At 37.8% G+C, this 72,089-nt stretch overlaps 2 protein-coding genes across 4 annotated transcripts; one reads left to right on the top strand and one right to left on the bottom strand.

The window, feature by feature from the left end:
- Positions 1–8,819: 8,819 nt before the first annotated feature.
- On the bottom strand, positions 8,820–30,112 carry RPAP3 (RNA polymerase II associated protein 3). Of its 3 annotated transcripts, XM_021547385.3 has the most exons (18): positions 29,748–29,828; positions 27,771–27,929; positions 27,065–27,205; positions 26,532–26,654; positions 24,927–25,054; positions 24,215–24,336; positions 23,813–23,883; positions 22,673–22,804; positions 21,173–21,300; positions 19,467–19,588; positions 17,970–18,040; positions 17,691–17,807; positions 15,754–15,962; positions 13,782–13,977; positions 13,093–13,190; positions 11,598–11,698; positions 10,431–10,508; positions 8,820–9,735 (listed from the first exon to the last, which is right to left on the bottom strand). In XM_021547385.3, exons 2-18 carry the CDS (start codon positions 27,921–27,923, stop codon positions 9,725–9,727), a joined length of 2,001 nt encoding a protein of 666 aa, XP_021403060.1. In that variant the 5' UTR covers positions 27,924–27,929; positions 29,748–29,828; the 3' UTR covers positions 8,820–9,724. The 3 variants fall into 3 exon arrangements, with proteins under 3 accessions (XP_021403060.1, XP_021403058.1, XP_021403057.1); XM_021547383.2 differs by lacking the exons at positions 8,820–9,735; positions 29,748–29,828 and adding an exon at positions 30,034–30,112 and having other exon boundaries at positions 10,015–10,508; XM_021547382.3 differs by lacking the exon at positions 8,820–9,735 and having other exon boundaries at positions 10,015–10,508; positions 29,748–29,853.
- On the top strand, positions 29,910–35,454 carry ATP23 (ATP23 metallopeptidase and ATP synthase assembly factor homolog). The gene is made up of 6 exons (XM_021547387.3): positions 29,910–30,139; positions 31,356–31,401; positions 31,519–31,600; positions 31,873–32,010; positions 34,313–34,396; positions 34,918–35,454. The coding sequence occupies exons 1-6, from the start codon at positions 29,956–29,958 to the stop codon at positions 35,119–35,121; spliced, it is 738 nt and encodes a 245-aa protein (XP_021403062.1). The 5' UTR covers positions 29,910–29,955; the 3' UTR covers positions 35,122–35,454.
- The last annotated feature ends 36,635 nt before the right edge of the window (positions 35,455–72,089 follow it).

Consider the following 72,089-nt stretch of genomic DNA (forward strand, 5'->3'; position numbering starts at 1 on the left):
TTATGTTGCAGAACATAAAAGCACTGAAGAGCTATTTTGTTTCTGTATCTACCTGAAAAAGAAGGGATGGAGATACAGATGCATCTCATTTTCTGTTATTGTAGAAGCATCAAATCAACCCATTTCCCTCATTTTGCTTTTTTCCAGAAAGGACTTATCCTTCTTCTCCATTTACAGTGCCTTTCCTGTGAAGCTGCATGAACCTCCCATGCACCTCCAATTACACTAGCTCCACATCTTCCTGCCGAGCTGCCTCTTCCCTGAAACATTTTCCCTTTACTCTGTCCTCAGACATTTTTCCTTTTTCTTAGGTGAATTTTTAGGGGAGTTTGGAGGGCCATGTCACAAGGCAGAGTAGGCAGAGCCTCAGGAGGTCCCCAGGAAGCCCCTCTCCTCCTGGCACAGTATCTGTGTTTCTCCTAGCAAGGTACTCACCCGTGGCTGCTGTGTCTGAGCACCGCTGCTCTGGCTGCTTCCAGGCTTGATTTTAATTGCACAGCTCCGGCAACTCTCCAAAGGGCTACTCAGTGGAGCTGCTCTCAACCTGACTGACACAAGGAGATGTGCTGCATTTGGCTCAGCTGGAAGTGGCTTTTTTCCAGCAGTCTTTTAAGGTACTTTCACAAAGCTCATGGCTTGTTCATTAGAAAAACGTTATGGCTCATAGGCACAGTTAATTAGTACTTATGAATAAAAGAAAAGTAGGAAGGAAAATTAGACCAGTAAGAAAAACAAAAATTACATTAAAAAACCCAAAAAACAATAAAGATCTATTGGTGCAAGATGCCCAAAAATTAATAAAAAATATATTGATGTTGTAGATTGAACAGTGATTTTTCATTTCCAGTCTAACATAAAGCAAATATACATTGGCATGTGGTTCAGCTTAACTGGCACACGCACATAACTGTGTGCATGTCTGTCAGACAGGTGGTTCTCTGGTGCCAAACAGCCAGGAAACAGAGGAGTACTTAAAAGGGAGAACAGGGCAACTGTGCATGACTGTCACCGATGCTATCAAGAAACTTATAAAACTCAGCTGAGGGAGGACCACTAGTTTAATTTTACTTTGCTCCCTGTGGCTGCAACTCAGCTAGATGTTTTTGAACAATTGTATTATGAAATGCATAAAAGCATGAACTGTGCTGCAGAGAGGCCAACCTCTCAATGGTTAAATGCAGGCACCAAAAAAATCTTCCTGGAAAAAAGCTAATGTTTCAAACAAACCATCCATGTTTGCAAGATAAATACATTCTAAGCATGGCTGCTAGAAGGTAAGAAATTTGGTGAAGCATGTAATTAAATATTATAGCATCATATGAAAAATACACAAATAGACTGTATAAAGCTAAGTATCATTTTGGGCATTACTGGCAATTTGAGCCTTTTGACTTTGCCATTCTACTTCTATTCTTTTAAGAAGTATTGTTTCCACATCTGTGTTCAAACAAGATCAGGCTCAGTACAGCCAATGCATTCTATTCATTCATAAATCAACACATACTATATTGAGAGAATGAATCGGTGACCAGAAGTAATCTGCATCAGCTAGTGTGGTATCTTAAGGATTCTGGGATAAATCAGGGCAGAAAGAACAAGGAGCTATGGCAAAGATTGCTCTTTCCGTCAGAGCAGAAAGCTGGGGCTGTCTTCTGACTTTTTTATTGCCTTTGAATAGCGCCAGTTAGTAATTTCAGGAAAGAAAATCTTCCCTTGAGCCAACAGTAAGACACTCCTGTCTCTTTCTATCTGTTTATCCTGGCATTCACACCCTCCCTACATGCCTAACCCTCTTGTGCTGCTCTTTAATACCAACAGCCATGTCCCAAGACATGCTGCCCCTGGAAAAAAAAATTCCAGTTTTTACCCTACCTCTCTGGTATCTTTCACCAATACTGGATTTTAGGCAATTCCATGAAGTTTCAAAATTTACTGTCACAATATGTCTTGCTGGTAGGCTGTTAAGTAAGGAGGGGATTCAATATTCTCATTTTTAGCATTAGATAGAAGAGGAAAAAGGAGCCATAATCCTATACGACAAGTCAGATAATCCAGGACCGGATGATAAGAGACAAACGCCAGGATGGGACTGAAATAATTGAAGAGCCAAAGGTTTTCTTCACTGCCAGAAATAATTCAGTGACAATAAAGGCCTTGTGCGCTCTTTCCCTCATAGCATTTCCGTTTTGCCAAACTGGGTCAGCTTCAGAGCTTGTCAAATAAATTAAACAAATCAAATATAGTTCATAGCTTTCCCTTCACAAAATTCACTTCAAAACTAGTCCACGGATTTTCTTGACTCATTATGCCAGCTGTATAATTAGGAAGGAAAAAGGGTATTTCATGTAAATTTCATCAAATATAATCTTCAATGAGTAGCCCTCCTAGCTGTAACATGAGCCCAAATGTTGCTCTAAGCTTCTTCCTTCTAATTCTCAGAGGCCAAAACTCTCCCTCACTGAGAAGTTCAGTGTACCTCCCTTTGCCCTGGGCCTCCTGCAGACCCAGAGCTGCCTTCCCCATCAGAAAACAAAACATTTTTACCTTTTCCTGCCAGTGAGGAGAATTTAATCTCTACATTTGGACAACAGTCTCCTAATTATCTCTGAAAGCCTCAGATGTTCCACCTAAGGTGGTCAGAGCATGATGCTAATAACACCAGGGTCTTGGGCTCAATCCCCATATTGGCCATTTGCTTAAGAGCAGATTTCATGATCCTTCTGGGTCCCTTCCAATACAGACTCAGATTCTATGATAAATTTCACAGGTGACAATGTGCTTCTAATGGAGCAGGGAGAGCACACAAGTACAGCTATAGTGACAAAAAAACCCCCAAAAAAACAACAACAACCCCCCACCCCCCCCAAAAAAAAAAAAAAAAAAAAAACAAAAAAACAGGTCTTGAAATTACAGGACAAACTATTTCCAGGGAGGAACTTGCCTGAGATATGAGGCTATGCAGAAAAGTGGGGCAATTCTCAAAATGAGGCAATTCCCTAAAATCACAGAATATAATGATGAGTGGCTTGGTCTCATCACTCACTTCATTGCCCAGTTTCCCTTCTTTTCCCAAGGACTGATTAGTCCAAGTGTGCCTGTGGCCTGCAATAAAACTGTAAACCTGGATGCAGCACTGCTCCCATAGGCTCCATAATGCAGCTGTTTTTTCCTGAGTTTTAGAGGCACATGGACATTTCATTGTCACATGTCTTTGGCAGTGTCCCAACAGATGTTCATCAGTTTGGAAGTATCTATCTTGTTAAGTTTTGAAATTTGTCAGTGTGCATTACTGCTCATGGGGGAATCTTGTACACAAGGATATTGAATACATTGAGGTGCCTGAGAATACTCTTTGGTCTATTATTCTGATTTAATTCCACCCATTCAAAACATCCTCCTTGCTCTGACAAACACATATTGTATTCAGTCAGGAACTGGCAGTGACAGAGAGCACAGGCAGGCTGAAGTATGGCAAATTATCAGCACAGGGAATTAGCAGGGAAAAGTAATGAAGACTAGAACAAACTCTGTTTTATGCATTAAGCAACTGGGAATGATAAACATCCTTTATCAACCTTTTTAAGCTTGAGGTCTGAAGATAAAGAGCCATATATTGTAACCCCAAGTAGCTGAACAGGAACAAACAATCCCCCTCATCAATCTCTGAGCACAGCAGCTGATCCCCGTGATATTTTGCATTGGCATTAGTGCAGTTGGAGGAAGGAGCCCTGGAAGAGCTTGGAAGGAAGGAGCTGAGACTGGAGCTCTGGCTGTGTGGTACCATGGCTTCCTGTCTCTACCAGCACAAACCAGCTAGGAGTACAGTCAAAGCCTGGCTGCTTTATATGCAGCATGTGGGCATTCTTATTGAGCAAAATTTCTTTGCATCTGAAGCAGCAGAGCTGTCCTGATAAAGTCCAGTAATGGGAGCACTGACTGCAGGAATCTGTCCTCAGTACTGTTGGCTTCACATAAACCCAGTATGTGAAAGGCACAAGCACAAAAGGACAAAGACTAAGACAAAATGTAATTCTGAGAGGAAAGATAGTGGAAGTTACTAAAAAAGGGTCAGTGGAGTTTGTTCTCCTGTTCATAGCTTCTCCAAATTCTATGTTAAAAACATTCATCAATTTTTAGATTTTACTGAAGTAGAGAGAAATGTTGAGACTGAAATTCTGAAAGCTTGAAAAAATATCAAGATCTTGAGTCTTGTGAAAGGGAAATTCACTTATCCTTCAGCTGCCAGTCACTGAGTTCTTCAATTACATGGGAGACTCTACATCTGCATCCCAGATGACATGTGTCAGATGATGGATCTGTTTCCATGAGAGCTCAGAGAGATGTCCACTATCTTGCCTTTCTCAGGTCAGGGGTGTCCTGTATAATGTTTTTACCCTTCTTTTGAAAACACACACACTTTCACTTAAATACTGCATTTAGTATGATGTAACCTGTAATAGCCTGGCTAATTTTCACAGCCACCAGAATCCAATCACAAAAAACAAAGAAATCTGAACATTAAGGACAAAATTGGACTCCTCAAGCCTCACATACTACAGTGTTACACACAGGCTCTGGTGTACAGCAGTAGCTCATTACTTTTTGTTTGAAACATCTGAACTTCAGTCTATTTTAGAAAGACTTAGCAGCTTTTTCATTTTCCAGTGAAGGCTCTGGAGTACATTTTTCTCAAGTCAGCAGTGTTTACTGATTCTTCCAAAAGTGATAGCAATTCATTTTAAACCACTCTCTGTTTCAACACTGTAGACCATCCTCTACTAGAAGGCCCCAGAAGTCTGTAGACCATCCTCTACTAGAAGGCCCCAGAAATGTGTCTGGAGGCACTTCAAGGGTCTTTGGTGGTTTTATGACACATCACTGTTTCTCACAAGTCTTTTCCCTTATCTGGCTCAAAATCCAGCTTGTTGCTGAACAGAAGTTGGTTTGTCCTGGTCACCATTCTCTGATGATGGATAGCACCCTCTTGGTGTGTTATAGGTCAGAAGTTTCCCACCACACAGAAAACCCTCTCCTCCTCCCCTTTGGTTGGGGATACAAACCTGGCCTCAGCAAAGCACCCTTCCAACTGGCCAATTGTTTGAGCCACTAACCAGTAACATTTCAGTCTCTCACAGGGATTTCTGTGGATATCCTCACTTAGACTGATCTGATGCTTAGCTCATTATGGAAGACCTGTCTATATAAGGACTTAAATAGTTTATACAGAGCATTAATTTATCTTATCAGGCATCAGGACAAGGAAGACTTTTGTATATTCAATTGTTGGTTAATGTAACACTATTCATACTTCATGGTACATTTCTTGCTTTAAAAACCAGGTAGACTCACTTGGGACAAGGAACCAAGTCCATCTTTTATGCTGTCAGCTTAAACTTCATTAATGCAACTGCCAGAAGAGACTGAAGGTCTGAAGTTTGAAGAAAGCACTATTTTCTGCTATTATTAAGACAGCAAGAAACTTTGAAGTATTCAGCCACAATTGAACTCAGCAATCACTTGAATAGAAAGCAAAAGAAAAAAGGAATTTGTTTGGGGTTTATTGCTTCAATTTATAAAGCCAGACTTTAGAGTGGAATATTTCTACAAAATGGAGCTTGGAGAAGCAAGGTGATTAGAAGGAGCATTCAGAAACAAAGAGCTTTGAGCAGAAATATTTAAAAACTAGAAGGGGCCTTCCAATGACACTTTCAGAAGCTGAGTTGCTTGCAACTAATGACAGGAGAGAGGAGGCAGTGAAGAATACAATGTTTTGAATAGAAAGGGCTCAGTGAAAATGAAGATATTCAGAGAGGGAATCAGCACATAGTGACAGATGAAACAAGAAAGATCTGATACAAATAGTTATGCGAAATATTACAAAGAAAAAGCGATAGATGCACGAAACCCATAAAACTTTTACTATTTCAATCATTCTGAACTGCATGCTGAAGAGAAGACACAACAGTGAAAAATACACGTCCACCTTTTATCATAAAAACTGTACCTTCCCTAAGCCTAACCAGCAAATAAAATAAAGTCAGAACAATCACTAATGCAATTCCAGATCATTTGACAGATTTGCATGAAGACTAGATTCTAGCTAAGAATGTGTTCCTTACAGGTCAGGCTAGTTTCCTGCTCTCTCAAGGATAATCACTAACAAAGGATTTTGCAGGGAAATAGTGTCCTCTGAATAACACAACCCTTAGAAATTCACCTAAAGGAAGTCAAAAAAGCATCATGCAAAACTAACAAAGATAGAATGCAATTCAAAACACTAACTGCTCTTTAAGACAGGAGAAAGTGTGGCTTGACAGCTGCTCCAAAAGAAAAGCTACAGGGTGAATCTTACCTGGGGAGAAGTAAGAGCCAATAAATGTGCAGTATTATGCTATTATTAAGGTCCTTTTTGCTATTCCTAGAAAAGCATGGATTTACTGAAAACAAACAAAACCTAGTGGCAGAAGAGACTGGCACAGACTCCTTGCCTCATAGTTGCTCCTACATGGGACACAGGCAAAAGAGAGAAAAGAGTATGTATATTTAATGCTCCACACTCTTGGATTCTAACACTGAGAGTAGAGCAATCCCAAGCTGCCTAGACACCACAGCACCTAAACACAACTTAAAAAACTTCATTTCCTTCATCTTCTCTCTACTTCCCCTGTTTTAACATTGCTTATTAAGGTTTCATGGGAGGAAAGTAAAAGGGCTGAACAGGGTACACTGGAGTTGGCAGCTAACAAATAATATCAAGATAACAAGCTCAAATTATAGCAATGGAAAGGATAGAAAGTGTGAAAAGGGACCAACCTGAACAACAAAGAGCTCTTCAATGATCTCAAAAGAGAAAAGCATGCAATTAATAGAAATCAGGACAGATTGTTTAATAATTATTAAGCAGCAGTAACACGAAAACATAGAACCATGAGAGGAAAACAAAATAAGCAGTAGTTGACAGGAGTAAGAAGAGACTGCACTGGCAAGTGCATTAAAACAAAAACCCACCCTGAACAATGGACATGTTAGTCATGGAAGATGGAAGAAAACAAGTGACAGCTGATGACACTGGTAATGAGCTGTTCAGTATCTGTTTCCATTTCAGTATTCCCTAGTGATGGCAACTACAAGCAATTGCATTCACATCACCAACAAAGAAAGATCTCTGCTTAGTAAAGGAGAAGAATGAGCTAGAACCGACATTTTCTAAAACTGATATTCACATGTTCTCTGGACCCCGAAGACTTATACTCTTAAATATCAAAAACTGGTGTGTTAACCTTACACTAATATTAAAGTTATTAAAATGATATATAAATTTATATAAATAAAATTATTTAAAAAGTAGTTTCAACAGTAACAGTAGTTGTTCATGTGAGAATTGGCAAGCTGAAATGTTTATTATTAAATAAAACAAAAAGGAAGAAGAAAGAGAGCAAGATCTTCTTGAGCAGTGTCACAATCATTTTCAAGCCTAGTAAAAAATCCTCAGAAATATTTTGGAACAAATACTCAAACTATATTCATTTATACTTTACACAGTAACTGACACAAGTACTGCCATGTACAAGTTATGTTAAAACCTTTTTTTTTTGACAGCAGTGTAATAAAAAAGCAGTAAGTCAAGTGTCTTTGTCTTGAAGTGTGATTATCACTGGACATACCTATAAGCAAGACAAACACAGCTCAGATTAAACAATTACTTTATGAACGCAGATCTAACCAGAGTTGCTGGAAAGCAAAATAAAGAAAATAAAGTCACAGTCTACTGTCAAAAGGGAAAGCTGTAAGGATGTTCTACAGAAGTCCAAGGATAAGTTCCCTCAGTATTATAACAACCTGGGTTATGGAATCAAAAGACAATATGGAGTTTGACTGTCTTGGAGATCTACCAGAGGACAACATTTAAATTACAAAAATTATCTTGAAGAATTAGAAAGTTATCTAGAAAAACAATTGGTGAGTAAAAGTATAATTGGTGAGTAAAAGTGTAATTTAAAACTCAAGCCTGAACCCATCACTGCAGCAAACATGATCTCATATTTTTGACACCTTGAATGCTGTAACACAGCAAAGGGCTATGAAGTATTTCAGTTTATCTGCTACACACTATTTATGTAATCTTTTTTTTTTCTCCAACACAGTAGGGTTATAACCACTGTAGTGTGTTGGATCAAAAAAACACAAAAAAAAAAAAAAAAAAAGAAAAAAAGAAAAAAAGAAAAAAAAAAAGGAGAAAAACCCACTTCTCTCCCCAAAAAAGATTTTTTACTTGTTTCACATCTATAAATCTTCTCCATGTTTTATCAAATCCTACCATTCAGAAATTTGGCAGTCTTTAACAATTTAAAAGGGAAAAACACTGCCATCTCCTGGAGCAGGTGGAGTTGACAGTTCCGCGAATACCTGCATTCTGCTCTCCATCTTGCACTGTTTTCTATGCACTGAAAAGTAACTTCAGATGTTGCAGTTAAGAATTAAAGCAAAAGTCTACAGTAGCATATCATCTGCAAGATTAATCTTGGCGGCCTAAATTCGGTAGCAAGATAAAATCAGGTTTACTCATCCAACTCATCAAGTTCTACATGACTGGAAAACTTCATCAGCCTCCTTCAACATACAGAAATCTGTAAAAAGTAGCAGTTTGGACAAAACCCACCAATGACAGCTTATTATCATTAAGAGCACAACATGTGGGGTTACAGGTGACTCTTGGCTTACAGTTTCAAATCCTTCTGCCATGATCTTGCTTTTACTTTTGAAGGTCCCTATTCCAATCACCTATTTTCATACATCCTTCAAAAAGCAGCCTTTGAGAATGTACCGGATTGTTTATTAGTATAGCCTAGTCAAGCAAAACACCTTTGCTCTACACTGAATAACTTGTAACAGTCCATAGGAAGGTACACTGTAGCTACAAAATCTGTACCTATAAAATTATCAGGTAACTACTCCATCCCCTACCATTTACTAGTTACAGCAGTATCCCCGATACCTTATCCAAAGTGCTTTACAATAGGGGGAATAAATAGCCCGTTATCAGTAACAAGACACACCCAACAGTAACAATTGTTCCTGTAGGCAGCCTGTAAGCAGTGTTATATAAAGGCTCTTCCATTCCCCAGTCGAACTGCCTGCTCTGGTGCCCATGAAGCTACCTTAGGGCTCAGTTTGTTTATTTATTTCTTTTTTTAAACTGGATTATATCTGAACTGGGACATAATGTAGCTGCAAATGTTTTAAAATTAGTTTTCTAATATTGACTGTGTAAAACACAACATTTACACCTTTTCCTACTTATCCATGTTGGGAGTTTTAAGTCTTTTTGAATGCTGCAGTTCTACAATATAATTTCTCTGAAAAAAGCACTACTACCAAACCAAAACTTCCAGAAAAGCATCAGCACAGCACAAGGGCTGAATCAGGATGAACGCAAACTGGCAGGATATTGGCATGTACAGGATGGAAGAGACAGCATATAAGCTTACACAACCACTTGGATACTACAGTTAAGAGTATACTTGACAAGTGCTGTTATTTCCCCCTGGTCATGTGAGCAATACAAGTAATTTATCATGCCTCATGTTCAATCTTATCTAAGAATTTCAGTTAATTTCATGCTTTTACCTTCTTCTACTGTTGAGGTATTTTGCTTAGCCTCCTGAGTCATCTCATTCCAGTCAGGAATAACTGACCCACAAGGATTAAGTTTCACCAGATTGTTTTAAAAGTACTCTGGAAAGAAGACAGAAAGTGTATTTCTTTAAACTTTTAGCTTAATTCTGCAGTATTCATCTTCCTTCTATTCTGCAATTACAGTTGAGGTTCACAGGAATAGCTTCAGAGGTTCTCAGCTACCAGTGCTAAAACTTCACTTTTAGATAAACTCAAGTAAAAATTCTGGAATTTTCTTGCCATCATACTTTAGGTTCACTTTGCACAGTAGAAGTTCTGACGTGATGGATCTTTACAGAATAGTGATTTAGGCATCTTAAAAAAAAATTCTCAAAAATATATAATCTTCAACATCCAATTTATTTTCTAAAATAAAAAAATCCATGCATAATTCTAATATACAGCATTTGATTCTTACCAAAGACATGTTTATAAATATTTTCTCCCTTTTAATAAAGATCTCTATCTACAGTCCAGATCCCTAATGCCAATCCACCCAACTGTGTTCCAGGCAAACAGATTCCACTGAAGAAAATGTAGATCCATATTGTTTCAGGTACTGGAAAACAAGTGTACTTCAGAACTAAATAATGATCTCTTCAGGCACTTGCCATTTGGCTAACCCAAGCTTAAGAGTTTCATTATTCATAAAAGGCAACAAAACTGCAGTCTTTACAGCCTTCTTAGCTAATTTCCACATGAATAAAGGTGCAAATCTAGACATTTACATCAGCAATCTTGCTAAGAGAAAATACCATATTTCTTCTCCAATTCTTCAACAGAAGCATCTTTTAATCCCATGTGGTTCACATGATTGAATAATACCTGTGTAACTGAAAAAAAAAAAAATCCCAACATGAATTCTTATTTTTGTAATTCACACTCTTACAGTAAGTTAGTCTAATTCTTTCCTTGGTGACAGTGAGGGGCATATGGATTATACAGTTGAAATACTAATACATTTTTGAACTACTGGGAGGATGAACACATGTAGCAAATCAAAACCCTCACTTTGTTTTGATGCCCAGGAGCAGTCTAACAACACTTCCTTAAACAGGTTTATAATCCAGGCAACAGAGAGCTTTTAGTTTCTTTAGAATCTTAACACTATGCCACTACATGCAGAAAACAAACTATGCCAATGGCAGATAAAGCTTACATCAGGTAAAGGCATGAATGCCATTTGTAAGAGGCATTGCACTTCAGGAAGTCAAGTTACTTTATTTTAAGGATAAACATTTCAAAGTGTTTTAAGTATAATGGCAATTAGTGAAACTCAGCTGTAGATAGTGAATTTAAATTTACATGATCACAGAGAAATTATTTTCTTTTAAGAGTCTCACTATTACATTGTCTGGTGTGCTAAATAAAGAAAAAGTCTGAGACAAAACCCACTTTTATAAACCATGAATTCAAGTCAATGTCAACACAAATTGCAAGCTAACATGACTGATGCCTCCAGAACAGGACAGACAACTAGGCTGAGTGCTTAAGAGATTCTGTTTTCATTCTTTTGCCAACAGAAAAGTCAGGATTTGTGAAGAAATAGCTGTAAATTGTGGAAACTATAATCTGGATACCCTGGATGTCAGATGTAGGACATCGCACAAATTCATACATTTGTAACATTACCAACTACAAACTGACAAGCTGGCAAAGCTTATTTTATCACAATAAAATGCAGTAGTATCACTGATTAAAATAAGAGGATTTAGCTGTAGTTTTCTAGTCTGAACAATGAATAAGGAATCAAAAGATTAAGAAAAATTACATGACATTCATATTAATTTCTAAAACAATAAAAAGCTAGACAACTATAATGATTATTACATAAACAGGAATAATGCAAAGTTTTACATATTTTTTGCCAGATTCTGCAACATCACAAAGTAAGCTTACAAAGACACTACCAAATTACTTACTTTTTTTCTCTGAACCTGACATAAACATTACTGCCATATCAAATCTTTTTAATTCAGAGAGCCTCTGAAGGATTTCAAGGATGAGTGATGGCTCCTCTTTCCTGAAAAAGATTATTACAAATATAAAAATATCCACTGTTGACTTGGAATATTAAGCAGCTGCAAACAATATTGAAGTATTCAGGAACAAAAATTAAAGGACCAATAAAATTCCCCTCACTTTCATACTCCCTATCTTTGTCTTTCCATTTGTCCATTCACAAAGCAAAAGGTCAATATCCAGAAATCTTTACGTAGGTATTATTGTTCTACTGAGCAAGAGTGAAAAACTACAAAACCCTAGAGTGATGCAAATTGGCTGCTGGTCATGTATAGAATACCTACTGTGTGATTTAAAGCTTACACCTGGCCATAACATCACTATTTTTATATGTATCAGGTAGTCTGAAAGTAAGCAGCACCTGTGGCCATAAGGCTCATTGAAAGGGTGAGCCAATTACAGCTGCCTTGAATTTCATCCATACAGAAAATTCCTAGATTGTGTTCTTTTTACATTTTTCTGGTCAACAGTAAACAGGCACTGCCTTTGTTACAAATACTAGCAAATTGTTATTTTTCTTTCATAATTTCACATTTCTTTTGGAGGGAGACAGGACTTTTAACTTACAGCAAACAATTTCAGCTTCCTAGCCTTTTTATGTTATGTCACCAAATGCAGGACTCTAAGACAGTATTTTTCACCCATTTGATGGGTATTTTACCTTTTAAGGAAACCAAGGGAAAGGCAAACATTGATTTATGCTTGCTTATCTCCATAAAACACCGAACAACACTGAGTGTGTGCTTCTCAGACAGTGTAATTCAGAAAAGCAGTACAGTGCCTCTGATAAACAAAATTAACTTCAGGACTCAAATAGTAGCATGAATAGAAATTTCAAAAATAACTTGTCAGGTCCTGTTTTATCAGAACCTCAGTCTCCAATACACATTTGCTACAGGCAACTGCAAAATGCTAGCAGATAATTAAGTCTGAATGCATCACAGAAAGTGTGGCATAAAACCAAATCCTTATGAATTTCTCAGCTTTAGAAAGTTAAAATAGAAGACAATGTGCAATTCTATGTTCTCTCAGAATACACACACAATAGTATGGAACAAAAGTTATTTCATACAAATTAATTCAAGTTTCTGGTGCTCTGTAGCAAAGCACAATTCAACAACAGTTAGTAGAAGTACTTTTTCACTTTTTTCTACCTGTTTTTTTCATTATGAGTTTCACTTCTTAAGAAGCAACTATTGACTAATTCCAATTATTTCCTTATGCTCATGTAATGCTGTGTGCTGGAAACAATTCTGTAAGTCTGAGACTGGGACTAGAGAGAACAGAAAAAAACCCCAAACACAAAACAAAAAAACAACCCCCCCCCCACCACAAAAACCTAAACCTTCCAAAACACCAATAAGCAATTTAAAACAAAGGAGGAGTTAAACTTACTCAATGTAGAAGTCATGTAAGATTTTCAGGATCTGGTTAAACAAGTCTGGATCTAAGGACTTCTGAAACAGCTTTGCATAAAGTGAGGGCTCTATTTGCTATAGAAAAATTTTAAAAGTTAATTTTACACAAAAAGAAAAAACCCACAACTGAGTCATGAGAATTCCATGTGCATTTTTGGAAGGTCATGAACAATGCTGAAGTGCATGAAAGCAAAAAAATCAAATCACACTATTTAACATCCAACAACCATTTTCACTTGTTTGCTTGGGTTTTTTTACTAATGGTAATTTCTAACTTCTCTTAAAAATTTTTAAGTGACTTTTTTTTCAAAATATATGTGAGTAAAAACACATATTAAGTAGATTGCTGTGTTTCAAGTATTTGCTCAGTTTAAAAATGTCACTATGTCTAATTACCCTAGAAGCACTCATTTGAAAAATTAGAATTTAATAGAGTTACAAATGTAAAGTCTTTAAAGAAGGGTCTATATTTGAAAAAAAAAGCAGAGACTGTACTTAAAGCAAATAAAAAGGTGAAAAAGTATGTGAAGACAATTAAGTAAAGGCATTCTTGTACACGTAAGACACTCCAAACATACATGTGTATTCCTTCTACCTAAGGGTACTGTTTCCTTAACTGATGTTGAAGAAACTGTCCAAACACTGTTGATACTCTATGTTTCCTACCTTCAGATATAAGTACATGTTTTCAGGGCAGTCTTTCAACTTTCTGAAGTCAGATTCAAGCTGGAAAGAATTTGTAGGAATGGGAGGAACTGAAGAAGCAGACATAAATGACCTTCTGATTTCTTTTTCTCTCTGTTTGCTTGCAGGAAAAGATGGATGCAATGTTGATGAAATTCCTTTGACATTTACAGGTAGCCTACAAAGGTATATGGAACACATAATCAAATCAACTTTTAAGGAAATTCTACAGTGAGACCTAATTGGAGATCTCTCTAGTCATTAAAAGCTAAAATACTGAAAACTTTTTAGAAAAGAATGTTTTTTAGTTTAAGCAGATATTTCTAAATTCCATCAAATTATACAGGCTTTATATTTGATTCATCTTTTCTTAAAAAAAAACCACATCTGCAAATACTCAGCCTCTCTCTACTTTGCTTCTGGAAATAACTGCATTTTATAGCAGGTTTCTCTCATATATACGTGACAAAAACAAAAACAAAATCTTATTTTCTGCAATTTCATAATGCAAAGCAGAACAATGTCAAATGGATAAACTAGTTTCAACACTGATAGCAGCAGATCTATTTTTTGTCCTATAATTTGCCATTTAAGTCCATTGACTTTTTAGAATTTAAGAAACAGCCAAGAATATACTTTTTTCATCAACACTTCACAGTAAATCCATCTAACTGAGCTAGAAAAGGTGTGTGAGGCCAATGTTTCTCACAGTTCTTTGATAAAAATTCTTTATATCAACAGAAAAAAGCAGTGCCGATGCAGCAGACGAGTTCTAAGACTGAGCAAGGATAAAGCTTCTGTACTTCAGCCTAGTTTCAGCAAGACAGACTTCAGTTTTTCCTAAGACACGTCTTAGAAACTGAGCACATCTGAAGCTACCACCTGCCTCAGCAGAGGAAAGGGTGGTGACATTATCTGCTCCTCTTCTCTCACAACTGGGGTACAAAGAATGCTTGAACTCTGTTCAAAATATCTTCTAAAAAAACCAAATAAGAGTTATAAAAACAGCTAGGGAAGACGGAGTGCCCAAGCAAGAAAGAGTACAGCATGCAGGAAAATATTAATTCCTTTATATTTGCAATGTAATTCTGAGTTTTTCACCTTCTTCCCTCTCTCAGGGTTCCTGAGGTCAGGGTGACCCCAAGAGAGAGATCCTAAAAGAGTCTTTTCTTCCCTAGCCCGAACACAGTTAAATGAGGAGTCTTGGAATGTTTCCAGTTGTACTTTCAAGGTTGTTTATTTTGTCTTATCTATAATATTTTCTCTCTGACCTGCCAAGCTCTGGCTAGCAAGGAGGCCATAACATTCTGCATGCTCTCTTGGGCAGTGTTTACCTTTTATATCAAAAGTTACATGTACTATGTTTACAACTTATTACCAATACCTAACATTTATGTTGGACAGTGTTACCCTAGCTTAAACCAACAGAAAAGTGTCACTATCACAACAAGACGAGGAGGACAAGAAGAAGGAGAAAAAGGCTAGGACACGCCCAGATTCATCCGTCTTGTACCCCTGAGTTACATTCTAAAAAAACTCCAAAATACTATTTTTCCACCCTGTGTTAGTTCACATGTCACACGACTAAAACCCTTGTATGACTTGTAATTCCTCACCCAGAGCTGACAGCCCTCCACAGGCTACAATTGAAGCCACAGATATTTTTGACCTCCTGCCAGGGTCTTGGAGACCCCCGCCAGGGGCTTGAGTCATCCAGGGCAGCCAGAGGGATGTCCTGGACTCTGACACTACCTGACACTAAATAGGCCATATTTGTCTCAACCACTGAGTGGTCAAAAAGGCAGATGTGCAAGAACTGCAGTTTCTTTCAAAATTTCTTTTTAAATTCAGATTCTCCAAAGCATCTTCAATACCTCACCACATGCAGACATCTGGAGATTATATTTCAACTACATTTACCTTTTAAAAAGAGGATCAGAATTATTATACTTACTGTAATAGTGACGTATCACTGATTTCTTCTATTTTCAAGTGCTTTGCTTTTGGAGTATCAACTGTAGTCAACCGATCATCCTGATCTAGAGCTTCTGTTGCGTTTACACTCACTGAATTCCTCCAGTTACTGACTAAAGTAGTACTGGGCAAGTCACCATCTGATGTATCATCATCAACTTCTTCAATATCTATTCTTTTCAATGGCTTCTAAACAGAGCAAAGACCTCATGTCACATGTGGACTCAACCTAAGTGTTTAAATAGACTCCAGACACAGCTGTGTGTAACTTAAAATAATCGTATGGTAACAAGTTACCTCTGCAGTGGTGCACAGAGAAGACACTTTGCATAAAGGTAAATGGCAAAACCAGGAAACCATAAAAATTTACATGAAACCTGATATGATAATTTTATTGCTTTACCCTCATAAACCAATATATCCTTACCCTAGAGAATCTCTGTATGCAGTCTGTTTTCCAAGTAATAATTAAAAATGTATGCTTTTTTCACACTAAGGTTGAATAGGCATGATCCATCATATACTTTGTCCCATAATGTGGTAAAGCTTTTTAATTTAGCAAAGCAAAAAAATATCCAACAGCACAGGCCTTGGCCCACAAGTTAAAATTTTGATGTAATAAATACCTGTAACTCAGCCCTGCTGACTGACCATATTACATACATGCCAAGGTAATTAATTCCACCACATGCTAAAATGCTTCATCTTATTTAATCTCTGCATGATCCCCATTATTTTTGACCACCACCTACTACCACCATCATAGGTCTTAGAAAAAAAGCTCTCATCGCTTCTTACTTTAGAACTTAATTTGCTGAACATGAACATAGTATGTATGGCTCTAGAAATACTGATGCAAATGCACATGCTTAAACAGACTCAACAATTTAGACTTCTAGGAAATGGCAGTACTAAAAGCACAGATGTTTCATCTATACTTATTCTACCTCAACAAAATAACAAGATGAATACAACCAACCTAGCATCTTCACTTATATTTATTAAGTGTTCACTTTCGGTGCTAAATTAACTGTCCATAGTATTTCAGCTGCTTTACAATAAATTCATTTAGGTTTAAAGAAATAATGTTTCTAGTTATAGAGAGAACATAATACTCCTCTCTCCCAAAGGATCAAAATAATTAGATATTTTCTATTAGAATTATCCATCTGAATTACATTACTTATGAGGGTAAACAAAGGTTTTCATATAGTGTGAGTGCATACACATATGAAGTATGAGCACTCTTTGTATTTACACATCTCATTTCTGAATATAAAAAGATTAAATGTACTCAAAGAGGAAGCCTAATACATAAAGAAACCTGGTATTACATTTTTTCATCTATAACTTATTCATCTGACTATGACCACTGATAATTCATAGTTGAAACACATTGCTTATTGAAAACCAATATCCAACTGTCCTGCAGCTTACATGGATGAAAATGCATGCTCAAAACTCTTTGGAAAGAAGCCCTATGTGAAAACAGCATAGGGCACAAGTAGGCAACTTGTCTTATAACCACTATGGCTGCTGTAAAAAGCAGTAGAAATGAAGGCAAGTTTACCCAGAGGTTCTCAATTCTCTCTCATTTACTCTCAACTGCAATGTTACCTATGGGCACAAGACAGGGTATTGGGGCTGCCTGCCTATTCCACATTATAAATGTATGCATACAACATGTTTGCTGAGGGTAATACTGCAGGCTGAATGCTTACCCCACCACTGCTGTGAACATTAGCATTTCCATGCGTGTCTATGTTCTTGAAAAATATCAAGAGCAAATGTATGTATTTTTGGCTTTCCACAGGCAAGGCTATCTATCAGGGGTAGGTCTAAAATATAGAAAGCACATTTTAACTCCAAACTCTACTTTTCCCACCATTATAGAAAGCAATTAATGTAACAACTTACTGTTGATTTAATCTGTAATGGGTTATCAATCATTTTCACAATATTTTTGATTTCTGCTTCTTTTATCAATACTGCAGGATATTCCTTGTGAGTCTGCTGCTCTTTCTCAGCTAATTCCTGAAAAAAATGCCAAGTTGTCCAAAAGATCAGGTGTTTTATAAATAAATATAAGGTATGTTAAAAATAATGTAATAAAGAATAAAAACCTTCTAATACTACAGCCTTACAAAAAACTCCTTAACAAACAAAACCCTACTATACCCAAATAAGCATACATACATTCCTTATTTTCGTGAGTTCATTTATTGCTTGTTTATTTCCAGGTTCCAGCTTCAGAACAGCTTCAAAATCTGAGTGAAAAACAACACAGAAACTGTAGATATTTCAAGTTACAATGTACATGTGGCAGATTTTTAACCTTCTATTTTCCTTTCATAGCTCTAAAAATAATTAAAGGCAGGTAAGTGACAGAATGGCCAAGGCTGGAAGAGACCACCAATGGGTCATCTGGTCCAACCTCCCTACTCAAGCAGGGTCATCCTGGAGTGTAATGCACAGGATAGCATCCAGACAGTTCTTGAATATCTCCACTGACGAGACTCTACAACCTCTCTGGGAAGTCTGTTTCAGTGCTTGATCACCTGAACAGTAAAGAAGTTCTTCCTCATATTCAGGTAGAACTCCCTGTGCATCAGTTTTCACCTGCTGCCTCTTGTCCTATTGCTTGGAAGCACCAAGCAGTGCCCAGCTCCCCCCTTTTGACACCTCCCCTTCAGATACTGATAGACATTGGTGAGGTCACCCCTCAGTCATCTCTCCTCAAGACTGAACAGGCACAGCTCCCTCAGCCTTTCCTCATAGGAGAGATGTTCCATTCCCCTGATCATCTCTCTCACCCCCTGTGGGACCCACTCCAGGAGCTCCATGTCTCTCTTGCATTGAGGAGACCAGAACTGGACACAGCACTCCAGATGTGCCTCAGCAGGGCTGAGTGGAGGGGCGGGATCACCTCCCTGGAGCTGCTGGCAGTGCTCTTCCCAATGCAGCCCAGGAGTCCATTGGCCTTCCTGGCCACAAGGGCACTACTAGCTCATGGACAGCTTGTTGTCCACCAGGTCCTTCTCCCAGCAGGTCAGCCTGAGACAGTGTTGGTACAGGGGTTGTTCTTCCCCAGGTGCAGGGCCCTGCATTTGCCTTTTGGATTTCTGAAGGTACCTCTCTGCCCATCTCTCTAATCTATCAAGGTCCTTCTGGAAGACTCACAGCACTCTGGGGTATTGGCTGCTCCTCCAAGCTTTGTATCATCACTTAACTTGCTGAGGAGGTATCTGCCCCTTCATCAAGTCACTGATGAACAAGTTAAACCACAAAGGGCTCAGTATTGAACTTTGAGGCACACCACTAGTGACAGGCCTCTAACTAGACCCTGTGTCACTGATTAAGACCCTCTGGGACCTGTTATTCAGCCAGTTCTCAAATGTATCTCACTGTCCTCTTATAAGTCATCCTAATGCCTATATCATGACCTACTTTTAAATGAGCTTTCCAAACTATTTCTTACCACTTATAAACAGCAACAGCTGTTCACACAAAACTGTCTTTCCATTATGCAGGCACCAACACAAGCGTTTTTATACATATTCAGTGAAATCCAAGAGAAACTTCTTAATTCTTAACTTTTGCACTGATAATCTCAGTAAGTCAGAACAAAAAAAGATCAGGATGTCCTTATACTGATCTATTACCTACCACATTTAGTCTAATTCAAAATCATACCTTGAATAGCTTCCTTTAACTTCCCAAGAGCAACTCTGGCAGCTCCTCTTCTGGCAAAGGCTTTAGAATAGGAAGCATCTAAGAGCAGAGCTTGTGTGCAGTCATCTTCTGCCTCTTTGTACCTCAGCAAAAGCACAGCACAAAATTAATAATCAGCTTCAAGAGGCAGTTTCAAATGAAACAATAGAGCTACCCAAACCAATTATAATATAAAGGTAAATCTTCATTACCTACATACATAAACATATCACTGAGCTAAAAGGTGAATTTAAAAACTCCCATAAAATATGGTTTCTCAGCACCTTGAAATTTAAGCTGTTTTTGGTATCTCATAACAAAGTGCTAACTCTTTTTAGGATTACTAAAATTCAAATCCTCTGTAAAGAAAAAAAAAACAACACATTAAAGCTTGTCAGAGCAGAGACCACTTCAAAAATTCAACAACAGCCTTAAAATCAAAATTAGTACCATGGCTTTGTACTTCTGAAAATGAGAAATAGCACTGCAAACAAAGAAAAGGTACCAGAGAGGAGAAGAAACTAAGCATGAGAATAAATTTCTCTACATGGAATTCTGTGACTTGTCCTTAACTATTTCAAAATGAGAACTCTGAATATCCTTGCATTAATGACATTTGTTTCATTTTAAGATTAAATTTCCTCATCCCATTTATATTGTTACATTAGATCACAATTCCACTATATGCTCAATAAAGTATTTTCATTCATTCCTCTTCTCCATGTTCAAACTAGCACTAAATTTATGCAAATTAATTTTTATTTGCTGTTCTCACCAACACTAGTAGTTTGTAAGAATACCAATGGGCTTTTGTTACATTTTATGTTTGGTCTTCTTTCAAATGTGAAGACCCATGATACAAGATTTATCATAGGGAATCAATTTTCTTGGTCATTCAATTAAAATATTGCTTCCTCTGAATTTCACAGAAGATTATTTGCATTCTGATGTCTTTTAAATTACAAGTGCTGTGTCAGAAATACTATCCATGCAACTCATCTTATCCTAATTTGAGATCAATCTACTGTCTCTAGAGATATTCAGCCATGTAACACTAAAACAGATTACCCTCTGCTCTTCATGCTACCAGTTTACAAGTTTTAAATTACCATACCATCACAGAGTCAAACAAAGTTCACACCTAAAAAATGTAACTTATCTAATTTGCTGGAAAGCATGAATTTCCATACAGTTTGAGTTATTTGGATAAAACTTAATTAAAAATAAACAAGCAACACACACATCCCTCTATCAGTGAAGTTAAAAAAACATTTTAAAATGTTAAAATTTCCAGAAAAAGCTTTTATTCATTCCCTCCAAAGTCAGAAGTCATAATCTGCTTCTTTTTACAGTGCAATGTTTAGAGCAGACTGGGTTTCATAGTCAAAGACAAAGTTTGAGCAGTTCCTTTCAGAAAGGTGAATTTCTAGATTTTGCACACATAAAAGAATGAAAATCCAACTTCAGAAATCATTATTTCACACTGGTGCTATTTTTTCTCACTTGCTTCCTACAAATTGCATTTTGAGATCATACATACCAATTTGTTCCTCTCCTTTACTGCCTGCAATGTAATTTACTCAATACTGAATTCTAACAAAAATGAGGAGTGACAATAACTTGAGTGAAAATCTGCTGGATCATTATCCCTCCTGATTTACAACAAATAATACAGCAATTCCACTTACTTCTCAATCTTTAGGTAGGCCATGGCTCTGTTAGCTGGCAGTAGTGCATTGGTGCCATCTGCTGTGATACCACGGGTGTAACATTCTATTGCAGCCTCATACTTTCCTTCTTTGAAATAACCGTTACCCTGGAATATTTAGGTCCGAAAAGAAAAACACCACTGAGAAAATCCAATGCAATTAACTTTTTCTTACCCTTTTTTGCAGAGAGGGTGACAACATTAAAAGATAAATTGCAAAGAACACCCACATCAGTTACAGCATATTTTTTCCTATCTAAGTTGGGAGGCAGAATACAAAAACTATCTTAATACATTCTAATACTTCAAGGATAAAAAAGCTTTGCTGCATGCATAGCTCAAATGCAGACTTTTAAGTCTACAACTTGTTATTTAACTTTATGCTTGATGTGCAGGATAACCTACCCTGTACCTCATTAATTTAAACACAAGCTGAACATTTACAATTTCTCTTTCAAGATGATTTTATACACTTCACAAATTCATTTATCCTGCTCCATAAGAATTATCCACAAGTATTACTAGGGTCCAAATGTTTTTGTTGTTCTACATACAAGAAAATTACATTATTTTTTTGCTTGTTTCTGGGGGACTAAAATTACCTTCTGCTTCTCAGTACTGCTTTGAAGCTCCACATCATCTCTGCTACTACTCTACTGACTGACAAAAAAACAGAAAGGCTACAGTTCAGACTTGACAAGGATCCATGTCACCAGGAACAATCCTGGAGTCAGTCAGCTCTGCTGTCAATGAACTATTGCATTAGACTGAAATTTCTCTTCTGAGACCTAGTCAAACTCTTGCTCCTTAATGCATACTTTCATTCTTATCTGACCAATTACTTTTTTACAGCCAGTATAGCAAACCTATAACAAGTCAGTAGTTACATAATAGCTAAGTAAGTGAGCAGAAAAATTATGGTTTACTTGGTAACTTTATTTATTTATTAAAAGAGTGGTGATAGGGAGAAATCAATAATCCAACTGTGAGTCAAGACTATGCATCCAGAAATACATTATTATTGTCATTGTTGCCTGCACCCCCAAAGTCCTTCTTATAACTCCTATTCATCATGTAATCAGAGGTTTGAAAACAAAAAGTAGTCCACAACTCCCCTTGGTCAAACAAGCATCAAGTTGCTTATAATAATGGAGAAATGGAATTTTTGTAAAGGGCAGTTAAAGTTCTACTTGTCTTACCAGGTATTTGAAATTTTGCATATACAATTCAGGGTGTAAAAGCTACCCTTTTATAATTATTCCTCCTAATAAATCCAAATAGAACTCACTGTCCCACTCACTTTCCTAAAGGCAAAATGGGAAACACTTAAGGTAACATCAGTGACATTCCATGTATGAAGTTCAAGGCAGTATCAGGCTTAATTTATACATCTGCATAACTAAAAGCAGCATAACTAACAGCACAACACGACTTTTTTCTTTGCTGGGTTTCTCCTGTTCCACCAGAACCTGTGACCTACCAGATCTTTTTCTGCAATTGCCTTCTGCTTGAGCTGCTGGTCTTCAATGCGCTTTTTCTCTTCATCTGTTAATCCTGTTCTGACTGCATCTTCAAACTCTTTCTGTTCTGAATTTTCTTTTAATGACAGAGCCTGTAAAAACATTTTTTCCCTTCAGTAAGTATTTCCCCACTTAAATATTTTCAGAACATAAATTACAATAATTTCTAAACTTTTAAGATAACAAAATCTGCCAAGCTTTTTAACAGAAGTGCCTGTGTTGTAAATTAAATATAAATCGAAGAGACAATTTAGAAACAACTTGAAATTGTTTCTTGAAAATGTATTTCTTTGAGGGACTGCAAGTCAGAACAATGCTTGGGAAATGAAAAGTAGGTAGCTTCTGAAGTACACCGTGAAATGACTTATGGAACCTTTCTATACAGTCCAATTCATGTATCATTTATTTCTTCCATGACTGGAGACTTTGCATCTTCATTCTGAAAATAAGTATTTCAAGCACTATCAAAAACACAGTTGAAGAGATGTAAGTAAATTCATACAGAAGTGACAGGTGAGCCTATATTTATAGAGGTCATCATAATAAACATTCTCCCTGTCATGAAAAGGATCTAACTTGCACTAGGAGTATTTTGTTCTGTTCTTAGAACAACTTTCTGGTTTGGTTGACCACAGCAATCAGTGGGACTACAAGCAGGACAGCAATGCAGTTTTATGGCCAAGAGAACACCTAAGTTCTCTCCTGTGCTGTGCTTCCTTATACCAAAATATTAAGTATAACTGAAAAAAGCATTAACACAGGAGGTAGAAAATTGGAGAAAATTAAAAATAAATCAGCCAACCAACCCACCAAAACCCAACCAATGAAAACTAACCAACAACAAAAAGTCCAAAAGATACCAGATAGTGCACACATGCAGTCTTAGTCTGGGATCCAATATTACATGGATCCAATATGATACTTGCACATGTGTGAGTATTTCCAAAAGAAACTCCATTAAAGATTTTGACCTTGGTGAACTCCAGATTCCAGAAAAAGCATGTGAGAATTTATTGAATCAGTTCTTGCTATAAAAATTGACACAAATATAAAATGAACAGGGTGTATTAATTTATGTTAGGGTCTATTAATCTTTTTACCTGATCAATTTTCTTCAGTTCATTTTTTGCTTCAAAGTTGTTTGCATCCAACTCCAAAACTTTTTCATAATCTATCAGAAGAACAGAAAAGTATGTTTCAGGTAGGAAGCACAGACCAGTAAGCAGAGCATTCTTTTGAGATAAACCTTTTTTGTAATTACCCAAGAAGCCTGAGATATATCAAGGAATACATCATTCTAGAACAGTTAAAGCTGAATTATTGAAGAACTACTAACATCTACCACTATAATTTGGACTTCTACTTGAATTTTACCTTGCCAGAAGAATATGCAACATAGTATTTAAATTCTTTGTTTAAAGGAAACAAAAATTAAATTCCTACATCAAAGAAGCAGATCACGTAAGTTTGTATGTATTTGAAGAAAAGAATTTAAGACACACCTTCTTTAGCACCTTGAAGATTTTTCAAAGCAAAGCGAGCGGCCCCTCTTCTCGCATAAGCCTTTATGTAATTTTTATCTAAAGCAAGTGCTAAATTGCAGTCAGATTCTGCAACAGAAAACCTATCAAAAAAGAAAAAAAAAAGTAGTCGGACACATCTAGGTTATGAACCCCAAAATTTCAGCAGTTCATCCTACCCTGAGCCTCACCAGGTTCTTGGTAACACAGGAATCTTGTATGCTTCAGAAGGGGCACAAAACAAGTACTTACATATTTCTTGATTCTGAATACATTAAAATAAGAAAGGAAAACAACAGTAAAGAATCTACAGCCACAGAAAGAATACCCGACTCCCCTCCCCTGTATCCTTTCTTCACCCAAAACAAATGAAAGCCTTAGAAACAGAGCTCACTGAATGTGAAACGCAATTTAGCTTTCTCTTCCTCTTTTTTCTTCAAGTCTTACACGGCTAACACAGAAGAGAGTGAACTGTTAGTGTACAAGCCAAGGAAGAACTGATGAGAGAGACTACCGGATTGCTTCTCCTGGCAATTCCTATTTTACTTTGAAACTGGAAGGCAGGTTGCAACAATGGCCTTACACAGACTGAATCACAGCATAATGTATAAATCAAGAATTAAAACTAGACCAAAAATCTGAACGCAATGTTTCAAGTACACAAAAATTACAGAGTTAACAATGCAAATCTTACTTTTTCATTCTATAAAAAGCTGATGCTCTGTTTGTGGGCAATATTGGATTGTATGGATCAGAATGCATCCCTCTAGTATAGCATTTTATAGCTTCATCAAAGTTTCCTTGTTTAAAGTATTTATTACCCTGTGAATAGAAAAAAGCATTTTCAGCAAGCTACTGTACATTGGCTGACACATTGCTAATTAAAAACCCTTAAAAAATCAAAATATTCTAGAAATGCTTCAATAATTTTGTTCATCATTTCTCATTAAATACTGCTTTGTGGGTCTCAGATTCAGTCAAAGAAAAACTGAGAGTTTCTAGCCAGGCAAAAGCCTGGGAAAGAAGGTAAATAATTCTTTATCTCTCTTGTTTTTCACATTGTTTATAGTTAAGTTCTATCACTGTGCGTCAAGCACTTTGCACCAATGCTGTGGGTTGTTTTCACTTCAGAACCAATGGATTTGGTCCTTGCGAAGCTCTGTATAAAAGAGAAGTGTATTTTGAATAAATCGGAGTTTTACTCTCAGTAGCCTTCTGAGTCAAGTCTATTCATTCCTGTCCTGCCTCGACAGTGACACTGCTTTACTATGAAATACTCTATTTTATTCTAAGTGTACCATATTAATTAATTTTCATGATATATTCTGTAACATAGGGCTATTAAATATTCATTTACAGTATCTCTAGGTAGTTTCCACATACATGTAACAAGGACATACATAGCTACTTACATTACTGAATGGGGCTTTTTCAAGTTTTTAGTAACTAGGTTAGGCATCTTAGCTTTCCAAGTCAACATTCTCATTTCTGCCTCCTCTGGGACACAACTTTTACCTCATGCACCCTCAATGACCTCACTGCAGCCAAGATAACAATAGCCAAAGATACCTCAGTTTCTCAGTGTAGACTGCAGATTACACGTGAAGGAATTCCCACAGCAGCAGGAATACAACACAAATATCACCCACAAAGACAATTTAAAACAAACAGACAACTCACCCCACAAAAACACAAACCAAAGCTAGAATTACTGAAGTCAATATTGCCTGGCAGATGGATTAGGTGATTGTTTACAATCAGAGAAGTTTATTAAAAACACAGAAGCTGCTACACAACTTAGCCTCTTTCTCATGGCAACAAAACCCGAGATAGCCTTTCTATATCCTATCTTATTAGGTAAAACTGAAGTAGTATAAACTTGCCATTATTAAAGCAATGAAGTTCACCCATCATTCCCAGATGTACTGGCCTCACAAAAGGAGTATTTTAAAATTTTTACAGATTTAGTTTGGGGCATTTAGATAAAAACAGTTTGCTTTGTATAGCAATTCTATACAGCCATTCAACTTCTCAAAGCAAATCATCACCAATACATTACATGCATACATTAATTAGAATCTGCCACGCTTGCTGCTACTGACAATGAGAAGGATTAGAACTGCAGTGAGAATTTTCTGTTTTGGACTAATGAGCAGGGAAACAGACAGGAAGACTTCCAAATAGGCAATTCTTTTACCAGATGCGTAATCTCAGTAGATGATCTTTTAAAAGAAAACTGCAAATACTCCTATACTTAATTTTCTTCTTTATCAATAATAAGCATCTATAATTCTATAACCTTTTCCTTCTCTGCAAGAGCCTTTTCAGCATCTACATGAATTCCATCTTCTTCAGAGTCTGATTCTGGAGATAGAGAATCATGAGTATTATCTTCTTTATCAATTTCTTCAAGTATTTTATCCTGGAATAAAAATAACCCAAACTGTTGTCTTCATTATAATTTAACACTGCAAAATAATACAAGTAAGATTTTATTAATGTGTCCTCCAATACTGACAGTTGTGCTTAGTCTTACATTCTACTATAATTATGACCTTTTAATAGGCCTATTATTAAAACAAGTTTTTTTTCCCCTTAAACTCAAATTCAATCTGCCAGATGAAAGCACAGTCAATAGAAAACCAAGTATTTATCAATATTCCAAATAAACACGTAACCTTTTTGGGAGAAAGCTACCTGATGTTCATATAATACCCATCACAGTAAGATACTGACTAGTAGACTGAATTTTCAGCACTGTAACAAAATTTTATTTAACACAGAATCAACTGGGGACAAAACTTTGGCAACAAAGCAAATCTTGAGACTCACCACATCAAGTTTTCCCCATGCTTCATAATCGTAAGACTTGATCTTGTTTTTCTTGTTTTCCTCTGAGGTTATCTTTGAAGGGACTTTATTTTTGCTTTTCTTCTTTTTCTTAAAACCCTTGTTTCGAATTGGTGGCAAATTCTAAATAGAATTAAGTAACTTTTTATAAAACAGATGTGTGAAAATAACTTGCACTGAAGAATCTACAGCACCTGTATCTAGACAGAATATCTATATACTGGCTAGTTTTATTTTAGAAATCCATCCAGCAAGCTGTTCTCATGAGCTCTACAAAACCATTAAGCGCTACAAGCATAAATCTTTCAACACTTAATAGTAATGACTCAGTTTTAGAAGACAACTCTCTTCAGAGTATCAGTGAAGAATCACTTTAATATACTAAATGTCAGGAATAAATTACTAATACTGATGCTGCAAACAGAAATATTCTCACACATCTACCCAGAACCGATAAAAAATTTACTGGGCTCATCACCTTCAGAGGCCACTGACCCACAGCTCTGTTAGTGGTGCAGTTCACAGAGAAGTCTCTTGCCTACTTCAGGTGAAGAACACATCATTAGTTTATGCCTTCTATTCAGATATTTAAGTAAAAAAATGTAATTTTGCTAACATAAAAAATAATTATTATAAACACTATCACAGTATGAATAGCTGAGTTGACATAGGTCTTGTGTTTTCTTACCTCTTCTGGGACCCCACTCTGTTTCCTGAGTTCAGAATCCACTTCTTTAATATCTTTTTCCCAGCTCTCCAATTCTCTCACAAAATCCTGCAGCTCTTCAGCATTTTGCTTCACTTGCAGCTGCAGTTCTATTGCTTTACTTGGTGCACTCATCGTAATCTGCCAAAATTGAAGGAAAAAAGCCTTCTAAAAAGAAGTTGGAAGTATGTAGTGAAGGAAGCTGGCTACTTCTAAATTAACAAGTCTGACTTACATGCCAGTCAGACTTCCCAATAGTACAGTAGGAACATTAAACACTAGGAGACTAAGAAACAACACAGTTTAAATGTCTTTGAAAAAATAAACGGAAGCCATATCATTCAGATAAAACAAGGTATATAATAACAAACAGCAATTCACATTTTCCTAACTAAATATAAGGTAAAGCACCCAACAAGTCAGTGGTAATCCTGAAATTGCAAGCCAGTCCCTAAAACACTGTTTAATAATTAATTCTTGACTGTCTTCATAAATTTTGTTGTCTCAATTCTGTTGTCTTAAGTGAAAGAAGTTCTATTATCACAAAAATATCAAGTCACAATTAAAAAGTAACCTTAAAAATATTTTGGTTACAATTCGGAAAAAAAGAAACCCCACATGTGTACAGTTCATAGCACAAAAATCTGAAAGGATGAAGCAAACATGTTTTGAAAAGAATCCTAATTAAATAACTCATGATAAGCTAAATACAAAGAGTTATAAATGGTTGCTAACTATAACCTCTTGATGGCAAGCTTCAGGATCTGTTACAAGCCTCATGGAAAAATAAATAAATAATTTGTAGAGATACTACACATAAAGCTTTTAAGGAAGAAAAAGGTCTAGGTTATCTGACATGCTTTATTTAATGTTATTTTTCACACCTGTGCAATAACCTAGTAGTAAAACAATCTAAAAATTTATAAGGCAAAGAAAGCTAATGATTTCTGTGGTACAATGTGCCATCCATAATTACAGAGAAGGGTCTCAAAGAGATGGAGGAACACACTGCACGATTACTACTGAACTAACGCATGCTCAGGAATAAGCAGCTGCATAGGTGTCCTGCTGCAGGAGTTTGTTTCTCCCTAGTTCATGCACAGGTGGTGACATAATTATCCTGAGCAATGTGTAAGGTCTATTTGAAACAAAAGAAACTTTCAGTGAAGCCAAAAATACATAGCTTTTATCACGTTTCCAGTTAAGGAGCTTATTATATTTTTTTCCACCTTCAACTATTGTCTCATTCCGGACCACCACTGAAATATTCAGTCTGTTAATTTCGTGCAGCTTGGGCATGGACATACCAAATACTTCATACAGCCTAGCATTTCTAGGTAGTTAGAACATGATACTTGAAAATATGCAAAAAAACCCCTTGTAACCTGCTGAACTTTTCTTTTTCCTATTTCTAAGTAAAACAGTATTTTCACGCGGGCGAAAATCTAACGTGAAATCTGGCTGTTTGCTCTCTGCAACTCTAAAGCATCCTGCTGATGCTATAGTCAAATTGCTCCGTTACCCACTAGCCGCACACAACTTAGCAATAACCTTAAGCCTCTGCAGCGCAGCTGTTACGCCCTTCAGGGCACTTTTATTCGACCCCCAACATTGAGCCCTTCCAACACCCTAAGGCTGCTGGTTCCAGCGACGCCTTTGGGCCGGCCGGCAGCACAGGCCCGCCCGGGAGCGGTGCCGGGGCCGCCCCGCGGGAGGCCCCGGGGCAGAGCGGCCCCTGCGCCTCCACACGCGCCTCCGCACCGCCCGCAGGCTGCAGGCGAGGCCTCGACTCCCTCAGGGTGCGCTCCCCACGCCTCGCCTCGCCACCCCGCGCAGCCAAGCCGCCCGTGGACCACAGGGGTGGGGATGGGGATGCGGCTGCGGGACGGCGCCGCCGGAGCGCCGCGCCGCGCCCCGCCCCGCTCCACGCTCGCCGCTCGCCGCGCCCCGCGCCCTCACCTGCGCCGCGCCGCGGCTCCTCGCGCGCCGCCGCCCGCGCTGCCCCGCGCGTTCCCAGGCTGCAGCGCGGCCCCAGGCGGCAGGACACCACAGCGCCTGCGCCTGCGCGCGCGGCCCGGCTCCCACGTGCCGGCAGCGCGGGCGGCGATTGGCGCGGCCGCGGCCGGGCCCGCGTGCCCCCCGCAGGCGCGGGACGGCGCGGGCGGACATGGGGGAAGGGGAGGCCGGTTCGCCGCCGGCGGCTGAGAGGAAAGGGGCGGAGGAGGAGGAGGAGGATTTCGGCTACCGGCTCTTCCCGGACCGGAATAAGAAGCCGCAGAGCTTCCTGGTCCGCAGCCTCTTCACCTTCCACAATAAGTGCCAGCTGATGCTGAGGCTGACCCTGGAAACGAGTAAGCGCTCCCCCGCCCTCCCGCGGCCCGGCCGCGGCGCAAGGAGGCGCCGAGGCGGAGCCCGGGCCGCCCGCGGCCGTGACCTTGTGACGCGGTCCCGGCTCGGGCCCTGCCCCCTGCCGCAGCGCCCCCGCGGCGCCCGGCTGCGCCCCAGCCCAGGGGCTGCTGATTGAGGAACACGCTGATTTCCGTTAAGACAAAATACAACTTGGAAAGTGGCTGAGAGAGGCGTTTTTCTTCTAAGAAGGTTCTCCTGTACTTCTTTTTTTCTTTCCTGAGAAATTGAGATGATTTGTCAATTTCTCTTCATTCGTGCCCGTTGCACTGTTTGATGTGGACTGTGAGTGTTGAGAGCAAGTGATGGTCACTCTAGGCCCCTCTATTTATATTACTAGTAATAAAATAATGTCAGGAATTACTTGATTCCTGGACAGGTTTTACTCTATATCCTGGGCTACATCAAAAAGGCCATAACTAACAGTTAGGGGAGGTCATTCTTCGCCTCTATTCTGCTCTCCTGGGACTGCAGCCAGGTCTAGTGCCCCCAGCATAAGAAGAAGATGGAGCTGTGGGAGTGAGTCCAGATCAGGGCTGTCCAGTTGATAAAGGGGCTGGAGCACCTCCCCTACAAAGACAGGCTGAGAAAGTTGGGGCTGTTCAGCCTGCGGAAGAGAAGGCTGCATGGAAACCTCGCAACAGCCTTCCAGTGTCTAAAGGGGTGTACGTGGAAGCCAGACAGAGACTCCTCATCAGGAATTGCAGTGATAGGACAAGAGTAATGAGTTCAAACGGCAACAGGGCAAATTTAGGCTAGATACACAAAAGAAATTTTTTGCTGTGAGGGTGGTGAGGCACTGGGACAGTTGCCCAGAGAAGCTGTGGTTGCACCATGCCTGGGAGTGTTCCAAGACCCAGTTAGATGGGACTCTGAGGCACCTGGTTGAGTGGAACATGTCCTTGTCTAAGGTAGGGGAACTGGGACTAGTTTATCTCTAAAGTCCCTTCCAACTCAGACTATTCTATGATTCTATATCACATAGCCTGATTTGTAACAGATGCCAATTGCATTGCAATAGGTTAAAATACAGCAAAGTATAAATTTGTGTGTATAGACATTTTCTTATTTGATTTTTTCCTTGACTGTTTTTATATTTTGTTTATAGATGATTTTCAATACTTTTGTCTAGCGAAATTGATTGCAGCAATGTTTTTCTAGATCCATATGCTCGACTTCTCCTTGAGGCTCTGAAGCAATCTGGTTGGTATGTAAACTAATTAGTCTTGTTTTGTATAGTAACTTTTGTCACTGTCACCGTGATAAGTAGCCACTCAAGTTTTTCAAATTCTTTTCTGTGACTTTGTTTGTTTTGGCCTTTCAGCACTGTCTTCAATGACCGGCACTTTTCTTGTGAAAACTGTGATGGCTGTGTCAGTGGAGGTTTTGATGCTGCCACATCTCAGGTAGGTGCTGGACCCTTTCAGAGGACTGCAATTTTTTTAGTGTTTTGTTGCTAGGATTAAATCTACCCATAGTGATACATGAGTTACTCATGAAGACAAGATAAATGAAAGATGTTCCATGGCATCGGAACTAGTAGGCTTCAGTATGATAAGGCTGTTAATGTTGAAAATCACCAATCCAAACACCCTAAATGCTGTCAGTGGTGTGTCTCTGAGAAGTAAGGGAGGTGTTGAAACTTAGTGAAAAGGTACCTATATCTCTTCTTCTGCAGATTGTTCTGTGTCAGAACAACATTCGCCAACAATCCCACATGAACCGGGTGGTCACACATGAATTGATTCATGCATTTGATCACTGCCGTGCACATGTTGACTGGTTTAAAAATGTCAAACACTTAGCATGTTCAGAGGTAAGCTAAAATGCTTCTAATGTTGTCGTTTTATTAATTATTGCTGGTTATTAGGGCTGCTTTGTGTTACATGGTCTGTTACACACAATTAATTTGTTTTAATCCTGTTAATAGTTTTTGTTCTTTCTGTCAGGTCACCTAAATAGTTTTGTTTAGAAAATAAATACTTAGTTGTCATAAATATTAGTTAATGTCATACTAAGTAGAGTGTAATCACTGTGAGTGTTACAAATGGTTATTGACAAATAAGAGAGTTGTTACAAGTGAAAACACATTTTCACATTAATCAAATGCTTATAAAATTCTTTTTATCCCATGGAAGTCATGGTATGTTGGATAGTTATCACATTAACCTTGGTTTTGCTTAGGTTTTTTTGATTAACAAAAAACCTGTCTTTTCCTGTAGCATTCATTTTTTGAGTCATTGTGATATTGCTGCTAGTAAACTACTTATGAATCCATCACCTTTGCATAAGGTTCTGAGCAACTCGGTCTGTTGGAAGGTGTCCCTGCCCATGGCAGGGAGATAAGAACTTAATGATTTTTAAGGCCCATTACAAGCCAAACCATTCTATGATTCTGTGGTTTCAGAAGACATTTGAGTATTAAAGGCCTTAACACTTGACACTTTAGGAGGTGAAATTAAATGGAGCATAGACTGGGAAGGATTTCTCCTGTGTATGTGACGCGGGTGTTGTGTGTATGAATCTACATACTTTTATTGATTTCTGATGTAATCCATATCATGTTGTCACAGAAAAGTCTATCCCAGGCTCAGCTTCACTCTTTCATTTCTGATCCTTCTATCTCCTTCCCTGCCAAGTGGCACAGGGAGCCCGGGAATGTGAGCTGTGGTCAGTCCATAACACTTTGTCTCTGCTGCTCCTTCATCCTTGCACTCTTTCCCTGGTCCAGCTTGAGGCCCTTCCCTTTCATGAGCTGCTTCAACATGAGTCTTTCCCTTGGGCTGCTGTTCTTCAAGACTTACTCCAGCTTGAGTTCTTTCCACATCATACAGTCTTTCAAGAATGGACTGCTCCAGCATTGGTCCCCCAAAGCCCACAGTTCCTGACAGAAAATGTACTCCTGCATGGGCTCTCTATGGGCTGCTGCTTTTTTCAGGGCATATTTGTCTCTCGCTGTCTTCCTTGGAAGTGTGGATATCTGCTCTACAGTGTTCCTTCACAGACTGCAGGGAAACAACCTCTGTCTCCATGATCTTCTCCTCTGATGCCTGCAGCACCTCATCCCTTTCCTTCCTCAGTGTCTATGGGGCTGTTTCCTTCACGTTTTCATCATTTCTCTGTCTCACAGCTGCCCTGTAGGTTTTTTATCCTTTCTTGAATGTGTCATCACAGAGATACAATCAGCACCACTAATGGTGGGTCTATTTTAAAACCAGTTAAAACAGTCTCTGACATAGTCTCAGACACTTCTCCAGTCTCACAGAAGCCACCCTGGGAGGCCCCTCATTTTGCCATGTAAACTCAATACAATAATTCTTAACTATCATATACTTTATTTTTTTGTTCAAGCATTTCCACAGTGCAGAATAAAGCCTGTAAACCTCAAACATAAGTTTTATATAAATCAAGATTGTGCATGTTCTTGCTCTTGTCAGGATTATTTGTTCACTTCAGGTCTTTTCATTACTTAATTATATGGTATTTACATTTTTTGTTGATGGCTTTTTTAATTGTTAATTTTTCATGCATTTATTTTCACTCTGGTACTTAATTATAGGAAATCATTATTTATTTAAATTTCCTAACAGACTCTGTAGGGTATAGAAGATTTAGCAGACAGAAGAAATTCTAGTGTACCGGACAAGACAGGCTAAACCATACATGCTCATTTACATGCAGCTTTTTGCAAAACAGATGGGTTACTGCTCTTCAGGTATTGCATCTGTAATCTTTGAAAGGTATCTGCCTTTCTTCCTGACTGCTGTAACAGATTCTGATATAGATTGGGGAGAATATTACTTTCCATGTTCTTCTACAGGTTCATCTATATACGTACACACATACATTTAATCTCTACTGCTCATTTATTTAAACTTTAGGGGTGTGTGAGAGGTGGTTCTGGAGAAACTTGAAGGTTGTTGTAGTTCACTGAGGCTGAGATGGATGTAAAGGGTTTGGTAGTAACAGGTACTTGAGAAGTTGAAGTGGCCTTGGGAATATCCTCTATCAGCAGTTACCAGAAATATAATGAAGAAAAGCATTTGTTAAAATTTATTTGACTTTGTATTTTCATGTGTTTCTCTGATCTTGTGATTTTTTTTAAATTTTCTGGATAGATTCGAGCTGCTAATCTCAGTGGAGACTGTACTTTGATGAATGAAATAGCCAGGTTTAAATTTGGATTGAAAGGGCACCATCAGGTAAAAACTTTGGCTATTAAAATCTAATAATTTGTTATGTTACCTTGCAGTTAGCTTGTAGGTGGTGTTTACATATTTTTTGGTCTTTCAGTAAACAAACTGTAAGAAAAGGTTGCCATAAAGAGAAGTATCAAAATGAAGGCCAGTAGAGAAGTCATTCATTTGTTTTACAGCATTTCAGTTTGTAAAGAACTTATTTTTATCTATTTCTTTCTGACGTTTTTTTTTGTGTCCAGGTCAAATTTTACAAATATGTAGTGCCTACAAAAATGCCAAATTGTATTTCAATTCCTGTTCTAAGAATGTCTTTTAATTATTTCATAGTTTATGTGTACATGGAAAACTAAAGCACATAGTTTACACAGGATGGAATTAAAATGTTCTTTAATGCTTACTACAGGTACTGATTGACTATTCTTTCATACAAAATTGTCGCCTATATAATAGGCGTTAATACTTGACAAAATCTGAAAACAAATTATGCTAATAATTACAGATTTATTTTTTTTTCCCCACTTTAGACTTGTGTACGAGACAGAGCAATTCGTTCCATTCTGGCTGTTAGAAAAGTTAGCAAAGAAACAGCAGAGAAAGCTGTGGATGAAGTTTTTGATGCCTGCTTCAATGATCTTGAGCCTTTTGGAAGAATCCCACACAGCAAGGCAGATGCAAAACGTGCTTACAGAGACTTTCAGAACAGAGATCGCTATACTGCTAATTTGTAAAGGAGGGGGAAGAAAAGCCATGTGAGAAATTGTATTAATACCTGATTGTTCAGTAACATGTGGAGTTATAGTCTATGCCCACAGTGCTTGTGGAAACAGCAAATCTGTTAAATATATAAATTTTTCATGAGCCAACTTCTGTGGAAGTAAATGGGGTAAATGAACACAACTAAAGACAGTGTTTCCTCACCTTTTATTCCAGAAAGATAATTTAGAATGCCAAATGACTCTTCAAATACAATTCAATGTGCTTTTAATTTTTTTCACTCTGTCTGACTAGGACTTGGTTTCTGAAAATTTTGTTGTCACTGAATAAAAATTTCCATAAAATCATTTTCCCTGTCTTTGATATACAGTAATGAACTTGATAATCTTCATCACTTGATTTTAACAGATGGGCATCTGAACTACAGCTCTAGACTTAATAACTATGGCTAAAACCAAAATTTAGTAACTACCACATTTGCTTTTGAGTACCTCCTGGTCTAACATTTCCAGCGGTGGGAAAGCTTTTGTGACTTGAGTCCTTTGTGCCCTGAACATGCTACTCATGTCCTCATTGTCTTTGGTATTGGAGAGCTGGGTAGGATGATCAGTGTTGCCTTTTCCTATTCTGTGTTCCAAAATGTTTTGTGACAACACAACTGTCAAGGTATGAAGCTTTTTCTGACAGTATGTAATTTGACTGTAATGGAGCAGCAGACTCTGTGAGACTTGAGCTGCAGTGAGGCACTGAACTGCTCAGGAAGGGAAATGTCAACACATGCACCAATTTCAAGAGCCTGACATGCTACAGCTAAAAGGGGGAGGTAATCCCAAGTACCTTCAGAATTGGGCAGCCTTTGACAGGGCCCTTGTTTGACTGTAGACTTGGGCTCCCACAATCCACCTATTTATTTCACATGCCTGCAATGTTTTGGATATGACCATCATTCTGTAATTTCCTCCTGGGAAGTATTCAGTCATATGATAAATCTCCAGCCCTGCTTCTAAGTGTCTTTCAGGAACAAGATGCCTGAAGATGACAACAGCGTGTTGCTTTTTCCTGATCAGCGGCAAACACTCGGAGAACATTAAAACCTAAGCACAGTCCTCACAAAGGACAAAGCAGAACACACACAAAATGCCTGAGAGAGCTGACCAAGCATGAATTGCCTGAGTTCTGTTTGTGTTGGACTATGTGTGGGTTGCATTTAGTTCCAGTTGTAGCATAATTCATACCTACAGGAAGATCCCCTGTAGCATTGAAAGTTATCCCCGTTGTACTGGAGGAAGTTAGGTCTTGACTAAGATTCTTCAAACATGTGCTTTCAGTAGTTTTACAGAATTTGAAATGGAGATTTCATAATCATATTTTCCTGGGGTAATTCATCAGTGACTGACATAATCTCATGGCTGAACATCTGAACAGGGAAAAAATAGGTATAATAACCTAGATACCTATGGAGAAAATTACACATTGAATTCTAGGCTTCCCATTTTCCCTGTAGTCTCTATAGACCTGCAGTTTCCAAAATCCTCTGAGAATCAGAGATGCCTTGAAATCTGCATAATAATATCTGTTGATATTCCCTTAACCTTTTACTGTTCTTCAAGTCACCGTTTTAGTCAGTATGGTGTATGATACTGGGTTTTTTATAGTTGTGACATATTCTGGCCAATAATGCCTTCCCTTCATTATGCCTTATTAACCAAAATTCTGCTTTAAAGTGTGTGTGTTTGCATTTATATTGCATTTTGACCAATACATAGTTTGAGTATATACATTTGTCTTCTATCTGGGATAAACTTTATGAAGTCTACTTAGAAAGGAAAAATATAGCAATAAAATCTAGAAAATGCAAGCATACAAACTGCTTTTTTATTTTTCTTTAACATTTTTGATAGGTGAACATGATGAAAATCTTGGAAAGAAAGCAGAGATAATCTGCAAGAAGTATTGCTAATAAAGTGGACATTGGGCTATAGAAAGACACGATTCTTAACATATATATGTATGAAACAGTTGGAGACCATGTTGAGCAGTGTAATCATAAAATGTTTGATTTTGCAATTCTTAGAGAAGTAAGGAGGGGACTTGGCAGAGCTGCTGCCTTTGACTTCCGGAAGGCAAACTTCATCTTATTTAGGAACTTGGTTGGCAGGGTACCATGGGAGGCAGCCCTGAAGGGCAAAGGAGTCCAAGAAGGTTGGACATACTTCAAGGAGGAAATTGTCAAGGGTCTGGAGCAGGCCTGACTGAGTGAACAGAGAGCTTTGGCTGGAGCTCAGGGGAAATAGAAGAGTTGGAAGAAAGGCCAGGCCTGTCAGGAGGACTACAAGAATGTCATTAAGTTTTGCAGTGAGCAAATTAGAAGGGCCAAAGCCCAGCTAGAACTTAATCTGGCTATTGTGTAAAATAGCCAATAAAATGTTTCAATCAATACCTTTGTGACAAAAGGAGTACTAAGGAGACTCTTGATGCTTTCTTGGATGGGAGGGGAAACAGTAACAATGAGGAAAAAGCTGAGGTACTCAATGCCTTTTTTGCCTCAGTCTTTATTAATAAGACTAGTTGTTCTCTGAGATCCCAGCCCCCTGAGGTGGGAGAGAGGAGGGGAGAATGAAGCCCTCATAATCCAAGGGGAAATAGTGACTTGCTATGCCATTTAAATGGACACAAGTCCCTGGGACTGGTTGGGATCCAACCATGGATACTTAGGGAACAGGCAGAAGTGCTCACTTAACTGTCTTCCATAATTCAGCAGTCATGGCCTAATGGGAAGGTCACAGTTGACTGGAGGTTAGCAAATGTGATCCTTTCAACCAGTAGGGTTGAAAGGATCCAGGGAACTAGAGGTCTGTCGGCCTTGCCTTTGGGGTGGATGAAATCATGGAGCCATAATGTGGCACATGCAGGACAACAAGGGTATCAGGCCCAGCCAGCATGGTTTATGAAAGGCAGGTCCCTCTTGATCAACCTGATCTCCTTCTGTGACCAGGTGACCTAGTGGATGCGGTCTATCTGGTCTTTGGTAAAGCCTTGGACACTGTCTCACAGCATTCTCCTGGAGAAACTGGCTGCTTTTGGCTTGGATAGGTGCACTGTTCAGTGGGTTAAAAACTGGCTGGGTGTCTGGACTCAGAGAGTGGTGTGGATGGTGCTACATCCAGTTGGCTGTGGGTCATTCGTGATGCTCTCCAAGGTTCAGTATTGGGGCCAGTCCTGTGTAATATCTTTATTGATGAGCTGGATGAGGGAATCAAGTGTACCCTCAGCAAGTTTGCAGATGACACCAAGCTGGGTGGGAGTGTTGATTTACCGGAGAGTAGAAAGGCTCAGCAAAGGGATCTGGTCAGGCAGGATTGATGGGTCGAGGTCAACGGTATGAGGTTCATCAAGGCGAAGAGCCAGGTCCTGCTCTTGGGTCACAACAGACCTGTGCAGCACTACAGCTGTGGGGAGAGTGTCTGGAAAGGTGCACCTGGGGGTGTTGGCTGACAGTTGTCTGAACATGAGTCAGTGCGTGCCCAGGTGGCCAAGAAGGTCAACGGTGTGCATCAGAAATAGTGAGGCCAGCAGGACCGGGGCAATGATCATCCCCTTATGCTCAGCATTGGTGAGGCCACACCTTGAATCCTGTGCTCAGTTTTGAGCCCCTCACTTCAAGTGCTGGAGCATATTCAGAAAAGAGAAATAGAGCTGCTGAAGCATCTAGAGAACAAGTAGTATAAAAAGCAGTTGAAGAAATTTGGGATCTTTATCATGAAAAATGGGGGCCTGGAGGAAACTTTATCTCTCTCTATGACTACCTGAAAGCAGGTTGCAGCCAGGTGGGTCTTGGTCTCTTTTTCCCAAACAACAAGTGACAGGACAAGAGGAAGCAACCTCAAGTTGTGCCAGGAGAGGTTTGGATTGGATATTAGGAGATACTTCATGGAAAGGGTTGTCAAATATTGAAAGAGTGGTTGAGTCACCATCCCTGAAAGTATTTAGAAGACACAGAGGTGTAGGTTTAGTGGCATGGTTAGGTTAAAAGTCGGACTCAGTGATCTTTCCAGCCTAAATGATTCTTTGATTCTATGTAATAATTTCTATGAAATAAAATTCCATATCCAGAAAAAGTCAGTTTAAGCAACAGATACTTTTCAGTTATACCAAGTCAAATTATGTCAGAATATGTGCACAGCAAGTCACCTGAAAGCAGTCAGGGCAGTCTAATGGGCTTCTTCTCATTCCCTGAGAAAAGGAGAGGCAATAATTACATGGAACTTTGCACACACTGGTTATCAATTTGAGCAATCATTTCATTGCTTCAGGTGCAATTTTAAACTGCATCTTTTTTTTCATCAAAACAGAGGTTAAAAAAACCAAGTAAAAACTCCATACAAATATGAAACATTGGTGAATCGATTAAGCAGCAGAGGGAGCTGAAGTACTGTGGAATAGCATGCTGCTGTGGAAAATCAGCTGCAGACTATATACAGCTGCTCTTCAGTGAGCAGTTCACTCTTAGTTGAAATTTCTGTTTTAATCAAACTTGCATAACTTTAATATTAAAAGAGGTTCAAAATTAAACTATATTTCAATTCCTTTTTTTTCTGTTTCTGAAGAATATTTGCTTCCGTTAGAAGAATACTTCAAAACATGTATGGAAATACTTTTGCCATCTATGCTGTTTTGGAGTGTGATTGTGTTCACAGGGACACTTAGATAAATGCTTGGATACATGTGGCAGACCAAAACGTTAAACTGTAAGGACCTATCACTGGTAATCAAAATTATGCAAAATATATTAGTTTAATTCCTTATGCCTGAATTTTCAGAATATTATAATTTTTTCTCTTAAATCTGAAAGATTTTCAAGTTTTGACCAAAAGAAAAGAGCATCATTGTCCAAATAGTAAAGATACATAATTTTACATAGAAGAGTAGTTTAATAAAGGGTCTTCAGTTATTTTATTTCTGCTAGAAAGGAAGTGCTAGCTGCAATATACCTCACTGAATAGCGGCTTGGTAGAATTCTTTTAAAGTTTGTAGCACCTAGCTCTCAGTTGCATGGATGTATGTGAGTTACCACAGGAGCCTTCATATATTGATTGTAGTTTTTAAAATATGTTTTAGAGACTATAGCAATTATAAGTGAAAACAACAAAAATCATCAATAAATGGTAAAATCCAACTCTGGAATACGGAAAAGTTCAGAAATTCTCAGGGCATGGTCAGGGAGTCTTATTGTATGCTAGATTAGAAGAATTCAGCACCAAAAGGGTGGAAATCCACCTAAATTACCTAAGAAACATTTATCCTTTAGCCTGCCTGTATACCTGATTAAAAAGAAAACTAGAAAACAAAGATTTACTTGTGGTTTTTTGTTTGGTTTTTATTTGGTTAGTTTGGGTGGGGTTTTTTTTTGTTTGATTTTGGTTTTTTGGGGTTTTTGTTTGTTTTTTGAGAGGTTTTTTGATATTGTTGTAGTTGTAGCTCTTTAATGTGTCATGGGAAAATAATTCAGAGCTTAGGAGAGAATTAGAACATTACTTTCACTTTTCTCAAGAGAAATATGAAAGGAGAAAAAAGGAGAAGATGAAAGTAGGGAAAAGAAGAAGGGCACACACAAAGCACTCTGTGCTGCTGAGTAAGGAACAAATATATGAAGAGAGATCTTGGTTTGAGCCCCAGTTCTAAGCAAAAGGTTCTGAAGTACTTGCTGGTTTTACACGTGTGCTCTCCGCTCACAGGTCTGCTGGGGAAATGGCTGCAAACAAGGCAGGCTGGTAGCAGCTGGGCAGCACGCTGCCTGCAGGGCCAGCAGGAAGCCTCTGGTGTCCAGGCACTTTGGTTAATTCCCCTCGCTCCTTCCAAGTACAAAGTAAAGCCCTTAGGGGCCACCTGCCCCATTCCCAGAGTGTTTCACTGTTGAATGATTTTCTTTCATCTCCACTTTTTACCCTGCTGTTTTCTCTTTGAAAGAATTACTTCTCCATGAAACATTACACCTGTTCCTCTTTCCTACTCAAATTCTTCCTATGCATGTATATAATGAAAGAGTGCTTAAAGATTGCTTAAAAAATTACCAGCAAAGGCATCAGTAAGAGCAGGTTTAATATAAAAGTGACAGCATGACAAAATTTGTTGACAAGGTTTAATCTACTACTTATTAGATGGTTAAGGCACACCGAGGAAAAACAACAACAACAAAAAAAAATCCGGAGCCAATCAATCCAAACCCTAACAGCTCAATAGCACTTAACAGCATTTAAATTTGATAGTACTTAAACTTAACAACATTTCACCTAATTTACTTCATAATTTAAACAATTTGGCAAAGAATTCATATAGGATTTACTATATCACAACAGTAATTTACTTACAGGCCTAACTTCCTTACAAACCTAAAGTACTCAAGAATCAAGGAGAGTAGCATTTCTCCCACATTTGATATGCATGCTTGCATGCACACAGGCATAAAGAGTCTGTACAAGGTAACTATGAAAAATTACCCTTGAAGGTAGTGGAATACTCACTTCAGATACCTTTTCATCCTGTCAATGGGTGAACGGCTGAGCCTTGGGGAGTAAGGGTGTCAGGTCTATTGTCATTTGGCAATCCTTCAAGTACAGCAAACCTCAGAGTTTGCTGGCTCTGAGAGGTGTTCTGCTCAGAGGGAGGTTGCTGCTCATAGCCTGCTGTGGTCCAGGGCAGATCAAAGGGTCTCATTTTAAACCACTGTTTATAGGACCGTAAGACAGTCAGCTTTAGTCATAGCAATGTTTCATCTTGGCTGCACGTCAGATTGAAAACTTTCTTTGAAAGTATGAGAACAAAAATATAATTTCACTTGTTCACATTATTCAGGCAAAAAATGCTTCCAAGGTTGTTCAAAAATGAGGGAGGGGAGCTCATTAGGCAGCACAGGTTCCTGGGAGCAGATGGTATTTCTGATAGGTGCTGTTGGTCAGGGCCAAGGCTTGACAAGCATTTCTCAGAACATATTGAGGCCTGGAGATGGAGGGATGCACCACCACACTTTGCATGTGCAAGCAAAGGATGGCCTTTCTTCTTTTCCTTTCATTACTAGCTACCTCCTCCTTGTTCTGCTGTGCATCTCCAACATACACAAGGGAGAGGATAAATTAATTTTTTTCTGGGGAATGAATCTGCTGTTTCATGTATGAGAACAAGGGGTATTTCTTCCAAGAGTCCTCTTTTAATTTCTACTTCCTAATGCCAGAGCACTAGATTTTACTCTGATAGCTTCAATCTGGTCTGGGGGTTCCCAGGATCAGACTGTGAGTGAGTAGCTGAATCCCCTTCCCCAGGTCCTATTTTACTTCCTGAGAGTGAGAGTTTCCTTCTCACCTCTGGTCATATGCCCATGAATAAACCTGGATACCTGTAGGCATCTTGACAGTGTCTCTCCCATTCTTCCTGTGCTCCAGCTCCTGTTATTGACCTTCTCTGCTCCTCAGCAGCCCTCACACTTCCTACATCCATGCCAAACTGTTGTTGGTGCCAAAATGTGGTGTCTTACCACATTTTAATCTCTTGATTTGACACTTTACTGGAATGCACTTGGGAAGCCATTGGGGAATATGTTTCTTTACCATAGGAACCTTGGCAGGGTATGGGGATTACCTGTCAGACCTCATGCTGATACTGAATTGAATTTCTGTCAGGGCTGAATATTCATTCATGGGAACTGGAGCATTTCTTGGTATCACAGAATATATATTACCCTCAGGTTTCACGCCTTCTGCCTTAGACTTCTGGTATGAGGAGTAGGAGACTAATTACCTGTAGGCCTGGGAATACAAGAAAAGAAGGTCACAGGTACATATTTCCATCTTGATGCATTTTCTGACTGCTGAGTAAAAGCAGACTTAAAAGGACAACTTTGATATAACAATCCTTTCCTGTTCTTTGGATTTCTACAGTAGAGCAATTTTTTCTGCCAACCACTAACTGAAGTGAACTGGATATTATGTCACCTCTTTCTGGCTCCTGCATATTTCTACTTACTCCATGCAAAGAAAATATACCAAGGGTGTCCTCCTCCTTTTCTTTACAATACCCATACTCTGACATAATATTCCCCAAGAGGTGACACGTCTAGGTTTAAACCTTTAAGACGTCTGTTCAGAAATAAAGAGATGCTCTGTGTTTCAGACACATGGGCTCAGGAAGTCTTCCTGAATTCAGTGAATGAACCTTGTATAGCTGAGTCTTTGATGCAGTTAGGCTTTTAGAAATCTTACTGTTCACAGGCCTTTTCAAATGCCTATCTCACAGAAAATGCACTTTTCTGAAGATATTTTCTAGAAATCTGCTAACCCCATTCAGTGAAGGCTGAGCATGTAAATTCTACACTGCATATATCACTATGAAGTAAGGCATCTACTGTATGTGCAGTGCTACAGTCTTAATATGGAGGAGAAAAAAGTAAATGTTAACACTTTCTTTAACATTTCTTTTAGATTTCATCTTAGATAGTATTATGTTTAGGAAGTATTAGTATTTGTTTAGTTACTTTTTGTCTTGGCACATTGGCCTTTGTAGACCTTTATTGAGACACATAACTGTCACCATTTATGACATGCTTAATGTAAGCAATCTAACTCCAAATGCTGACATGAAAGGCAACAGATCTGGTCCCAGAGGCTGGGTGTGTGAGAATAGATAGTCCCTTGTTGTCTGAGGGTGACTGAAGAACTTGTGGATGAACTTTAGGAAAACACTAGGATAATGGATTTTCCTATTCATAATCACCCTTCCCTGTGATGACCCTCTTTCTTGCTTCTTCAAGACTCTTGGACATGCTTCTTATCTCCCGGGTTTCTCATCAAACTACTGTCCACTCTCTCCATTCCCTACAGCAGCAGTGACTGTGGCAGCTATCCATCTTCAGGCATATTTGCTTCCACCTGAGAAATTCTTGAAATAGTGTTTAGAGTAAACTTCCCTCTTGTACAATCTTTATTGCAAGACTGGAAATGTCTATGGAAACCAACATCTCTATAGTTTTGTTAATAGCTGTGTAGAAGTCTTTTAGGGATCTAGGTTTTGTCTAAATTTCTTCTGATATGTTTTAAGTAGGATTTTTGGTGCTGTTTTTCTTTGTTTGTTTGTTCTGTTTTGGGGGTTTTTTTGTTTGTTTGTGGGGTTTTTGTTTGTTTTTGTGGGGTTTTGTTTGTTTTCTTTTCTTTTTTTTTAAACAGAACCCTTGTCCTCTTCAGCTGTAGTCTCATAAAGCAAACTCTAAAGGAGTGGGTGAGAGAAGGGACTAAATTACTTATTTCTGGCCTTGTAAATTGTGCCAGTGAAAAAGCCCAAACCTTTTTACTGTTCTATTTCTTTTCTTCAGGAATCCTGCTTTCAGGATGCAAATGTCAGACTCTCAGGGACACAAACTCTTTTACGCAGCTCTGGAAGTTCTGATCAGTAAAGCACTTAAAAACTTACTTACATTTAATCCTGTCATTTTTACAGACTTATCATTTGTTGCCTTGTGAACCACAATACTCAGCACCTTGGAGAACAGTGCTCCATGTGCATTAAGTACACTTGAACTTGCTCAGAGAGCTATTGCATGTACGGTCCCCTCAAAACACAAAAGGAAGGCCATTAAATTGATGTGACACACTTCCTAAGTAGTATGTTAACTTCAGTGATGTCTTTGCATTTCCATTTAAAGTGTTATTGTCTGCCTGCTGAGACTTCCTGCTTTATAGCAGCCATATCTTGTACTAAAGTGAACTTTACAGTGTATTGTTAAAAACCTTTCACAACAGAGGCTGCTGGTATTCAGGGGTGAATGGTAAGATTCATGTGTGTAATTAGTCAAGTTTTGAAGCATTTGTGCATTCTTTGGCATGAAAACTACTCTACAAATGTAAGATCATTATGACTGTGACTTGTCTCCTTGGAGAGAGAAAAACATGACTAGTCTAAAAAAATCCTAACAACATCCTGTTAAGGCCCTAGGTTTTGTTCATTCAAGTCACAAATTTCTCAATAGAAGTGGAAATAATAGGATACTGATGGCAAATTGGTTTATTCCACATCTTGACTATAAATAAGTTGCCTAAGCCAACTTTTCTAATCCAATTTCTGTATGAAAGTTTGCACCTAAGTTCAATAGAAGAATGATGCAGAGTGACTATTGTTCCTTATAACTGTTCTTTGATTAATACTTAGATCCCATAACTTATAATAACAAAAATTTCACACAGATTCAGAGCTACAAAGAAGGCAGATATGTAACTTTAAACTGTAAAACCTACATCAAGGGCAGAAGGGAGATCACTAGTAGGGCAAGAGCCATGCTTACAGTAAGGCAAAGTATTTGCAGAAATGCTTTTGTCTTCAAACGAAAGATTTACTTATGATTTATTCATACTCCTTCTTGTATCTGCCTTGTTTTCTTTCTCCCCATAAATTTAATATTTACAATACTGTATTTGTGAAGATAGAATTTTATGGAGCAAGAGAGATTTTAGATGAGGCAGTTGTGTAAAATTAGGTGAGCTACTCAGAGAACTGAAGCAATAAAAGGTGCTTTAGGTGACTAGACACATTGTATCCCAGAAGCCAAAGTGCATTTGCGCAAAGTATTTATTGAAGAATTTCAAATAGAAAACTACTTTCTGCTTACCAAAGTAAATATTTTATCTCTTGTGAGTGTAGAAAACTTAGGTGCAAGTATTGGTGGGGTGGTGCATTTTCTGATCTTGCAATGGAATACTCAGAGTGACACCCCCTCTTACTACCATAGAACAAGGACAGGGTGGGACTTCAGGAGGTACACACCTCATCTGTTGTCAATGTTGTCCTTTTCCTGTAATTTCACATTTCTTCCATAAAGAGAAGAATGGGCCACAGAGATTTGATTCTTCACCTGAATATTTTCCTATTTTTAACTGTTTTGTGAGATTGAGCAAAAATTAGCTGGGGATTTGGCCTACAGTATGATAAAGCATGTGTAGCTACTGTCAGAATTCCCTCCTGAAAAGCACATTACAGATTTGTTGTTATGTAATAGAGTTTATAATAAACAGATATACATTGCCTGGAAATCTATTTTCCTTCTCATTAAGACAATTCCATGTTTGCATAATTTTTCCTTTTTCTTTACTAATCCTCTATCATAATGGTTAAAAACCACAGCTTTTAAATTTCTCCCAACTCCTACACATTAGTAAAATCAAAGCAATAGTATGATGAAAAACAAATTGTGGACCAAAAGAACTTCACATACTAATGAAAACTATACCTTATGTTTGTCTATTTTCTAAAATCAAAATTATACATCAGTGATATGTCTAATTGAATGTCGCAATATTAGTAATTGTGCTGTCTATGAAAGAAATTTGTTCCAAAGTCAAAGTGTCACCTTGCTGTCAAATAATCCCATAGATTACCATAAAGAGAGCTAACAAAATTGTCTTGTGACTGAAAAGATATGTGATGTGAATCCCAGTCATTACCAAAGACATGACTTCCATTGTAATTATCTGCCTACCACAACAGCTTCCTTCTGCCAGCTCTTGCTTACCTGCTGCCACACAAACTCATTAACATTTCTGTTGATGCAATACCATTTGTACAGTTAACCTTTGTGCAAAGTGGGAGCATTTCTTCATTATGATGGATTCTGTAATATCACAACAACTTACATTGAAGATTATATTTTTCTTTTCTTCATTTATGGTTAAATTAGAAATTAGTCTAACAGCTGGGTTTCATTACACTGAGCTGCCTTGTAATCTGTTGAAAATGCAATTTGGTTTACAGGTAGTTTCAGTGTTCTCCATCTAAGAAGGGATTACTGCTGTTGCTCAAAGTGACTTTTAAAGGCAGGTAAATTCTTGCAGGTTTCATCAAGTTTTTGATGGGAAATAAAAAGGAATTTTTCAAAGTAAATAAAATAATTGTTGTTTAATATTTAGATATCAGATTTCAGAAATTACAAACCTTTTCCTATATCTAGACTTTTAACAAAAATGTTACAGTCACTTTTCTAGATGATTTTAGGTTAAAGATTGACTTTATTCCAATTTCATAGTAACTATCTTAAGTTTTTGTCTTCTTTTTCATGGTCTGCAAGCATAGCTTCTTTTTGCATTTGTTGGATCATTGTAAACCATAAATGTTTCTTGTAACACCTATAGAACACTTTCCATAAATAATTACTTGATCTGTGTAAATTTAGATTAGAATTTTAATTGCCCAACTGTTTTAAGATTGAAAGTAAATACTTTTTTTAATTAACCAGTGCTGAGAAATATAAAGAGTGGTTTAGTGCTAGACAGAAGAAATGTATCACATTTCAGATGTTGGGTGGATCTGTAGAGATTTTTGCATTTAGTTTAGGTTATATATCTTAAATTTCATTTAGCAATTTAATGAAGATTATTACTCATCTGGTATTTGAATTATTTATATACTTCTCACAGTGATGTTGTTTGTGAAGCTGATGGTGAACATGCTGCTAATTTTACATTTGTGAGTTCTATGCCTCACACGGAATAGACACTGAGCTTTCTTGCTGATCATGTCTTTCTCTCCTGACAGCTCAGAATCTTTGACACCTTCTGTTCTTTCCACTATCCCATTTCTAAAACCTGCTTAATTCCATTTCTTGTCCTATTTCTGCCTCACATCAGTTTCTTTTTAATTCTTTCCCAAGGTTGCCTGGATTATGTATCTTTCCTTTACTGTGCAAATTTCTAGTCCCAGTTGATGCAGCAGCAGGGAGGCAGGTCTCTCACAGACTCATCTTGGAGACACAAGAGGACTCCAGGCAGCAACTGGGTGTGTTAGGTCAGGATGTGTTGTGCACACTGATCAGAAGAGCTCTGTAAAATTCCAGACTCTGAAAATTTGCCAGACAATAATTCAGTAGGGGAATTTGATACAATGCAGACTGCTCTGGAGCAGCCACCACCTCACAAAATGAAAATAAGTTCTGGGGGGTTCTAATGAGCTATAGTGTAGTTACAAAACATACACTTTGTAGACCTGCAATACAGTATTAGCATTGTTTGTATCTGGCTACAGACTTTGAAATGGGTTTGCAAGGCCCAGAATAGAGGTGCATCATGTTTGCCCTCTCTGAACTGTTGTTGCTTTACTTGGGTTGGCTTTAACACTTTTAAATTTTTCTATTGACTAGATGGTTGCCACTAATTCATTCTACTTTCCTTTAACCTTGTGAAGTATTAAATCATAGCTTTATTCAGATAGCAATAATAAGCAGTTGTTCCATGTAGAATGATACATTTATGGCTACCATGAATATGTAGTATACAGAAATACTGGCCTTGTTAGATAGCAAAGGCATCAAGAATTGGAAATGCAGAATGCAGAACAAAGGAGGGCAGATGTGCCTGCCAGCACAGGCTGACACTGGGGCTGCTTATGACACAGGGCTGTAAACAACTCACCAGTGGTCAAGTTAAGGAAACAATATCTGGAACCACTTTTAGGGGTATCCCCATTTTTTAGGGATAACAAAGAGAACAGATAAAATAGTATACTATACAGGTAAAAGGCACTGTATATAGCTAATTTGGTTGTAATGTGGAGCTTCAAATCATTGGAGAAAAAAGAAAGGGTAAAAAACATGTTAGCAAACATATAAAAATATTCTCAGGCACATTAATTATTGAGAGAGAAGATACCACCAATATGAACATCATATTCCTACTGGTTAAATGCTCCAGATACTGACACTAATCATATAACCCATCACTGCTGCCAGGCTGAACCATTGACTACAGGATCTGCACAAGTGAGGAGAGGGCATTTGTAATACTAGCAAAAGGGGTAGAAATCAAGCATATGACAAAGGTTACTATTATTTATTAATCTTTTTACTACTATTATAACAGATACTTTTCCCCACAAAAAAGTAACAATTAGATCGAAACTGGAATTTTTTTCTTGGATTACACTGTTGTAGTTTTGAGCAAATTAATGACTTTCATACAAGATATATTTTCCCTTTGCTTGTTGACAAAATCTGGAACATAGCAAGAGTAATTGCTTGAAATGGAAAAAGACCACAGGCAGAATCTAAGGAACTAAAGAGATTTTGTCTGCTTATTTCCATAGCTTGCTAAACAGTCAGAAGCCAGTCCACAGACCAGCTTCAAGTGGAAGGACAGGGTTTTTTTCTGTGGGCTGGTCACTGGAATAAATTGCCTGAAGATGTCATGTCCCATCCCAGGAAATGTTGAATAACAGTTTGTATAGGGCTTTGAGCAACCTAGTCTAATGCAAGCTGTCCCTGTTTATGCCAGAGGACTGGAACTAGGTGTTCTCTAAGGTCTCTTCCAACCCAAACCATTCCATAATTCTAGGATTTTCTGTGGAACACTACATTGTCATTAACCTATACTCTATCAATCAACCATAACTTCACTGGGGCCATATATCCTCCTTCAAAACCATACTCATGTCAACACTTGAAATCAAAGGAAATTGCCTGACTTTAGGTTTCTTAAAATCAGGCCTATGATATGATTTCAGGTTATTCATACTCCTAGGAACGAAGCATTTTGTCTTTTGTGTAACAGAGTAAATGTCTCAAGTGTGTGGTCGCTCTCAGCTAGAAAATGACTACAGACTAACACAACTGCAGGATATTCTTCAATATGAGCCTTAGGATATCTTTGAAACACTGTAAAAGGGACACATTCACTTTAGCATTTTCAAATAAATGAGACAGAAACAGAAGAAGGAATATTTAGTATGCTATATTTATATATAAACAAGAAATGTATCTCACGTAATAAGATTCGCAATGTGGAAGGCTTTCAAGAGCTTCCTGAGCTTTTGCAACTAGAGAGGGAATTAGATATACAATGCCTGAAAAATTCACCTTTAGGAGTAAAGTAATATCATTTTCCAGTGAAAAGAAACAAAAAAGACTAATAAGTGAAAAATAATATTAATTGATTCTGATTATGCAAAAAAGTAAAGTAGATTAATCAAGAGAAAGACATAGAAACATTTTATTGCACAAAGAGTTTGAAACGTTTTATGATTATGGGTGCAAGGGTTAAACCAGATGGCATACATTTTAAATAGGCACTACAGCAACATGTCAAATATGTCCATATTTGCATATACTTTATGTTAAAAACATGCCAGCACTGTCTTATATATTCAGAGCCTAGCAAGTGGAAGTCAAAGAGGTCACCTGTGCAGCTGGTGCAGGTAATGGAATTCCCATCAGGCAGATTTAGAAACTCTAAAGAAATGTGCTAAACACAACGCTCCATCTGTTTCTAAACTATTGAGACAAGCATGCAATTTGAATACTTTAAAAAATAGATATTATAATTTTAGTATGTTATTTTATGTGTGCTCTAATACATTTCAATATGTGTCACTTCTTTGGAGAACATACAAACATGCACATAAATACCTATACCATTGTTTCAGAGTTTGCCATACCAGTTTTCTCCTGATTTAAAAAAAAAAAAAATCACAATCATCTTAATGCTTAACTTAACAAAGCAAATGCTGAGAAATATTTTATGGCCATACTGTGCCAGGTGGTTGCTACTAAGACCTGTCTAAGAGTGAACACTAAATAATATGATAAAATAAATCTGAGAAGGAGGGATAATAAGGATGAAGATCATAAGACAAGATCGTACTTGTGAAAAACATAATAGGTCAGATTCCTCCCTTAGACAGGCATGAAGGTCTTTAGCAGGATGCTATGCAGTAATTTTGCCACAGAACAGAATTGATAGCAATGATTCTAGTATCTACTTTTTCTCTAAAGCAAGAGCCCTGGTAGCTTGACTGGACACAGGACTTTGTACTGTACAGTAATTACTGCAATGCAATTTTATAGTGTCCTGCCTGTAACTTTACAATGATCCTACCCAGGTTGCCTCAGAAGCAGATGAGGGAATACACACCTGCTAATGTTGCTGCTTTTGGCAGTAACTGACTGCTTTTATGTCTCACCTCCTAGTCTCCTATCAGCATTAGCCCTTTTCTTGGGGATTTCTAAGTGCCCTCAAACAGAAACAGGACAAATGACAGCTGTCTGTGTCCAGGTCATCTATATTTTGCATGCTTGATTAGTCCAATCGACTGCCCTTGGGTAGTCATTTGCTTTCTGAACGTGTTGACCAATGTGTAGGTGTTGCAGAGACCGTCTCCTCACACATTGTGGATCTCCTAAAACTGTCCTTACCTAAATTTTTTAGACACATCTTGAATAGCTGCACAGAGTACCTACAAAGCTCTCAGGATGTCTCTCCTTATTCAAGCTTTAAGTTGCGTAACAAATTGGAGAAAAAGTGGAAAAATTCATGCCATAATGATGTGATTCAGTTTCATCCCTTTTTCTACTCCAGTCTTTTCCCTTGTTAATAACAGGATATTGCAGTTAACACCAGATTTTATTGTGACATGCTTATTTAAAAGATATCTGTGGGTCTACATAGGCAAGAAAAGGGTTGTACCATCAAGTTGGCAAGATGCACACACCAAACTTTGAATCCTTTCAGGAGTTTTCAGGAGTGGCTCAGCTGGGAGCCTGGGGATGTTAAGGATGCTGGTGGAGGAACAGGATCTGAGAGACCTCTGAGGTACACGTGTGTTATGGTTTGACACATTTTTTCCGGAAGGAAGAGGTCAATTTGGATATTGACCAGTTGAAGGTGGACACAGCTCTGAGAACACAGAGGGGTTAAAAGCAGAATTCCCAGGAGAACTCTCTCTCTTTGGTTCCGCTCAGCCGCAGTGCAGCCTCTCCCCTGCCCGGCCGTGGCTGGGTGGGGAGGGGAAGGCCCATGGCCTGACTGAGGTGGGCCCAAGGGTGGAGGGACTCGAACCCCCTGCAGATGGAAGGGTGGAGAAATCTGGGATGTCTCCATTCCCCGCCAGAGTTTCTCTCCCAAGAGGGAGAGAGAAAGAGACAGTGGAAGTTCTGTCAGCAGTTTCACCGCAGGGAAGGAGGAGGGCGGGGAGCTGCAAGGTGCCCAGTGTGTGGGAGCTGCCGGAGTCTGGGCATCGAGCCATCCGGGTAGTTCAGACTTTTAACCCTTCCTTGAGAAATGAAAGCTTTGTGAAATTTTTCTCCTCCATAGTTTGAAAGAGAGGAAGAGAGACAGCTTGGACCCTGGGATGTTGGAAGGAGAAATTCTGGATGGGAGGGGGACAGGAGTGGCTTTTGGCTGGACTTTTCCGTGTTGGCCACAAACTGAACCAATCTTCTCCTCCAAGAGAGACTGTGTTTTGGGAGGATGCCAGTGAGTCAAGAGACCTGCTTCAGCTGGGAAAAGACAGAAGTGGAGTGAACAGAGAAAAGTTAGGGAGGTTTGTGGTGATGCCCCTTGTCTTCAGAGAAGAAGAAGAGAAGAAGATCTCTGTTCTTGGACCCTCGGCCCCAGGGGAAAATGGGGGGGGACTGTGGTCCCAAAAATGAAAAACTGAACTGTTGTTTTTTTCCCTCTTGGCAGGGCATCCTTGAAAGGAAAAATCCTAAAAGCAGTCTGTCCATCCATGCATTGGTGGTGAGAGCACTGTGCATAGAAAGGAGAAGGGTCACCATGGCAAACTTTTTCTCCGGGCGGTGCCATGTGTGACATGGAAACACAGGATGTGGCATCTGTGTTTCTTGGGGGGTCTGTGGCACAGGAGAGACTCTGTTCCCTCGATGGACTGAATATCAATTGTCTGGAGGGTAGAAACCTGATTGGGGTCCAGGTTTTGTTCACTGTGGTTTGTTGGAGTTGGGTGGTGGGAGGAGGAATGCTTTGGAAGGTTTTAATTTTGAATTTTGTGTGGTTTTTTCCTTTCTTTTTTCTTTTATAGTAGTATAGTAGTAGTAGCTTAATAAAGTTTATTCCCTTGTTATTAAGCTTGGGCCTGTTTTCGCTCTGTTCTTGATTGCATTTCACAGCATTCAATTGAGAGGTTGCATTTTCATGGCGGCGCTGGCATTGTGCCAGTGTCAAACCATGACAAGGTGTTAACCTCTGTTCTGTGGATACCTGTAAAATATTGAGTGGGAAGTACCATCCAAGCTGGTTCACTAAGGAAATATGGCTTACCATGCTGCCAATGTGACTGCCCATGGACCCTTCCTATCCATTTCCCATGCTACCCAAATGTGCAGTGGGAGAGAACTGGGAATACCAGAAGTGGCTAAGTTTGGATGGGTGACAGGTATTGCACTGAAGGTCTGAGGGTGTTGTAGTGGTGTTGATGGAAGAAGATGAAGAAGCTGAAAACTGTGGTGAAGGGAGAGGAGAGGTTAATAGAAAATGTGGAGAGATATGTTTTTGTATATTCTAAATGACATGAAAAAAAATCTTAGGAATCAAACCTTCACCCACTGTCTGCTTTACATTAATTACCTTCTTTACAGACCTTTAAGCTATGCATGCAGTGTTTTAATTAAATAAAGCTTAATAAACTGGCAAGGACTTAGTCCCTGTCAATAGTATCTTCTGATCATATTTTGTTGATTTAGTAACTGGATGAGTAAATTTCCTGTTTCCAATGGTTATATACTCGCACCAATTTTTATTTCTTAAGGCATCAAGAAAGTTATAGATAAAAAATACTCTTAGGGCCAAATGTGTATTAGTTCAGATGTATTAAAATCTCTTCTTTCAAGAATATCTTTTAAAGATTATCCAAATCTTGCCTTATTTTTGAGATAACTAGCATAAATGATGAATAATTTTAATAAAGTACTATTATCTGCCTTGTACAGGGGTTTAGACACATTAAAGTGGAGTATGAATAATTTAGTTTGAGCTGTTACTTGATCCCAAACCCTGTAGCTTAACACACATAAAAACACAGTTTGTATTGGTTTTAGTGTGTGCTTAGCCCGCTTCTGATACAATATTTACATCTGTTTCTATACTCTTAATAAAAGTGCATTATAAATGTTCATCGAGTTTACTGGATAAATTCAGAACTGTTTCTGAGATCTTCCTTACCTTAGGGTGCCTGGGTATTCCTTCATTATAATTGTTTCTTCTTTTTTTTTTTTTTTTTTCCCTTTCTTAAAGCAAAATTATATACTAAAAAATCAATAAAAGCTATCTTTTTATATACCAGTATATATTTCATCCTCTAAAAGTTGGTTCTTGGGAGGCAGAATGCTTCAGTGGTGAAGGGCTAAGGATGTGAGCTTGGGCTGTACTCCTTGCATGGCCCTGACTTGTTAATGGGTTATAGATGAAATTGTAGATGGAAAAGGCTGTGGAAGTGTTCATTATTAGAAAAAGAAAGTCATACCTCTAAAAGTGGGTCTTCTCTCCTAAACCTGAAGATTTATTAATGAAATTAGTAAACATAATTTTAACCTTTGTCAATGATTTCTTGGAGAGTTGCTTTGGCAGTGTTACTTTATTTGAAAAAAAATTAATGAACTAAGCTTTTATATAATTGGTGTAATATGGCAAAATATTCCTAATATTCAGTTAAATAACCTGTAGATTCCAGTTTATATAAATAGGATATGAAGAAAGGGTACTACTTGTAATAGCTCTGTAAAACAGATGTATCTTAGAAAAGACAAAGAGATGACCTTATCCAAGTTAGAAATAAAAATTCTCAAGGACTTTAGCAAAATCCAATTATTAATTTCAAATAACAATAACAGTGTACCAATTTCACATTAGAAAATAATCACAGCTCTCATGTATTAAAGTAATACATAAGATAGAAAAAAACCAAAATAATTTAAGACACATATCCAACAGCCACAATTACTGATTTTTATATCCTCTATAAATCCATATCTTATTCTGAGGATAATAAATGTCTTTAATGTCTTTCACTCTCACTGTGCAAAACTCTTCTGAAACAGCATTTGCAAATTGTGTTTATACTACTTCCTTCAAATATTTTCCTTTGTTACAAAAAGAAAACAAGATAACTTCCTTGGTGGGGAGAAGGAATATAATTAATATTGAAATTAAACATCTTGCTACTGGTACTGTCCTGTGTGTATCTTTGGTCCAGAATAAAATATTGTCACTCCTCTGGTATCAAACACGTATTTATATACCAGGCTCTTTTTCAGGCTGTCAAATAAGTAGCACAATGTCACCAGTTTTTAAACTGTCCTGTACTATATCATATGTACCTGTTATTTTATATGCAGGCATAAGTGCATGCACATATACATTCTACTGTGGACATGTCCACATAAGGTCTTTAAAACATTGAACTGGGAGTTGGGTTGAAGTTATAACTTGTAATACTAATGATGCACAATTTTGAGCAAGTGCTTTTGTGTTGGGAAGGATGGATAAATATAATTATTCACAATAGTACAGCCAGGATGAAAACAATCCTCCCTACTGGCTGGACAATACCCTTACCTACAGATAGGTCCAAAAGTCAAATGGACTGTTCCATCTCATCCCCCAAAATGTATGTTCATCCCACACCTGTAACCCTCCCCTGAAACATCAATTGTCTGTGACCCCATTGGCCCAAGCCTTGTTCCAGCCCACCTTGAAGCTCCCTGTTAAGGGGTCTCCAAAGGCCCAGACGCCCTCTTGGAACTTCCCCTCTCTTGGATCTTCCCCCTCTTAGAACTTCCACCCTCTCCCAGAGCATCCTCTCTAACCCTTGTCTCTCCTCTCCCCATCCCCTCAGGCCTTGTCACGTGCTGTGTCTGGCAGCTCCAAGCAGGACCTTTCTCCATCCCTAATAAACCTTATATCCCAAGAGCAGCCTTCAGAGATCTTAGTCTACATTCATCTAAGCCGTCCTGGATCTCAGCACTCCCTACACTCTTGAATTTTCAAATTTTGTATTGAAACAGAGGCTTTTGGTGATAGTTTTAATAGCATGGGAAAAAGTATACTATTTCTCTGCCTGCTACATAGGACTCTGGGCTGAGTAAATTGTTAATATAAGCATCTGACTAAATACTCAGTGAAACTGACACCACCTCCTTGAAATCTGAATGTACGCAGGCAATATGCCTAGAGCATTTGCCTTAACTCCATTCCAGTTGTTGTCATATACTATACCTAACTTCTTAATTTTAATTTTGCTTTTAGAGGGGAGCAATACAGGGAAATCAGCCAAATGCTCTTTAAAAATCTGCTGGTCCTCTTGGGTTTGACCTGCTTCTTCATGGAGAGAAAAAAGAAATCTTCAACCATCAACACCTATCATCCACAATAGTAAAATTAATTGTTACTTGCAAAATATTTCCATATTTTTATTCCATTTATTCCTTTATTATTAGAGTAGTTAACATTGTTGACTTAATTCTTAGTCACCTGATTTATTTACACTGGAATAGATAGCTGAATAGTTGTGTTAGGGGGTTTTTGGGGGTTGCCTTTTTGCTATTTTTGTTTTGTTTGTTGGGTTTTGTTTTTTTTCTTTTAATTTTTTTTTTGTGTGTGTGTGTGTGTGTGTGGAGGGGTTTTTTGGAAAAAAAACAGGCCTTATGCTACATAGTAGTCTGATCTGCCACTGACACAAGAAAGCAAACAAAGTTTACATTCCAGGTAGTGGTGACTTCTCTTTTGCTTTTTGATCTTAAAACCTCCATTAGATGCAGAGGTGACACGTAACTTGCACACCTAATTTATAATCCTTTAATCCTCAAAGATTTTTCTCATTCTAGGAAATTGAATGTTAGATCAATGTCTAGTGTATATTTGCTCAAATATTGTCTAGTTGACCTTTATTTCACACTTTACTTATCTGAATATTATGCTTGATGTATGTTCTTGACAAGGAGCAGCAACAGATACACTTATAATGGCCAGATATCCCAGACATCTTGTCATTTTCTACATAAAATGTAAAAAAAAAAAGCATTGAGGCAGAACTACTCTTTTGTCTTCAGTATGATATTTCAAGGTCAAAGAAGATGTGTTAATGGAGCAATTTAACATGTAATAAATAATGCATTTGCCATTGCATGGGTTATATTTCTGCTACTATCTAGGTTTCTGTTTGCTGCATTTTCAATCCCACCTTTCTATGAATAGCAATATTCTAGTCTTTAAAGTAAAGATGAGTGTATAAGTATATTTTCATTTCAAAACTACCAATCACATAGAATATGTTATACTTCTCATTCTCTTTTTTCATTTTTTGCTACAACATCTGAAAATGGAATACATCAAGGCAGCTTTTCACACATTGAAAAAGCCCATATATATTGACAATATTTGTAGATGTACAAATTTTGTGAGGCAGCTTTCCAGCTGGGTGGCCCACAGCATAAAAGGAAAGGACTACACCAAGCACTAGTATTCCAGGTGAAACGACTGTGCGCTTCACTGTGTTGAACTTCAGGAGGTTCCTGCCAGACACTTCTCCAGCCTGCTGATGTCCCTCTGGATGTCAGGATGATCTGGCATATCAGCTTCTCCTCCTAGTTTGATGCTGTCTGCAAATTTGCTGAGGGTACACTCTGCCCCACCATGTTGAATAGAAGTACACCCAGTGTAGATCCCTGGAATATATGACCACAGACTGCCCTCCAGCTAGATTTTGTTCTGCTGACCACCGCTGTCTGGACCAGGCCATTCAGCCAGTTTTTAGTCCATCTCACTATCTGCTCATGCAGAATGTACATCCATAGTTTCCCTGAGGACCATAAAGTACCTGGAAATGTTTTCCAGGATTGGATGCTTCCTCAAGCCTTAGAATTATGTCCTAATAACAAAACCTACTGGATCCAAACAAAAAAACATTCATTCTGCCTCATGAGACTAAAGTTTTGAATACACACAAGGGAAAAAAATCACAAGGCTTGAAATATGTGAAAGAGGGCATATTTCTATGTAAGTCATCTACAATTTCACTACAGGTGAAGCAGAACTGCAGTTCTGTTCCCTCTGTCTGGAACCGAGTTTAATTTTTTTCTATGATCTATTGTAAAAATCACTTCTTTTAGGGGCCAAATTGCTCCATAGATGTGCTTAGCTCTAGATATTAGTTGTAAGAAACAAGTGGGATGCTCATTTCCTGAGCTAGTTCCTATAAGTTATATACCTGAGAAAAGTGGAATGACTCTGGGTACAAGAATTTTGTTTGCAGTTTTGAAGCTTCAGCCAACTGTTTCTGATGTGACAACTTTCCTTGTTTTGAGCAAATAATTATTAACAACATATTTAAAGTCCTTTTTGATATATCACATCAGCTATTTGTTGTTCAGTTTTAGGCACCTATCCTGTTCCCACTGACTTCAGAAAACATTCCAGACCCCAGCACTGCCAACTTGAGTTGAGGCAACAGCAGTGGAAGGGTGTGACACACTTTCCATAGCAGATGCACAGGAGATGGGCAAAGTACAGTGTTCTCTTGCAAGCCCAGATGTCTTGAGAATTCTGAGACTTTAACAGATTTTATACCACACTCACCAGCACAAATAATCCCTGCTTCTTCTCAGTTATCTTTCACTCTGTGTTTAGTGGCTCTTATCTCAGGACAAGACTGTCTTTTCCATCAATCTGTGGAGTACCTCATAATTCCTAGAGGGTCTCTCGGTCAATATAAGGATGCACACCCTTCTTTTTCCTTTAACAAATACAGTGTGAGTAGTTTATAATGTCTGGGCATTTTTATTTCCTGATAGAGCTTGCAATTTTATACCTGGTTGTCACTCTGTCACATTCCAGAATAATACTGAAACTTATCTATGTAAGGAAATGTCTGGTCCAAAATTCAAACTGCAAAATGAAAAGTTACTCTTAACCATGCTTAAGCATTACTGCTTGTCTTTCCTGAGATTTGTTGCATTTACTGTTGCAAAGACTTTTCAAAACACATTAGTTAAATGGAGCTGAAAATCATTCATGTATATTTTATGGAATAAATTACAGATATATCTCCAGTTTTAAGTTATAAAACATGTCTTTGCTTGGACTACTAAAATATTCTGCCCCATTTAAAATAAGCTACATAATGAAACTGATGTGCAGTAATAATTTTACAATTCTAATTAACATAAAGTGTTTTAGCACAAAATGCGTTTTGAAAATTTTAATGCATAAATTCTAGCACTTCTGTTCAATTCTTCTCAGCAAATACTGAAATAAAGTTATATACAGTTACCTAAAACTGTGAGAAAAATGAGAGAATTTCCATACTTTTTTAACAGTCATGGAGATTTATGCCATATTTGCAAAAATTAAAGAGGATAGGATAAGCTGCCTGGAGCAGAAAGAAGCAAGACAAAGTCATACAATGAAAAATACCATGTACAAAGTCTATGTAACAGATTTTTCAAATATATGTTACAGAGAGAAGGGAAATTTTGGAGTGCTTAATGTCTTAAACTGCCAGCTTATGTGATGAAGAAAACACGTTGCTGAGACTGAAGTGGAGCTTTTGATCATCAGGAAGAACTTGTATCAGTTCTGTTCTTGTAAAATCACAAGGAGATTTGTGTGACTTATCATCATCATTTGTAAGGCTCCAAAAAACTTCCTTAATGAGACTTTTAAAAGGGCTCATAGTTGTTCATGTGCTCTGAATCAGATGTACAGGAGAAACACCGACAAGATGTTCTCAAGGGGTCAAACCAATAAAAAACTTTACTAGCAATTTTAGAAAAATCAAAGTACATTGACAAAAGGTTTAGAACAGCATTCACTCAACAATAAAACACTTCCTACAGCATTAGCTTAGTCCATTCAACTTAGCAAACTCTAAGCCTGGTCGATTTTAAGTTACTCAAAAATTACAAGGGAAATAAAAGAAGAGAAACAGGAAAGGCATTCAAAAGAGCAAACATAACCATCATTCCTGGTTCCAGCAGCAACCAGCTGATAGAACTCCCAAGAGGAGGGACAAGCCATGTGCTTGCTATGGGTCTTGCATTAAATAATCTTTGTCCATCCTGGCCCTTCCCCAGGTGGGAGTTCTGGTCATTTGGCCGCTCAGGAGCTGGGCTGGGGCTCCACAGGAGGGAGTGGAGCATCGCCTCCAGAGAGCCGGGGGCTGGTGGCCACTGCAGGGCTGGGGCAGAGGCACAGGGGTGGGGTGTCAGGGCAGGGCATCACCTCACCAGGGCAGGGCCTGACCTGCTCCTTCCCCCACACACGCACCCAAAATGTTTCAAGCCAACAGTCTTGTTATTAAATATGTATCATAAAGCATGTTTTTTTGTATACCAGGAATTTAAATTTTTTGAGTACTGAAAACATCACAGAGTAAGTTGGCTTGTTCTGCTCCAGATCTAGAATAGTTAGCTCCTTTGGGTTATTTAAAATGAATGCAATTGGCTGACATAAAATTCCTCCTCTCAATGCAACAGGTTTCTCTTGTACAGGAGAAATAACCTCTCTGAATGTTGTCTTTGAATGGGTTGAGGGAAAAATTTGTTATCTGTACATTGCGAAGGAACACTTTAGGGGCTGTCAACTATAAACAGAAGTTCAGCCCTGGGTTTTTAAGATTTCCCTAAAAATAAGTGTTCTTCATGTAAATAATAATACTTCAAAAAATTTTGGGATTTTTGGATTTTGTTTTTTTTAAATTTAATTGGGGGAAACCAAAGCTGAGGTGCAATAAGAAGATTAAAAGCAATAAGTATTGATAAAATAGGCATGAGCAATAAATCTAAGGGAGCTGTAGTTGAGAAAGGTTCTCTGACACAACTTTCAAGGCCTGAATGAAATGCAACAAATCTTGGCTTTTTTGATATCTGCTGAATCCTGACAACTCAAAGTTGCCTTCTCTAAACCACTGGTTACAGTGCCTTGCTCTGCTGAATCCTTCATGTTGCTGCATTGAAGATGGTGCCTTTTACATCTACTCATACTGTGTCCATAGAGCCTCTGGTCTGTGAATGAACTGGTCTAGACACTAATTTCCGTTTCACTTTAATCTTGTGTTGACTAGACTTCACAGTTTTAATACTGAAATATCTGCAGAGCAAATTGTCTACTAAAACAGGAGTTGAGCAGAGTTTGGAAAATAAATTTTTTTAAATCTTAAGAAGTCAGACCATGTCTTTGGATCATTTCCCAGCCTTGCTGGTTAATATAGCATGGAATTTTACAGCCTGAATTAAAAATAATTACTGGAATCCTGGAAATCATATGACTTCAAGTCATATGTCTTGCAAATCAAAGCCTAATTAATTATGCCATTAAACAATTGTTATTGTCTAGTGAGCAGCAAATGTATATTTTGAAAATCAAAACAAAATGTGCTTTAAAATGAGCTTAAATTCTATTAGTTGCATTAAACAATGACATATAAACTGAAAAATGATGTTTTGGCTGGTTGCTGTGAAAAGAACTACAAAACTAGATTTATAAGCCAGCAAGCTTGCTGGCTGGGGATGGCTGCCAGCAATAATTTTGAAACAAGAATTTGAAATAGATGTAAATAAGGTCCAAATACTGCAGACTACCCATTAAGGTGTGATAGAAAATGCTACAACATGAAGAATGTTATGTCCTTATCTACTGGTTTAGTATTTATTTTGTATAAACACACACAAATTGTGCATGCACTTGAGGAGATTTTTGTCAACATTATATGTTTCTCAGCATTCACTATTTTAAAAACAGACTATAGCAGTCCATTCTGACCACATAAAGAGATCATTATGAGGCCTTACCTAAACCTGCATGTCTTTTAGCAGGCAGGAGTTTATATGACTTGTTTTCTACAAAAGATAAAACCTGAACCTGAACCTTCATTTTCAAAAGACTCAGCTACACAGATACATATAGACAAAGGTATGGCATATTATGACTAAATTCTTCTGTACAAAAAAACCCTGTTTTTCCAGGTTTGGAAAAATCCTGGCTCAGACTTACCAGTCTGAAGAAACTATTGAAAAAGACAGATCACTAACATGAACATTTAATACAATTATTATTTTTTTAAATAAGATTTTGTCTGACCTTCTATGTGAGTTTCTTCCTCTGCCCAGTTGTCTGGGCATAAAGATAACCCTGTGCTAATAGGATAAGAAACACTTTTTAACCCCTTTCAACGATGTCTTCAGAAACTTCATCTTCTATTCTTCTATATTTTTCCTTATTATTAATTAGAATAGTTTACAAAAAAGCCAGGACTGTAACTTAAGTTCTGACTGGAAATTCCTTTCCTTCTGGTCCAGTTATTAAGAAATTTTTAAATGTTAGCTTGGGATAGAGAAAATGAGGGTAGAGGAGCTCTGATGTGGCCTGGAAATGAAACAGTTTGGTGAGCAGTGTCCTGTGTTGGTTTGTAATCAGATGGGAGGAAATTAGTAAGGAGAATGGTCTTTAGGAAGAGGAGTACTACACAAATATTGTGGTACCCCATAGAAAAGAGGCATATTTTCTGTGGGAAGGCATATTGTACCTATGGATGAGCTGCCCTTTACTGATCTCACCTTAAGTTTCTCCTGCTTGTATAAATTTTTGTGTTTTCCAGAATTGCTTCTGAAACAGAGTAGCACAGCATCATTCCAGGTTCTAGCCCCTGCTGTAAAAACACAGTCACTTAACACTTAACAAAACAATACAATATATATCTACTGTGTGATGTTGAAGCTTGAGAAGGACAAAGATCAAAATGTATTACTTTCTTGAAAATCCATTGGTATCATCCATAATGCCATGTCCTCAAGAAGTCTGCAGTCTGCTGACTAATGCCTTTGTCACTTACCAATCAGAAATGCAGAAATTTAGTGCAATGGGACATGGAAGTAGTTTTTTGAGGCTGTGGCAAACATGTGGGACAGCTTTTCTAGTATTTCAGAGGCAATTTGATTTCCATGAGTGTCCTCAACGTGCCTTTCATGCCACAGTCCTTCCCATTTTTGTATATCATTTACTCATTAGGCCAAAACTTGTTCTTTAAATGCAGAGTTGCAGTCTGCTCCATACATGGTGTGCTGGTGGGTCTCACTTCCTGCCCTAGTTGCTACAGGAGCCTTTATCCTAGAATTATTCCCTTCTGTTAACACAATAGGTGCAAGATTAATTGGAATGAGGAATTAAAAATATCCCAAACTGTTTGCTGGTCTTAGCCAGGTGGAACATGGCATCTAGGCAATTAATATAGTAAAATATTTCCTTCACAATGTCTGTCTGCAGCCCCAGTAGGTCCAGGTTAATTCCATAAATGGACCAAGAAAGGAAATATAACAGGTGCAGCTGCAGCCTTTCCTTCTCTGTCTGTCGGATGTTTATCTTGAACAGTTAAGCTGAAGCTTCATGTTCCTTTTTCACATTATGCAAACCAACATGTTAAAGAACCTCTCTACAGATGCATTTTAGGCAAGTAACTTTCTTGTTGGGGAATAGCCTGGTTGCTGTGTTGAATCATTTACTGGGAGACTCCACAGAGAGGTCATGGTTCAGCTGTTCCTCTAGCAGTGTCCTCTGATTTCCTTCTTTGCCTCTGGCAAGATAATATCTCACAGGCAGAAAATATTTTATTCTTCACTTTAGAATAGTAAGCACATAAATATGTATAAATATGCCATCCTTGGTGCTCAAACCATCTGTACAAGTGTCACCACAAGAGCTATTGGTAGCTCTTTTGCATGTCTCTTTACTTATTTACAATATGAATAAAGCATTAAATTCCAGCTTCTAATTAGCAGAGCAGTGGCTACTCACCTTGGCCTTGGCCTGGCCTGTTATCAACTTAGTCCTGATACAGCAAAACCATCTGTGGATGTACCAACTTACCAGCCATTGCAGCTTGCCAGGGTGTTGCAAGGTATTGAAACTCATCTTTGAGGAGTCTGTTCAAACTTAGCCCATCTTTGCTGGTTGTCAATTTCCAAGCAATATTGATAGTGGGCAGTTTATAAAGGGATGGCTTAATGAGAAGCAGAAGGATATCACACACAGTTCCCGGAGGCATTTACAAGCCTTGATCTGGAATGATTTATGTTAAGTGTTCATTGTATTAAGTCTGTCACATTTGGTTTTAGGTCATCTACTGAAACTATCCCTCACATAGAAAATGTACTGTCACAGACTGAGCTTTTCTTAATCATATTTTAAAATTTACCCATTTATTGTCTCTTTGTTGTCATCTGATGCATTTACAGATTTTTTTTTTCCAATTTATATTCTCCCCCTGAAAATGCTTATTTGAAGAGCAGAGCATTAGCAATGATGGAATAACAGGCTGATTGACAAAGATCTCCACACTGACTCATCAGTAAGTGTGTGGCTAAATAAAATCAAGTGTTGCAAAAATAGGGAATATATAGCAGTTTAATTGACCACATTTATTTGAAGTTTTGCAATGTGGGATGTCTTAAGGCTTCCAAATGACTTTTGCATTTTGTTATCTTTGCAAATTACTTGAATGGCAATAGTGAGAAGAGGAATGACTGCACTTCAAGTGTCAAGAAAGTTTCAGTGTCATCTATGTATTATGGTTGATAACTAGGAAATATAAATATTTGACATAAACATTCAGATTTAATAAAAAGAAAAAAATAAAAAGAAGTAGGAAAAAATAACAGAATAAAACTGACTAAGGAAATAAGACTTTCAAAAGAGGATCTAGAAGAAAGAAATGGTGATTTTTTTTTAAGTAGCACTTTGATTACCTGTCAGCATAATTCCTTGATATGTCAACATACTGTATCTTCCATTAGATAATCATCATGCTTTTACATCAATCCTATTTCACTTAAAATACACATCTAAACTTTCTTTCCCCACAGCCGCATATTTTAATACATCTGAAAATTAAAATAATGAAAAACACGCATACACACCTATCCTGTTTTGGAAACGGTGCCTCTTTTTTTATTCAGCAGAACCATTCCACAGAATTCCTGTCGGTAAAACCAATCAACGTTTGCAGCTATTTCCAACATACAAAACTTAATTCCTAGTAGCTCCCCATCTGGGATAAAATAGGGTAGGTCAAGCAAATGATGCAAAGTTACCTGTCCAAATACACAAACCTATAAACTGAACTTTATCTATGCAGTATGTTTTTAAATTAAAAATATTTTAAATTGTAGACTTTCCTGCAGAAATTTCAAATAGAATAGAAAAAAAAAATATCACTCTGATGTATCAAAGAAGACAAGAGGAAAAAGAAAGTGTGGAGTCAATTGTGCTATTTCCCTTTGTCAAAATAGGTGAACTTTCCTCTTTTCCTCTTTGTCAATATCAGAGTTCCTACTAGCACATTTTATCCCTAGACTCTGTTCTTATGGAGGGAAGCTGAAGTAAAAGTGAAAAATAAACAAATATATTTTCCTTTAAAATTTATCTAGCTTTCTACTAATTAAAAACAATGATTATGTCAATGAACACACAGATATTACTTCATCCTTCTTTTTCACATCATGCTTTACAAGTTCAGGCATGAAAACCAGCTTACAGATGTCCTTGTTTGATTTCCCTTATTTCTGATATTTTACAGGAAAAATATAATAGCTTTAAGATTTATGAAAAGCAGATATATAAATTTCATGCTGATGGAGTTTAAAAAATCCATCTTTTCTATTGGCAAGTTGATGTCAAACATCTTGTAGGAGAGTTACTCAACATGAACAGAAAGACACATGAAAACCAGAGAAGAGAAATCTGGGAGCAATGTATAGTTTTCCGAAAACTAAGAATACTTTTTGAGAAAACAGAAGCAATCTCTTCATATGGAAGAGGGATAAGAAACAGGGATCATAAATTGGAACGGGACTGACTTGACACAGTGGGAGAGCCAGGGGGAGGGACAGGCTGCCCAGAGCAGAGGCTGGGCAGCCCCTTCCCTGTGAGTGTTTGAGACAGCTGGAAAAGTCCTGGGCAACCTGGATGGAGCTCAAACGTGACTCTGAGCAGGAGTTTACACTAGAGATCTCCCGAGGTAATGTTAATTTTAGGAGGCGGACAGTTTAGGCTTTACAATAAAAAAACCAAAAAGGATTCAACATTATATAACTGCTGAATAACAAGGTGATTTAAGGAACATAAATCCTCAATCTCTTGGTAATTGAAAGCATAATGTAATGCTGAAATCCTCTAAATGCTGTTCCAGCGCACTTAGCAACTAGAACTTATATTCACATTTATTTCTGAAGCTGTGTTAGATCTCAGCAAAGATTCTGGTGGCTATTTATTTTAAATTTGGATTGGAAATTTTAAGATATATATTTTCATAGCAGGGCCTATCTACCTTGACTGCAGTGAGGAAAATATTTTTAAACTCTCACAAGCTATAAAAAAGACAGAATAAGGGTTAGTTTATCCAATGAGAAATGTTTCTTGTTAAGAAAAGAACACTGTCATCATCCTAAATCCTCAAAGAAGGAGCTGAAACTAAGCTTTTGAAATAAATCATGAACAGAGATCATGACCAAAACTGACTTTTTATTGGAAATTTCATGTTCTGTCCATTGCAATAAATAAATAAATTTTTTTCACCCCAGAAAGCACTATTCAGTTAGATCATTGTTCTCAAATCCCTAACTGCTCTGCTCCCTGAAGAAGGACTTCTGGGTTTAAGCAATTCCAAAGTGTTCTGCAGTAAAGTGCACAGTCCACAGAACCTCCTTTTCCTTGTAATTTTAGAAAAAACCCAGGCTTCTAAACTCCTTTTTTTTCAGTCCACTATGGTTTACAAGTAACTAAAAAAAGAAATCTTGAATAAAGTTTATGTTTTCATTCCTTTTTTTTCTTTCCTAAAGACAAATTAAAATAATCCTACCATAGAGGAAAGGGACAGAAAATATTTTTGTTTACATTTCAGGACAACTTTAAAAGAAAAGTAATCAGAATTTCCAGTCAAAGAGAATTTCTAGTTTCCAGATAGTTCACAGTAAGAGCTGGATATTAAATTCCATTAGGCAAGTGTGCCTTCGCAGCCTTGAAAGGACTTCTTCCTCTGGAATATCCAGCTGTCAGAAAAGTTGTCATTTAGCCCTGGGCTATGATATATTTTGTTCCACTGTGATAATCTGCTTTGCTTTTGTGAACTTTAAAGAGTTCTGGTACCATTTTGACAAGGATTTGTCACACTGATAATGCTTCTATGCAACTTCTGTGGAATTTTCTCTGTGTTTTCACGTGAAATGCAATATGCTGTTATGGCTATTATGTCCAGAATTTACGTTTTGGCATAGCTGGTGTTTGGGTTTTGTGCCTTCACTTCATCAACACGGTGTTGTTTGTCATGTTAGATCCTACAAGTTAAACAATTAATGGCTTGTGGATCTTTTTGCATTTGCTCATCTACAATTTACTGAAGAAATTAAGTTATAGTCTTGGATTGTGTCATTTGGGTGCACCACAGGATGTGTAAAATGTACATAAATTTTGATAGCATAAGTGCTCAGATGTTAATTTTATTTTCCTTGTTAAGGGCTTGTTTGATTAAAAATAGGATTCTCCATCTGCTGAAATTTGTTATGGCTATGGCTCTAATATAAAAATATGTCCAATATTTTAAGCATATATTTGGCTGTGTAGTCACAGGACATTATTGTTAGTAGCATATAAACTATTCAATTAATTTGATACTAATTTGCTAAATGAGATTTTGCAAATTGGAAAATAAAAATCATGGGTTTTTATTCCAGTTTCAATTTAGCCAGATAAAAAAAAATTCATTTTCCCTTCTTATTACAGCTTATTACAATTTTTATTAAAGTTTTGTTTCTTTTTCCTTTGTTTTAAACTTATTTAAACGAAAGTTTCCTTTTCATAACACGTATAAGATAGAAGATTTTCTCTTTTCACTTTCTGTTTCTCAGTCCCACACAGATCCTTACTATCATGCTTTTATATCTATTTCTTTATTTGATTGCAATCACTTTTTCTTTGCCTTACATGAAGCAAATGCCATATCTTAGGAAAATCTGATAGAGTGGAAATAATGTGGTCTTCTCTGTTGAACAGCAGTTAGTCCATAAAGGTCACAAAGAAACTACAGAATTATTTTTTTAAGTAATTAAAATCCAAGCCCAAACATTAGGATACTAAAGTAACATGGCATACAAGACTCATTATCACACTAATTTTGCCTGAATGTTATGAGGCTTTCTGAAACTTTTGTGTCTGTTTTGGGGGGCTTTAGATGAAGAAAGTTTTTGACTATAGGCATGCATTGTAGTTTTGTGCATGCTTCTGCAGAGTCTGACCCACTGGAAACAAATCACAATTTCAATCTCAGACTTGTATTAAAATAAACATATATGATAAAACAAGTGCTGGGAAGATTAGAGTGTAGGAACTGCTAGCCTGGGAATCTGGATCATCCTTGACAAGCAGAAGTGGGAGCTTGGGTTGGGCCTCATAGGTACAGCTGGGGCTCTGCAGCATGCTTGATAACCACAGAAAAAGAAGTTTCTTTACTCTGCAGAGTAAAGAAACTTATAGCCTACAAACTGATTTGCTGAAATAGTAGAACTCAGCAACAAGGAGTGGTGTCCTATTCCCACTTATGTATTCATATTAAGGATATAAAAGTAAGTAATTGTTTTCCCAAAATGAGCTTTTCTCTCAAAGAAGTACCCCTGTGTGAACTTAACTACACACTTATTTTGTCCCCATTCTTGGAAGCAGCTAAATGGCCTGTATAAGTAATAATCTGAAGTAAAAATATTTATATAGGCATGCATATAAATAATTAAACAACTTGTTATTGACTAGTGGCAATTCAAAGTATCTTGCCAATATATATATATATATATATATGTACATAATTGTGTATGTGTTTATATGCATATATATGCTTGCTTAAATAATCACAAGTGTATACCTTAGAAGTAGTTTGTAATAAAAACTCTGTGGGCTTGATATTACTGAATCCTATAAATGCATTATTATGACCAACTTGTGGGATGGGAAACCCATGCAGATCGAGCTTCTCACAGTTACATACTCACAGAGGAAACAGCCTTAATGGTTAGCTTTTAATGTTAAGAAATAACAAATTATCTCTTGCAATTTCTAATCTACTTGGTTTATAATGTTATTCTTCGCCTTATTGAAATAAATAACATAAGAACTGCATCTTACCAAACACTTTAGGAGGAATAGAAGTATCTTTTATTAAAACATCTCAGTAGTAATTTGTCATAAATTTGCTTTGTCATGAGTTTGGAAAATATTCATACCCAAATTAAAGTAAATTAATTTACTTTGAGATAGCACTACAGAGTGGAATTTAGTGTTCTGGCTATAACAAGCAATATTTGCATTTCTCTACTGTCATCTATGTACCTGAACATGCCCGTAAACAATATTTTATTATCATATATTTGTACTGCTTTTCTTATGGGGACAAGTGTATAGATGTTATAGAGTCATAGAATCATTTAGGATGAAAAAGACCTGTAAGAACATGGAGATCAGCTATACTATTCCTAATATAGGCCAGGATGACAAACAAGATTTATTAAAAATAAAAAATTCAACCCCCCAAAATAGCGTTGTGAACTATCTTGTTAATCTATGTGATTTTGAAACACCCTACATACATTTATTTCATTGAAAATTTAAATAGCAAAATCAAAAATGGCAAAAACTGCCCCAAACATACAAAAGAAAACTGTCTAAAAGGTCTATTTGTTCTAGAATTCTTAACAACAGAAAATAAGAATTTCCTATATAAGTGTCACTTCAGCCACAAGTATAATTAGGAGCTAATTATAAGGCTGTTCTGGCAGAAATGTAACAAAATTGTATTTTCTAACACAGTCAAGGAAATGCAGAGAAGAGTATTTAAACCATTAAAAGAAAACTTTTTTTATATATGTCTAGTCTATTATTACTATAAATTGAACAAAAAGCCTTTGCACTAAAAATCTAATCTGAGAGACCTGTACTTCCATAATCTGGCCCACAAAAGGTACAGAAGTTGTATAATTTTTTTTTTAATTCTGTGTCCTGTCCTTGTTTTGATGAATATATGTTGGTTATTTTTTTTCTTTTTGCTGTCACACTCACAAATGACACCCAGGAGACCTGCCATGAAAAGGAATTTTCCACATTGTCCCAGTACATTTCCATCAGCATATAGGTCACCTTGCACCCATCAGCTTTCTCACTTTCACCATTACTTGTCTTCATCCCTAGCATCATTCACTGTCTCACATCTACCACAGTATGTCTCAATCCCAGTTCAGAAATTATTAACATTTTCCATTTGAAACTATCCTGAGTCCTGTGTAGTAGTCTGTTTTGTCCTCATTCATCCTGTTGGGAGTTGCCCCAAATGGAATCTTACCTTAGGATCCAGAAGAAATGAGAAATATGGTGGCAATAGCAGTGGTCTGGAGTGATGGGCACAAGGAGGCCAGAGTTTATGGGAGACAGACTGAAAAAGAGAAAATGAAGTTAAAGGCATTTTTAGACCAAATAGTCTGAAACACAGACATTAAAAATATAAGATCTATAGACTAGACTAGACTAGGCTAGGGTAGACTAAAATAGAACAGAACAAACCAGAAGAGTTTTAGTTGCAAGAGACCTACAGTGATCATCTTAGTCCAACTTCCTGTCCACTCCAGGGCTGATCAAAAGTTAAAGCACATTATTAAGGGAATTGTCAAAATGCATCTTGAGCACTCACAGCCTGGGGACATGGAGTGCCACTCTAGTAAAGCTATTCTGTGTGTCTGACCATCTTCTCAGTAAAGAAATGTTTCCCAATATGTAGCCTGTAAATTCTGTGGTGAAGATTTGAACCATTTCCATACTTATTGTCAGACTATAATATGCAGGACCAGTTTGTAAACCTTGACTCCAAAAGGAAGTACCTCTTTTGTAGATTGGTGGGTTTTTATGTGCTGTTAGACTTGCCTTAAATGTTCTGGAATCCATCTCTTTGTGGTAAGTCACCTTTACATGTAAGAACTGTTTCCACTGAAGGTGCTCAGGCCCATCTTTAAGTAGATTAAGGAGTGTCCAGGAAGTCTAATCTAGTCTATTGCTCCTCACTCTGAGTTCAGAACAGACCAAGTTCACAACCTTCACAGCATTCTGCACACGTTGTCCTTCAGTCAGGAGATATTGTCATGCCTGCTTCCTTTGTTCTGTGGCCAAGGTAAATATCTGAGTTTCCAATGCTTCCTGTAGCCTTCCAGGGATATCAGAGAGGAATAGACCACCTGTAACTGCTCTGTAACAGGGTTTCAATTTGCTTATACTTTAGTGAGGTTTCTTCATGAATTTGGGAGCAAGATTTGACCTCTGATGTGAGTTATAGCTCATTAATTCATTAACAATAGAAGGCAAGAGTATTAAAAGGTTCTCCTGTACCTACCACAGTCACAGCTCCTTAGAAGACAGCACAATGCTAAGGTTGAGTGAAAAAATCTGAGCCATGTTAATATAATTAAAATAAATCAGGCTTGTTGGAACTTTTTGTCAAGGAGGAAGAGTCTTTGTCATGGTAATCCATGATTTGAACAAGAATTCTGCACAATTAATCTGACACAGGTGACATTAACATGTGTCTAAATGATGGTGAGGAACATCAGGGAAATATGTGATTTCCCCACATGAATCAGGGAAGGTAAATCTAGGTGACATGCTAAGTGAACTTTGTGGAATATTGTGCCTTTTCAGCTGGAATTTTGAAGGTCAAATTTTATTGTCACAATTCCAATGATTTATGGCAAATTTGAGTAAGAAAAGCAGACCAGAGCAGAAAGGAAGTTCACCACAAAACCAGCACAATTAAGCCAATTTAATGTATAATACCACAGATAACAATGCAGGTGGCGATTAAGAGCACCTGGCCCCATTTGCTATGGTTTTATATTTTTAGTTGATTTTAGTTGAATCAAGCTTATTTCAACTGAACTAAGTGATTTAATGACTTAGCTCAGTTAAGGCTCTATCAAGTCTTATCACAAGGGAAAAATATGTTTCATACAAAGAAAATAATCTGGTGGGGAAGTCAACAGGAGGGAATTTAGCTACTTATACCCTACTTATTTTGTCTACTTTTGGACTTTGAGCCTTGTGCTAGCACCAGGAGCAGCAGAGAAACTCCCTTCTGAAAGCCTGTAAGTGCTTATTAA

Source organism: Lonchura striata, chromosome 5 (assembly GCF_046129695.1).
Source record: "Lonchura striata isolate bLonStr1 chromosome 5, bLonStr1.mat, whole genome shotgun sequence".
NCBI classification, from domain to species: domain Eukaryota; kingdom Metazoa; phylum Chordata; class Aves; order Passeriformes; family Estrildidae; genus Lonchura; species Lonchura striata.

Coding starts and splice junctions, on each gene's coding strand:
- ATP23 (XM_021547387.3), top strand. CDS start 29,956: ATGGGGGAAGGGGAGGCCGGTTCGCCGCCGGCGGCTGAGAGGAAAGGG. Junction 30,140..31,355: donor GAGGCTGACCCTGGAAACGA/GTAAGCGCTCCC, acceptor ATGTTTTTCTAG/ATCCATATGCTCGACTTCTC. Junction 32,011..34,312: donor AACACTTAGCATGTTCAGAG/GTAAGCTAAAAT, acceptor TTTTCTGGATAG/ATTCGAGCTGCTAATCTCAG.
- RPAP3 (XM_021547383.2), bottom strand. CDS start 27,923: ATGAGTGCACCAAGTAAAGCAATAGAACTGCAGCTGCAAGTGAAGCAA. Junction 18,041..19,466: donor GTTAAAGGAAGCTATTCAAG/GTATGATTTTGA, acceptor TTTTTCACTCAG/ATTTTGAAGCTGTTCTGAAG. Junction 15,963..17,690: donor CATTACAGATTAAATCAACA/GTAAGTTGTTAC, acceptor TGCTCTGTTTAG/AAGCCATTGAAAAGAATAGA.